The following is a 72089-nucleotide window of genomic DNA, read 5'->3' on the forward strand; positions in this document are numbered from 1 at the left end:
ATGAACACCTGTGAATCGAGTCCTAACCACTGCAATAGATCTTATACATCAGTGCCGCCATGCGATGAATCATACTGGTAAAACCTCATGGCATTGTCTAAATTACCAGAACATCCTTCCCCAGATCAAGAGGTAAAAACCACTCGTGCATTTCCGGATAGGATCTCATCAGGAGTAGTACTGGCGGAGTGTTTCACAGTTGGAAGGTCTGAGAAATTTGCAGAGAAAGCGTCGCACTCTCAGGGGGTTGGGGTTGGGTGGTATGGAGTGCTGTGGGACAGCCGCCCTGTTGCAAGGTCAGTTTTGATGGAGACCCGCACTGTCAGAGAATGAGTAATAGCGGAGCAGTGCACAGTCGGAGTGTCAGTGCTGAGAGAGCGATGTACTTGTCTCTCCTCAAATAAAGCAATTTTACAATGTGGATAAGGACATTAAACATAGATCCAGCAGATTACGCTCTGAGAGAGACAATTATTTTGGAGTAATTCAAAGCAATAACTTCTGAGGTAGTGGCAACTCAAGAGGAACAGCAGAGAATTAAAACGACAAGACTAGCACATGAAATAGCAGATGATTATGATCTGGTTACACAAAAATCAACATTTGTCCTCAAACTAAAAATATCAATTAGTGCGGGATAGAAATTGGGGAGAGGAGAACGTGGTAAGGGAACAGTAGATCTTTGTTAAGATACAAAACATAGTTTACCACCAGATAAAATGAAAATCGAAGTTTAAAAAGGTCCACTCCATTCACTGAATAAAGTAGGCTACAATGGTTAAGGAGGAAATGCCCGATTTTCGAAAACCACATATATGCGAATGTAAAGTTGAATAATAAAAGTCCTGAACTGCAGGTAATGCAGTGTCAGTATTAATAGACACCGGATTGTGTTAATCTTTCATGTTGAGAAAGGAAGAGATATGTAAGTCAGAAGGATAATTTTCAGAGAATCTGCCAATATGTGAAATTCATGGCTCTTGACGGAGAGTATGGTGGATGCCAGAAATGGTGGTACAGTCCTTTACAATACGGACATTTAAGCTACTCTTTCATAGGCACATGGAAGACAGCAAAGTGAAGTGTATGTAGGTTAAATTGTGTCTGACGAAAGATTGGGAGAACACCATGGGCTGAAAGGCCTGAATTGTGCTCAACTGTTGTTGAGTGTTTTAAGCTATTTCAGTTGCCCTTCTTGGTGTGTAATGTATGTGTTGCTAATTTGTAAGCAATCTAAATTCATTGAAATTTAGGTTTTCAAAATGGATAAGACCTGTTCCTGGGCATTTTCAATATCTTTACAATCAAGAATTCTTCACAGAAACATAGAGGATTGTCTGTCCGGTTATCACCTATCTTTCTATCTTATGCACTGCCTTCAGTGTACAGAAGCTTGTGCTATTTTGTTTAAGGGTTCCCTTGTGAAAATCTTTATTTTGCTTTATCCGCTTTAATGCAAAAGTGTACGGGAATTGCAAAATAGAAATGTAGTCGTATTTGTCTTGTCTTGAATACGAAATGAAAATATGTTAATGTTGCCTTGTTGATGCGAATGGAGGCTGTTAAGGCTCGGTTTGATTCCTTTAGAGCAGTGAAGGCTGTGCACGGGACGTCTTCAAGAAAGAAATGTTCCACTTAAACTGGAACGGCACCAATGTCCTGGCCGGGAGGTTTGCTGGTGACACTCGTGAGGGATCGAAGTAGTTTGGCAGGAGCGGGAACAAGAGTAGTTGGGAAATGATGTGGTTTGGTACGGTTTCGGTGGGATGTAGCAAGTAGTCTCCATGTTAAGAGAAGCTAAATAACAGTTGTATTGGTGGCATTATTTTATAAATTTTAAGTAGCAGTAGATTAATTATGGCATAAAAATTTATTTGATATTATACACACACACAAACACACACACACCTGTCCATTAGAACTAAACGTGTGCTAAGCAGTAAATACAGAAGAACCATTCATATAATTTATATTGAAACGCATGCAACCTAATGTTTACTGAAAATCCTCTTGACATTGTTCAACAACAAGTCACACAGCCTCCTGCTGAACGGGGACCCTACATTCGGAGTATTAATCTCGAGAACTCGTGAGTCCCGGCCCAACTCACAATGCTAGGTCAAGCTGAAGTCCCCTGAATAGGGCAAAGTCCCAGAAAATTGTTTTCCGAATCTATGATTGCATGTTGCATCATCATTCTGAAGTGCATTCAGTTTGTTGAAAAGAATTTCATTCATTTGAATTCACACATAACCGTGGGGCTGTGTCATAGCTCTTCAAGACAATTCCCACCAACGTTCGTAACACCTTCCTTTTTCAGTCAAAGCAATCAGTTTTCCAATTAGGCTAGTTTTCCAGTACTTTCCCATTTTATTTCAATGTCTTATTGTCTTGTTCAATTACGCCTTAATGATTAACCATTAATGGTCTTATTTGAAGACATGACTTCTCAGAACACAGGAAATGTTTCCACTGATTTCTCTCCATAGATGCTACCAGACCCGTCAGTCGTTATCAATTGTGAATTGAATAATTATGGAAAGAAAGTAAACTGAAGTATAATCTAGCAAATTACTTAGAAGAAAGTTACATATGCTTTTGGTAACAAAGACGAAACATCTGGCATTTGGCAATGCTTGAAACCACAACGTCATGTTCAATTAGCCGTTAAGGATTAACCTTTAATGGTTTTGTTTGAAGACATCACTTCTCAGAACACAGGAAATGTTTAAACTGATTTCTCTCCATAGTTGCTGCCAGCCCCGCTGAGCCTTTCTAGCAATCTTTCTCTTTGTTGATCATATATTTAATTCTGTCCACACATTGATTTAAGTGATATATTCCACTTGACTTCTTTGAAGGCAATTCATTGCCATTTCTTTTTGTCACTTTATCACGCGTTCCCGTTTCCTACCCTTTTAGTGTTAACGTGACCCCATTAATTTCCTTGGCAAACTATTCAGGAACTCTGACAAAGCCTTACTTTCCAGACCAAACAGTAAAATAAGTATTTTTTTTGGCAGTATTTTTCAAAGAGGCTTTGTGGTTTCAAGTTTTGCCAAATGTCACATGTTTGGTCTTTGTTGCGAAAACGCAAAATCAACTTTCTTCTAGGTAACTTGCTAGATTAAATTCAGCTTCCTTTTTTCCATAATTATTGCATTCACAATTGATAACGACTGACTAAAGTTTCTTTTATGTGCAGGACCTGAAGTGTTGTTCGCTCGCAGGTTTCATTAGTTGCCCAATAATTCTTTTCAAGAATTTTCTGTCCAAATTCATACCACTTACATTGGTTATACTAGCTCTTATTTTAATTTAAAATCGAAAAGAATTAAATTCGTTTTCCTTGAAACTATCCATTGAATACCCTTGTCATGCTTTAACAAGCAATCCCTGTCAAATAGCTTTATCCATCCCAATTCGTCGAAACAATTCCATCCACACTCGGTAGTTTTAAAGCATGCCATTATGTGGGGAATTCGAGTGATTGTCGTCAGTTTAGGATGCTTCTGATTTCCAAGACTTTACTACGAAAAGACTTACATCTCACCGAGTGTATTTTGAAACCAATTCATAAACAACTTAAAATCCAAAACCCCTTGAAGAAACCCAGTGGGTTAATAATCCCCATGACCATAAATCTCACATAGAAATTATGTGAGAAAATTTAAAGTTGGCATGAGGAAGAGTTAACTCATCCTATCTCAGAAGCGGCACAGCCCAAGTCACTCGATGACGCCATGTCACATTTTCACTTTTGCAGTTTCAGAAAAACAGTCCGACCATCTTTTAATCCTCTAAAACTGGCTCTTCAGAGTTCCATTGTCGTCACAAAAACGCCTTTTGGATTTTCCTTTTGATAACACATTGAAAATGAAATGAATGGCACACGGATAAAAGCATTGTCATTTCAAAATCGGAGTTTAAATTGAAAGAAGTCAAAACAAGTTTTATGCATGTTTTCAGAACACATAAAATCGTTTTCTTTTGGGAAATAAAATCTATGGGAGCTTTCTATCAGAGCCTTAAATAACGATTCAAAATCAGTGAAATAGGAATTGAAAGTCTTGACCTCATGATGTTTTAGCATGTCTCTTATTTTCTGTACTGATATTCGTGTGAAATAAGGGATGCTTACAACTGTCCTGGCAATTTTCTGCGTATGCATTACAATTTCCTCTAACGGGTTTCTTTTTTCGTTCACTGATGGAAAGAGACTTGTCTGTCTGGTATCTTATTTTACCTAAGTGTTCCATTCCATTTTTGACCCCTTTCTGAGAGTAATCTGTGAAAGATTACACACTGACCTTTTCTCGCTGCGCAGAGATGGAATATAGGGTAAAACACTGTTAGCTACAATCTCAACAATCTGCAAAGCAAGAATTCCACATAATGACTGTACACAGATTTTTGTTAGGCAGGTTATGAAAGTTTTCTGTATCATCAACTGTTTCAACATCAATATCCAATATTGCCATGTCTCGTTTTCTATACCCGCATCATCAGTATATTGTTATCCTCATGCATATCCGATTTCTGACCGCTTGGATTATTCTAAATGTTTAATTATTTTTAAATTAAAATTAACTTTTTAATTATTCTAACCCTGGTTGCAGCACAAAAATGATATGATGCGATAATGGGCACAGTGGAATGTAGCAAAATACTCTCCAAATTAAATGATAATAATTAGGATTTTTTGCTGGTTTCATATATATGATAAACATGAAGTGTGATGAATACATTAGGTAGCAAATTAATATATTGAGATAAATATACGGGCATCCATCACGCAGTAGAAATATAAACAGGAGCAAATATAAATTAAGCAGCAAACCTCGTTAGGGATATCAACAACACATGCAAATTAATGAGTGCTGGATTTCTGCAAAAATGCTCAAAATTGAGTCTCACTACTTCCTGCCCGTGGGGGCACCACTTTCCAATGTCACATCTGGACAACTCAGGTTCCATTCAGAATCTCAGTCCAAGCTGGAGTCCCTTGATAAGTACAAAGTCCGCAAACATAATACCATTCTGAATCGACGCATCAATGTTTTTGCAGCGTTCCCATCGTACTTGAAGAACGTTTCCAAAAATCCATGACATGAAAACGATATGTTCAGGTAGACCTTTGTAACGGCTCCTAAAAATAGTTCCCACTGATACGTTCTTCCTTTTCAACAAAAACAAAACAGTCTATTTTTGCATTTGATCTGCTTTTCCGTACTTTTCCATTTAATTTGTTCATTGTCACGGCCAATTGAAATTCAACAGTTCAGCTGAAATAGCCAGATTTTAAGACATCATTTGTAAAGTATATCATTTTATGTAGCCTGAATCATTGATTTGGCAGTCTTGTCCAGCCGTCAACGATGTTTAGATAGTAGCTAAGCCATCCCAGTCGCATGTACACATCTGTGCGCTGAGTTCATCTACCTTACCTATCAGGCCACGTGCATCGAAACAAAATGCAATTTAATTCATACATTTTCTTTGTTCCCTTGCATACTCTTCCCTTCCTTGTCCAGTTAATTTACTGTATGTAAGTTCTGTACCATACTGAATCTTTTGTTCATCTCTTGACGCTGTACCCACCTCACTGCTAGACTAGTGTAACCCCTACAGGGTAGCTCCTGCAAATCTGCCCGCCAAGAAAATTGGCCCCCTCTAAAGTACACCTCGGCTCCAGAACAATTCAAAAGATCCAAAAAATCTGAAACCCTGCCACCTCCACTAGCTCAACAACAATGCATTCATCTGCCACCTGATTTCCCAATGGTTCTGTCAGTTACTCACATAAGTTAAAGAACCGACATCCATATGCAAAAGCGCGTACAAAATCTACAAGATTATCTGCAAGGACTGGGAAAAGCACGATATTGAACAAATATGGAGAAGATTGAACGTACATTGGGCACAAACGTCAACTTGCCATTGCCAGATTCGACCAGTGCTCTCTCATTTCCAACCACACAGACAACGAATGACAAAAGTTCAACTGGCCCAATCTAACAGCTTACCACATGCAACACAACGCCACCTGGCAGAATTCATTAAATAATGGCACCCCAAAGAGAATTGAAACAATAAACGCATTGAACTGGACACCCATTCACAAGAAAATCCGATGCAGAACCAGGAGTTCCAGAAATAAAGACAAATAAATACCATTCAGGACAGACCACAAACGATTCACTGGAAATGCACTGATGACATCATCTTGCGAGGTGACGAAACATGAGCAGAAATTTATGAATTCGCAGAAACTCTCTTATAGAAACAGACATACACATTGAAACACATTTTCACGCAATCTCATACATTCAAACACATACAAACACACACTCACACCCAAGGATCTGCACCTATTCACATGCACAGCCACAAAAGCAAAGTCATACAAAAAACTAACACAAATAGAGATGCACTCACATTCACACAAACAGACTCATTCACATCATGCATGTACAGATAAACGCACAAATCACACATTTACATTCAAAAGCAGAGAAACATACTCTCACAAATGCACATATGTACATACATAATTATGCCTTTTATCAGACACACACACATACAGTAATACAATGTGGACAGTGTGGGAGGACTCATATTCGAGTAATCAGCAGTGTTCAGATTGTGTATTGTGCATAGTATTACAATATAATCTCTGTAAATGAACTGCCACACGGACACTCAGCAGTGTGCAAAGTGTGTATCATCTGTCGTAATAGAATGTCTACTCTGGAGCAGAATAGCTATCTGTGCGTTGTCTGCTGTAATACAATGTCTACTGTTTGGCTTGAACAATCATCAGTAGTGCTGCAGTGTTAGGTTATGGGTATGGGTGGGTTGCGCTTCGGCGGGTCGTTGTGGACTTGTTGGGCCGAAGGGCCTGTTTCCACACTGTACGTAATCTAATCTACTATGTTGGGTCCCTGAAATGTTGACACTTAGCATTGCGTAAACTTTGTTATCCACAGTAATTCACTGTGAAGCGTGTGAGGTGATTGATGTTTCAATCTGCGGCATCTGTACAGTCTGCATTGTGTACAGTAATGCAATGTCTAAAATATGGGAAACTAGGTATGTGTATTGAAGACACAATGAGATCCTGGATTCTAACCAGTTTTACAGTTGGACAGTGCAGCCTTTTTCGAAACCTCGCAGACTGAATGGAGCCTTGTAGCCGGTAGGATCCGTGTTAAAGGCAAATATTTAACAGACTGACTGACGTCCAAAGCAATGAGAGATAGTCAACCCACATTCCTTAAACAGAAGTATTCCTGTCAAGTGTGTCCGCTTCTCGGCGTTTAACCTGATGCTATATCCCTGAAGATAAAGAAGTTAGTCTCCAACTAATTCCCAACCAATGCATTAGTCATAAAGAGCGAACAATAATAGGCAAGTTACTGAGGGCAGTTGTCGTGTTAAGAAAGAATCCTTTCTGATCTTCTGACCATTGAGCCAAGAGGTCTAAGCTCATATGTCATATCTCCACATCAAATCTAGGACACATAAAACCGACTATTTAATCACGCCAATGTTTTGTTCAGATTGGAGCACTGTTGCTGATTGTTGACAAGAATAGCATGCGAGAAAACAAAAATAGCCCATGTCTGCATTTAAACCCATTGCAATTGTGCAAGAAATGATGCGTTTGGGTCTTGAAAGAGGCTGGAGATTATCCAAACACCACTTCTCTATTTCAGATGGTTCTGATTTAACTTTTTTTTCCGATTGCTTATACACTTCCACCGCGGAATGGCATGACTGCTCCATTTCCCTTCGCATGGAAAGTTATTCAGTTAATCAACGTTGGAAGCAATGTAACTTTCTATCTAGTTGGCCTTCACCCCGTTCACATTGATGTATTTCTACGGGTTCGTAAAAATTCCCATCATCAATTATTTCATGGAATCGGACCTCAAGGCTTCTTCCAACTCTCTCCCAGCGCCACCTCCAACAGTGGAATGTCACCAGAAGGTATCCCTCCAACAGACCAGCCGTTACTTTTTTGGTAACATCGGAAACTTTTGTGTGCGAACTAGCTGTCTTGTCTCCCCAAACAAATCAATGACAGCAGTCAACAGTGAGGCCATGTGCGTGCCCCTCTCTGAGATGTCCTGGGATTCTGGAAGGTGCTGACAGTTGTTTATTTCAATTTATTTCAATTCGGATCCAATTCCCAGTAGCTCAGTCTGCATCTGCCCCCCCACCCCCACCCCCCACCAATCCACCAACTCTCTCTCCCACTTTATCTCCTTTTGGCATTTCTATTTCGCTGCATCTACCTGATTATTCTCTCTGACGATCTATTTCATTTCTCTCTCTCTATCTCATTTTCTAATTTGCTGTTTGCTAATTACGTTCCCCGGGTCGACCTTGCCTACTTTTATGTATCACTACCTGCAAACAATGTTTCAGCTTTCTACTTTAATATTAATGTGATTGCATCGATGTCAGTGTTGGGCAGGTCATTTGGGAGGCTTACTGGTTTTTGATGCAGAACAATGCCAGAAGTGAATTTGATTTATTTTGATTTATTCTTGCCACATGTCCATAATTACAACGAAGCGTTCTGTGTTGCATGCAGTATGGCAGACCACAACACACAAAGACACAGGGGTGATAAAACAGAGCGAACAACACCAAATTTCGTCTGTAAACGTGTACAGATATGAACGTCAACTTGAGATATCAGAATGGATTTGTCTGTTCAGAAGTCCTTAATAGCGGGGAAGAAGACGTTCTTGAACACTTTGTAATGTGTATTTAAGCTTTTCTAACTTGAGTCTGTCAAAAGAGAATCAATACACTCAGTCTTTTTCCCAAGGCGAGGGAATCGAGGACGAGAGGCCATAATATTACAGTTAAAGGTAATAGAGTGAAAAGAAACCTGAGGGCAAGTGATTTACTCAGAGGATGCTCCGCATATTGAATGAAATGCCAGTTAAAGTAGTTGAGTGGGTCGATAAACATTACTTAAAACGCATTTGTACGAAGATATGACAAGGAAAGATTTAGATAGCGATGGACATTTTTATCGTCATGGAGCAGTTTGGGCCAAAGGGCTTGGCTCCGTGTTCTCGGACTCTAGGGCTTTATCTGGCTTTAAAAGTCTCGAAGATATTATAACGGCAGTTGGAGGAGTCTTTAATGATCTTGTCTTTCTTTCCGCTGCAACAAGAAGTGTAGGTCGAGTCAGTGGATTGAAATTTGGTTTGAGCGTTGATTTAAGCAGTGATGACAGTTCTCTGTATTTCTTCCAGTCCTGAGCAGAGCAGTTGTTGTGTCAACCTGTGATGCATCCAGGTAACATGCTTTGCCTGGTGCATCTGCAAGAGGTGTTGATGGTACAAAGATGTTAGATTCCTGTACCAGATAAAGTACAAACCGAAAGAGATCTGGCGAGGATTAGGCCATTTGGTAACTCAAACCTGCTCTGCTATTTGGCAGGATCATGTCTGTTCAAACATTACTCACGTCCATTTTCATACCCTCGCTACTTCATTACTTGATTGATAGAAAATCCATCTATCTCAGTCTTAAATATACACAAAAGTTCTTCCCCACACCCCCCACCCCCAAACTCTCGGTGCCAAACAAATTCCAATTACTTACAAACTTTTGAGAGACAATTATGTCTGTGCATCTCAGTCTTAAACTTTTCCTCCATTAGTCTGAGGATCTCTTCTATAATTCCTCCATTTTGAAAAACATTCTCTCAACATCGACCCTGTCAAGCTCAGTAACGGTCTTGTGCATTCCACCTGAGAACCTTTCTCATTCTTCTGAACCCCAGCGAGTAGATTCCAAAATTTTTAAGCGTTTTTGTAAGAAATCTACGGACCAATACTTCATAGCACGCCAGTTGTGATCTCTCCAGCACTTTGTGTAGTTGCCGTGAGATTTCCCTCTTATGCTTCAACGTTCTTGAATTGACAGCCAAGATTCCATTAGCCTTCCAGATTATCTGTTGACCCCGTGTGTTAGCTTTCTGTGCTTCGTGCACATGTTCCCCTAAGTCGCTTTCAATTTCAGCTTTCTCCATTCAAAAAACTTTTTACTCTTCAGCTGTCCCTTTCTCAATGAACAACTTCACTTCTCCCAACATCATACACGATTTGCCTATTTTTTTCTATGACTTATCCGAGCATTATCTCTCTATTAAGAACATGGCAGGTCCCATCTTCCTCATCCTTTCCATCGGCTGAGATGTAATGACTCTTACGTTGATCCGCCACTATTATCTTCCAATAGTTACACATTTCTTTTGATTTGGTGTTGCTCATTTCAATGTTTACTTCTGAAGCGGAGTTAAACGCCCTCTTGCCTGAACCTCTTTCTCAAACTGTGGAAATCTATGCCCTTATTCTATTGGCAATCTCAGGCATTTGTTCAAAGAGACTGCAGCGGATTAATGACCAAATGGTCTCCATAAATTCAGAAAATTCTTTATTTTAAGTTCAAAGACGTTATTATTCAAACCTTCACCACTGCAGACGCTGTACAGTTTGATATCTCTGTACACTGATGAATGATTGGTTTGGCAGAAACCTTAAGTCTTGACAAGACCATAAGACATGTGATTGAAATTAGGCCATTTAGCCCATCGAGTCTGCTCTGCTATCCCTCAGCACTGATAACTTTCTCAACTCCATTCTCCCGCTATCTCTCCGTAACACGTGATTCCATTTACAATCAAGAACTTATCTATTTTTTTCTGAAGTATACCCAATGACCCGATCTCAAAGGCTTTTGTGGCAGTGAATTGGAACTGGACACGATACTCAAAATTTGGCCTGTCCTGCCCCATAGAGCCTCAGAAGTATATCCCTGTTGTTTTGTGTTCAAGACCTTTCGAACGAAATGCCGTTATTGCATTTATCTTCCTAACTCCTGACTCAACCTGCAAGTTTAACTTGGGAGCATCTGGATCAGAACTCCAAAGTCTCTGCACTTCAGACTTCTGAAATTCCTCCTCAATTACTTAAAATCTACGCCTCTATTCTTCCACCAAGATACATGACCTCACTCTTTCCCTTAATATAATTCATCTGCCACTTCATTGCCCACTCTCCTATCCTGTCCAAACAGTTTTGTAACCTCCGTAATCCATAATACCACCTGTCCCTCTACCAATATTCTTGTTATCTGCTAAGACACCGTAAGTTCCTTCATCTAGATCGTTAATGAAATCTTCTGGCCCCAACACTGAGCCTTGAGGAACACTGCTTTTCACCAGCTGCCAGTCCAAGAAGGAACCTTTAATCCTCACACTTTGTTTTCTGCCAGACAGCCAACTTCCACCCATTATTTAACCTTTCCGCGAACATCATGGGCTCTTATCATACTCAAATCCATTGGTTCTCCTTCGTCGAGTTTGCTCATCACTTCCTCAACGAATTCCAGCAGATTTTTCAGGCATGAAATATACTTAGTCAAACGATGCTTGTCCTATTTTACCATATACTTGCAAGTGTTCAGAAATCTGATCCTTCGTGATGGATTCCAGGGTCTTTCCCACGACTGGAATTTTCCGTCTACTGCCTTACACTCTTTTAAAACAGGGGTGTTATTTTAGATGTTTCCTTGTCCTCTGGGATCTTCCACGATTCTAATGATTCCTGAAAGATTATCACTAAGGCCTCCATTATCATCTCAGCTGTCTCCCTCAGCAGTCAGTGTGTAGTCCATCTGGTCTAGGAGAAAGTTCCAACTTCAGGCGTTTCGGCTTTTCCAGCAAATTCACATTGATGATGGCCACCATACGCAGCGCTGTATCCTCACAATCTTGACGGTTTTGCGAAATTACTCGTGTCTTCTACCGTGGTGACTTTTCCAAAGCAATTATTCAGTTCATCAGCCATTTGCTTGTTCCTCACTACTATATAACCAGCGTCATTTTCCAAAGCCCCTATTTCTACCTTTGTCTCTTTTTTGTATTTTATACAGCGAAAGAAATTCTTGCAGTCTTCCATGATATTACTTGCTGTCTTACTCTCCTTAGTTCTTTTTATTGCCCTCTGTTGGTCTTGCTAAACGTGCCAATCCTCTCGTTTTCTGCTGTTTTTCGCTCCTTTATATGCTTTGTCTTTCGTCTTTATGTTATCCCTATATTCCCAAGTCAGACTTGGTTGCCTGTTACTCCTTGTACCAGGCTTCCTTTTCCCGGGATGAGTCTCTTCTCTATGTCCTGAATTACTCCCAGAAACTCCTGCCATTATTATTCCACTGTGTGTCCTGCTCGGCTCCTCTCCCAGTCGATAATACTTTGCTCCTTCCTAATGCCTCTGTAGTTGACTTTCTTCAGCGCAAATTCCATTATCTCTAATTCTCCGTTTTCTCTCCCAAAATTTGATCATATTGTGATCTCTGCTTCCACAGTTTTCCTTCAGCTTAAACTCCCTTATCAAGTCATTCTCATTACACAGCCCTAAATCCAGTATTGACTGATCCATAATGGGCTCAGTCACAAGCTGTCTCAAAGAAAAATCTCATAGATATTCCACAAATTCCTTTTCTTGTGAACCACGACGAAACTGAGGTTTCCAGTCCAAATGCATATTGAAATCCGCCATGATCACTGTGACTTTGTCTTTCCTACAATTAGTTTCTATCCCCCGGTACATCTTGCACCCCAGCTCATGACTATCATTTGGAAGCCTATGCATGCTTCCAACTTCTCTTTTTACGAACTTTTGCAGATCCTCAATCCTATCTAGTACAGATCCTGCACACGTAACTCTACTTCATTTCTTCCTGTTGACTTAATTTTATTTCTTACTCACGCACAACCAAACCCTCTGCCCAATTGCCTATCTTTGATTCCAAGCTTTGATTTAAATTCTCTGGTACCATACACAATTGGTGTAGTTGGTGAACTTATCCAATCCTCATTAATTATATAATTACATAGGCATACTGTCATCCGGTATAGAAACAGTCTCATCGGGCCAACGAGTCCATGCAGACCATAATCCCACACTAACGTAGGTAAACCTGCCTCTTGTGATTATGAACGACACAATAGCCTCCGATTTCCTTTCACAAACCATGACTCTGAGGGACTCTGAGGAGAATGAGAAAAGTAAAAATTTTGCTCACGTTTGTCATACCTTTCGTGGCAATCACTGCCGCTTCAGGCGGAAGTCTGAGGTTGGCATGGTGTCTTCTAACACAAGAGTACATAGACCAGAGCTGCATTTAAGATTGCAAGTGTGCTCCAATTGTGGATATTGGAGATCAGAACTGGACACAGTGCTCGAGTGTGGGATACAGTGATAAACACTGTTCAAGCTGTTGCAAGTGTGATCTACCTGAGGGATATGGAGAGCGAAGCTACATGCCGTGTTCAAAATATAATGAAACTTTAACATAGCGAAACTGGAATAGTGTTGCAAGTGCGGCCAAAGAAAGAATGTGAAGACGAGAAGGACGTACAGATCTACAGGTCTGGTCTAACTGAGGACTGCGAATACCACGATTGTAAGAAGGTCCTCAAGTTCTCTTTTTATAACTAATGGGTTTATATCCAGAAAGGCACACGTTGTTCTTCGTGTGGTCTAACTGAGGGATATGGAGCCCAGATCTGTGTGCAGTGGTCCAGATGTGGTGTAACGAACAATTACAGAGATATGAACTTTGCATTGTGCTCCATATTAGGTTGGGGACCGAAGCACATGAGAACACGTATTGTGGAAAAGGATTGAACCATTGTTTCAACTGGGGATTCGAATGTTGGAGCACCGTGTATTGCTTTAAGTGGGACCTGAAATGTGATACATTGAGCAGAACTGTTCAGGAAGTTCAGAGAAACGTACAGTAAAAGAATATAGAGAACAGAACTCGGAGCAGCGGTTTGAAGTAATTCTGCTAAGAGATAGAAGTCTGGAACATCGTGAAATTATCAAAACGTGATCAAACTGAGTGAGAAAAGGATTTGATCTACGCTGTGTACTCTCATTTTAGGCGCACCATGCGAAATCCAGATAGAAATGCGAATAGTGCTCCAAATAAACAAGGGATATGGAGAACAGAACAAAGTATCATGCTGAGCGATTTCGAGTCCAGAAATGTGCATGTTCCGATAATGCGTGTAGTCTTACTGAGGGATATGGAGAGAGGAACTGCACACAGTGCACTAATTGTGGCCTAATCAATGGACGGTGTAACCACAAATATGCATTGTATCCTCTTGTTTTCTAACTGTGGTATACAGAAGCCGGAACTGAGCACGGTGCTAAGCATGCGGACTAAAGAATGAATATTACGCTGCTAGCTCCATGCACCGTGTTGTAAAGGTAGTTTAACTGAAGCATGTGGACAGTAGAATTGCACACAGTCTTCCAAGTCTGGCTACATAGAACAGATCAGTGTGCATCCTGTACGTTTGGGTTACTTCAGGTATACGAAGACGAGAATTGTGTATAGCCGTCCAGGTGAGGCTTGCAACTTTGACTCTTTGCCCTCATCAAATGTCTTCTTCTGTCTCTGAATCTCGGTGTCTGTCTGCCTTTCCCTTTTCCACATCTGCTATTTTATTACTTTATTTTGTTGGACTTTTCACTGTGCCTCTGTGTAATTAGCATTCTCACTTTCTCTGTCCCTTTCCTTCTGATGCACAGGTTCTCCATGTATCTATCACCCGTTGTCATCTCTCTGTCCAGAAGGTGAAACATTCCGAGCTGTTTATTAGCTTGTTAAATATTTGCGCTTTGAAAACGTGGTGCTGTCATTAGTTGTGTCTTGTCTGACAAACTTGAGCAAAGTTACGAGGAAAGAGGAGTTCCTAAAAATGTACAAACAGGTCAATGACTGTCGGTGGGACATGTACACGAAACCTGGAATACTGATTATCCGATTACCATGAAGTTAGCTTTTTATGGCCTCTCATGGGAATTTGGAGCTGTCTCTCTGGACGATCATGTATTGCCCCTGTCTGAATGATCCTTTGTCCACACGTGATTTGCCTTATTGAATCGCTACAGTGCATGTGATGCAGATCGACACACAGTGCTGTCAGCGAGAGCAATTCCAGGATTCTGGTCATATGACAGTGAAGGAATGCCAACATATTTGTCAGTCACGATAGCGAACGACTTGAATGTGAACTTACAGTAAATGATTTTGCTATGTATCTGCTGTCTTTGTCCATTTGGAATGCAATGGTCATGCGTTTGGAAGGTGCCATCTCAGGATCTTCTCTTGAATTTCTGAAGTAAGCAAAAACTGCTTCTTCTGAGACTCTAATGGGGCAGAGTGAGTGATTTTTAATGTGATGGAAATCAAGTGGGCTGTTTACTTTGGATGATTTCGAGCTTCTCGAGTGTAATTGGAACCGCACTCATCGAAGCATTCAATCAGACTTCTGACTTTTGACTTGTTGATCGAGGACAGGATACAGGGAGTCAGGAGGTGGACCACTCGCTGTAGAATCCCTAGTCTCAGACGTTCCAAGACATTTAGATGGTGAAAGTTGTGATTTTTCTGGTCAAAGGTACCCCATGAACTCCCTAAACCGTGTACTATGTTAACAGTGTGGGAACCAGTGATTGTGATGCTACTGAATGTTAAGGGATGATAGTTTGTTTATTTCTTGTTGTTGATGGTCATCGTTTGATACTTATACAGCATAAGTATTATTTTCCACTTGCCTGGCCAAGTCTGAATATTTTCCAGGTCTTGTTGAAGTTTGGAAGTTTGGACCGAAAAATAATTTCTCCAGCTCCTCTCATGCTACTTGATCTGCTGTTCTTTTCCAGCACCACTCTCTCCAGAACGAGTTGTGGGTTTGTTTATAAAACACTTCAGAGGATCACATTTCCTCACACTCTAACCTGGAGGAAGAATTCCTCCTGTTCCACCTTGGCACCCAGCAAACACACGGGAGTAACGCGAATTTCACCAGGTTACTCATTTTCCCTTCCACCACCTGTTATCTTAGTCACAATCCTCCAACTCAGCATCACTCACTTGATCTGTCCATTAGCTTTTCGAACTATCCACTCTACCCTCCTCTCTGACCAATCGCCTTCTGCCAACTTCATCTGCCTGTTGCATTCTCAGCTACCTTTCCCCAAGCCACACACTCCACCAATTTGTCTCTCAGCCCGATTGCCCAACAAGCCTCATTCCTGATGAAGCACTTACACCCTGAAGTTCGACTTCACTGTTCTACAGATGCTCTCTGACCTGCTCTGCTTTTCCAGCACCTCACTGTCGACTCGGATCCTCGGCATCTGTTACCTTCACTTTCTCCCACAACAGATTGTTCGGATTGGAGATCTGGAATGACAGAGCTCGGCATTGTTTTACGCGCCTGTGCTGCTCCTACTATTAAGCTTGCATGTATTTCTTTCTTATGTCTTCAGCAAGATCATCCCGAATTGCAAAAAGTGCTGTACTGCAGCTGCTCAAATAAACGCACACGGATCCATAGAATGAGGCAAGAGATCAGACATTTCTCCCATCTGTCTTGTTTAAAGACACCGAATGAAGGGGAGAGATACAGAGAGAGAGAGAGAGAGAGAAAGAGATAGCGAGATAAAACTAAAGAAAGGGTGAGAGAGAGATGGACTTAGATAGTGCAGTCTTGCAACAGTGACAACGCTTCAACTGGAATTCGTTGCCTGCACATTACACAGGCACTTTCCGTCCCTGGGAGAGTGAGATAGAAAGTGATCTCAGCTCCCTTTCATCCCACTATTTCCTCCCCAAGAACTCTTTGCATCTCTCTCTATCAACATTTCCAACTGTCGCCATAGTTCAGGCAGGATAGTTTCGATTTTCCAAACGGCCTCCTCTGTACTGCATTATTCTTTCTTTCTATGATTCCATCTCAGTGTCTCATCTTTTCTTGTATTTACTTATGTCCCGACATTTCTCATAATTCTGTCTGGCTTTTTCTCATTTCACTCCTTTCTCTCTTTGTTTCTCTCCTTCCTATCTGTCTCCATTTTTACCTCTCAATCTGTAGCTCTGCCTTACTCTGATTTCACCTTCTGTTTCTTCTCACTGATTCTCTGCTTTTTTGCATCTCTTTCTACCACTGTCTCGACATGTGTTCCAGTGTTCTATTCTCTTCATGATCTCATTCTGATCGTTTGCGTCATTACCACTCATCCTCGTTCTTCTGTGACCATCTCTGCCTTGCTTCATGCTACCTCTCTGCACCTCTCTCTCATTCTGTCTGATTTATTTGCCAGAGTGTTAAACAGTATTGATGCTCCGTTGTTTTGTGGAATAACTACTTCCAAATGGTTCTGCCTTCTCGCTGCTCACCATCAGATTTTTTACTTAAGTTACAAGGAATGAGCTGGCACAGAATATGATACAGTAACTCACTGTCTATCTGATGGGACAATGCACAGATATGAATCACTGAATATCCGATCATCACCAGATTATATCCTTAAGATTGTAAAATAACGTTCGTTGCATATGTCGGTTATACCTGAAGAGAAGCTTCCCAGAGACAAGCATTGTGGCCATTATCGTTGTGAAACTGCAGACTTTGTTTTCAAGGGATGTGACTGATTCTCGATGAATCTTGCACTTATAAAGCGACCCATTGAACCCGGTCTTGTTCACTAGTTTGACGGTACTTCAGCCTCCATTCGTTTTGTGGCATCCACTACATTTCTGGACCTAAAGTCTTACCTAGATGTAAGCACAACGAAGAGAGACAGCGAAAAAGAGCTTTAAAAGCATGGATTCCGTGCATTAAATGCAGTTCTGAAGGTATAAACGTATGGCACATTTCTCCTTGTACAGGAAAAGGATTAGTGGATCCAACCACACGATGGTATTGAATAAAGGTGAGCAAGATGGACAGTTTCCCGCTCGAAATTGAGAGAGAACCATGGGGTGCGGAATCAGGCACGATTTCAAAGGATTTGAAATGCAACATACTTGAGTTGCAAAAGTTGTTCATTCCTCAAAGCACAGACGTTTGTACTGGAATTGCTGTCTGGATATAAGGCGGAGATAAATTGTATTGAGGATTTTAAAAGATGCATTTAATCGAAATTTGAACAGAACTGATATGCAAGGTGCTAGCGAAAGCCAAGGAGATTGCTATTCAGTTATGAATCTCTTTCAAACAGCCAATTCAAAAAGTTCGGATCGAGCGACGTCCTGGGGCACAGCCAGAATTTTTGTGAGTTTGTGGGTCATATGCCAAACATACAGCAAGGCTTTGGGCTAAAAGCAGAACGTGGTGGTATTTGTCTGAGTGTGGCCTCAAGGATAGCTGAAGTCAAAGGAGACCATGGGAACCAATGGTTGCAATTGTATTTGTCACAGATCAAAGTAGTAGTCACTCCAGTGGTGTGATCATTTCAGCCCAGGATATCCACAGAATGGTGCCCTCTGCACAGTTGCATTCATATCCTTCCACAATGATCTTGAACGCTTGATGTTTAAAATGTCACACTTGATATAAGTAAGAGTTAATGAAGCTCCGTGGATTATGCCTGAGCTGCTGTGCTATTCTAGCACCACACTCTCGACTCTAATCTCCACAGTGTGCACTTTCTCCTCATCTCGCTAAATGCAGAACTGTTCGCTTAATATCAATAATGGGAAGACTGTTGGGAGCCAAAGTACGAAATAAGTTAAAATATACACTATAAGGAAAACAGGAAAATGATGTCGCATAGTCAGAACATGAGGGAGTACTGTGAATTTTGTTTCTTGGAATTTCAGAATGTATTTGTTACACTGCCACGTGACATATTGTTTATCAAATATCAAATATTCGGTTTTAATTGATCATTGGCAACATGGATTAAAAATTGCTAAAAGATCGAAAACAGACAGTATGGGAGGTAGTCGATTCACAGATCGGAGACAGTCTGAAGTGGCGGTTCCAGGGCATAACTTCCTGAATCCTTACTGTTTTTTTACTTACTCAGAGAATCATTGAGAATTAGTTAATGAGAGGAAAATCCCTCAATTCAGAAATGACAATGATTAGGTTTAATAGTGAATTGAAAACATTCTAAGCAACTTCAGATCGACATTAAGATAATAAAACTCACGCAGCATGCCATATCTTTTTGAGGAGTTTTTTTTCTGACAAACAAATTTGTTCTGAAACTCAATTCAACATGCTGGGGTGGATGCAATATTTCAGGGAAAAGTGCTGGGCTGCAAAGCTAAGCAGGTCAGGCCGCACCCGAGAAGCAGGAGGGTCGGCGTTTTGAGAATTAGCCCTTCAGCAGGAATTCCTGATGAATACTATATGCCTAAAGTATCGACTTTCCTGCTCCTCAGATGCTGCTTGAATGGCTGTTCTTTTCGAGAACCCCACTCTTTGACTCTGATCTCCAGCATCTGCAGCCCTAACGTTCTGCTCGATACAGTATTGCCAAGCACGTGTACTCATTAACTGAAGGTACTGCGTGTTCTTATAAATCGAAACTGGGCTCTGACCATCTCAGTAACCCGCCAAGGCGATCAGCTGAAGATGTGGAGAGCACGGCTCTTGTTGCTTGTGTTTCTGGTGCTGGAACATCCCATCGAGTCTGAATGTGGATTAAGAGGACGCTTTCTCTATGGGGGTAAGTGAGCTTTTCCATCTCCACTCTGACGAGGCACTCCGAGTGACGGGAGGAATTGACGGACCTGAAACGTCATTCAGATGAATCAGAGATTAGATTACTTACAGTGCGGAAACAAGCACTTTGACCCGCCGAAGCGCCACCCACTCAGACTCATTCCCCCTACATTTACTCCTTGACCCATTCCCCCTACATTTACCCACTACGGGCAACTTAGCATGGCCAATTCACCTAAACTGCCCATTTTTGGATTGTGGGAGGAAACACACACGCAGACACGGGGAGAATGTGCAGACTCCGCACAGTCAGTCGCCGGAGGCGGGAATTGAACCCGGGTCTCTGGCGCTGTGCCAATGGCGAAGCCCACAAAGATATCCCCCAGTTTGAATCGACTTGCTTAACGTAGTTCGCAAAGAGATCTACCCCTTTACGAAGACTCTCAGTTTAAGGTTGCTACCAAATTGACTAAAAAGGAATTATCCCTTTTGAACATTGGTTTCAGTTTCCGAGGAATGATTTTCCTTTATCTTCAACTTTCTACGTACATCTAAGTTTTTGTTTCTAAGTATAGTTCTGGTCCGAGTGTTCATAGGTTATGCCACAAGGAAAGCAACGAGCTCAGTCCCTGGGTCCACCTCCTCTGTTCCAATTACAGAAGAAGCCAGTGTACATTTCCTGACTGCATTGCCTATAATAGACCACAGTGGAGTACAGTGTACAGACATGTCTCGACCTTCCCTATCAGATCACGTTGGGAGTACAGTGTACAGGCCCGATCTTTATCTCCCCTGCTCAGACCATACTTGGAGAACAGTGCACACTTCCTGTCATACTTTCCTTTTCCCGAACATACTTCAAGCACCGCACATAACGTCTGTCTACTTATACACTGAAATTGCTTTCCTTTCAGGGGCGATCTTTGGTTGCGACAGAATTCCTGGAAACTGTAGACAGGGGCCTTGTCGGAGAAATGAGTACAGAGTCCCTAATAAATGTTTCTGGTTCTATAAATGCTGCGTGGTCAGATGATGAAATACTGGGGAGTTGTCACTGTCGACTGCGAAGTCACCAATCCCACAACAGCTCCAACTATTGACAGATAGTGTCAGTCTTCATAACATGACATTCACTTCGAATTGTGTTAAGTAAAATTACTTAATTAATTTCGAACTGGTCTCGACGTTTTATTCTGACCTTTCAATCGTAGAGAGCCGTCTCTGAGCTCGCAGTCAGGCACATCCCACTCTCTCAGCACTGATTCCCTAATTGCGAGAAGCTTCCTGAGCATGGACCGTCAAATACTGCAGTAACCCATCGGCGCTAACCTTCCAATCGTGTGTAGATACCTCAGCAGTAACTGTTCAACAGCCTGGCACTCCCTCCCAACTAACGCTCTGACATCACAGAGCTCTGACAGCACTGACCTTCTGAGAGTGCATACCTCTTTCAGGTGATTTAGGTATGAATATTTTGGAGACAGCAAGAGCAGTGGGCCTTTGCCTGTATAGATTCATGGTTGTAAAAGTCAGTTGTGCAGATTGGAACACTTTCGGCGTTTCTCCATAGATGTGCGATGAATTGAGCGTGGGAAGGGTGTGGGGGGATTTTCTAGTGTTTGAAATAATCACAATTTGACGAGTCAGCTAAAGAGAAAAGACCAGGATAAACTATTTCCGACTCGCAAATGATCAGTGACCCGAGGATGTCCGGTCAGGCACTCATTATAAGTGATGAGAAAATACAATGAACAGCGACAACAATGAATTGACAACAAACACTTGCCTTCGAAGTGATACTTCTTGAGACAGAAAATATACCTTTAGTTTGCTTCTGAAGCAAGAAGCCATGACAAGATTTCAGATCCTATATATTTTACAGAAACGATTCACAGTTCAATCAACACCATTTGCATTTTGTAGCAAACGTATAAACTGGGTCGGGGTTAAAAGAGCACTGGACGTTAAATATTTGTGTGGGTTTGGCACTGGCTAAGCTAATTTGGAAGACAACAGGTGGATGCAGGTGGCAGCCTATTGTGAAAGGTCGTGGGAGAGTGTACAATGGATAACTGGGAAGGAAGATGTACAGGTATAATAAGTCAAGATGGCAGTGTCGAGTTTGAGCATTGGGTCTGGGATAAGGTGGAAGGCTGGCAGCTTTGAAACCTAATGAAGTTGTTGATTTTGACTGGTTGAACGGTGCCAAGTTGAAAGAACAGGCGTTGTTCTTGCAGTTGTTGGGTCGTTTGTATTTCGTGGTCAAGGAGGCCCTACCCTTGCTTGTCCTTGGAGGAATGTGAGGGGCAGTTGACGTGGTCGGCCATTGTTTGGGAGATTTGTTTGGTGCATGTCTTCCTGAGATGTTCCCTGAAAAGATCCGGGAGTTAGCGTCCTGTTACCATGTAGAGGAGACCACATCAATTGCAACGGACACAGTATATGAGATGGATGGATGTGAAAAGATCATTTGGGGCCTTGAACAGAGTTACTGGGGATGGCTAAACACCTCTTATTGCAGCAAAATGAAGGTTCCTGTTGTGGAGGTTGGGTTGGTGGAGGGCATGGACCTAACATGTGAGTCGCTGAGGAAATGGTCTCTGTGAAACACAGATAGGGATTGGTAGAGAAATATGAGGTACGATTACAGGTGGCAGAGAATTAAAATGGACCTAAGATGCAGCATTTTCATACAGGCGGCCATTTGTGTGTGGAATATGCTGCTAGAGCAAGTGGTGGAGGCTGGTGCAAATATAATATTTTAAAGGTACCTTGATGGGTATGTGAATAGGAGGGGTTTAGAGACATATAGGCCAAATGCTGACAAATATGACTAGATTAAATGAGGATATCTGGTTGTCATGGAAGAGTTGGAACCAAGGGACATTTTCTTTGCGATACATCTTTCTGACTCTCTTACAGTAATTGTGAAGTCATTGACTCTGGGAGGTAGAGGCCAAAGGAATTAATACAGTAACTGGCCGAACCCTGAGGAGCATTGACGCGCAAATTATTCTTAGGATGCAAATTCATTGCTGCCTGAAAGTGACAACAAAACAGATAAAGTAGCAAACAAGACATGTGAATTGGTAGCCTTCATCAGTCAGTACTTTGAGTGTATAAGCTGGCAAATTATGCGGCAGCTGTATAAAAACAATACGTTCGGTCTCAGTTGTAGTGTTGTGTACATTTGTTTTTACCGCAGCTGAAGAAACATATGGAGGCCTCGCCGAGGGTGCAAAAAGGGTTTCGAGGATGCGCCTGGACTTGAGTGCATTTGTCATGAGTCGAAGTTAAATAAACTTAGAACGTTTTTACGAGAGCTTTAGAGGGAAAGTTGTGACTTGATAGAGTTCGATAAAATTACGAGTTGCATGAACAGAGTGAGTTGCACGGTTTTCTTCACGGGTTAGAAATAACAGATGTAAGGATTAAGATGAATAGGGGAATCATTAACGGAGTTATCTGAGGAAAGATATTTTCTTCATGCAAAAGGAGGCAAGTTTCTGTAGCAAGCGATCAGCTGGTGTGGAGATGTTAAAAACAGATACGATAGCAACGTTTCAGAGTGATTTGGGCAGAAGCATGAGTACGCAGGAAATAGAGGTATTCTGTACATGTTAAGACGAATTGGATCAGTTTAGAAACGAAGCATATGTCTGAATAGACACGATTTCTGTATTGCTCTATGTTTGAAATCATAATAGTAGAATATGTGGATAAGAGTGGGAGAGCGAGAATTTAAGTGGTCAATTAGAGTGTGAGATAGAGAGGGAGAGGAAGAAGAGAGTGGCGTAAACATGAACAAAGATAGATAGAGAGAGGAGAGCTCACGAACGTTTCAGAGGAAGTGATGACATCAGAAACGGATGATCTGTAGACCCTTCACCAGCATCTTTTGGAGCCCCAAAATCTTTCAGAGTGCTGTGCACATAATGACTTGTATTTACAACTCTAATAGAGGAATCATGACCAGATATTTGTTCATTACAGTGATGGATCAATCTTTTATTTTAAAAAAAGGATAAAGTAATCATCCTCTGAACATGTATGCACGAGGGGTAATTGAAAGTCTATTCAGTGTTGTTACTCAAAATGTCAGATGGGCTCCCACAACTTTCAGTATCGGGTATTGATGGAACACTCCTCCTACCAGTTTTTCTTTTATCTGAATCCCACTGTTAGATGTGGTTCGCCATTTACGTTTGAGCAAATCAGATTCCGATCTGTGCCGTTCCCTCCAGTCAGAGCATCCACTGTGTGATGTTCAATTCACAGGAGGTCGGCTTGTTTGGCTGAGGGAGGGTACAAGGTGGAAAGTCAGCATGGCTTCTCCATTCCTAGGTCGGGACGTTTGTAGTGAGATCTCGCAGTGTTAGGAGTCAACAGTGAGTACATCCAGGGTCATTCACTTCGCACCATGGACACGACTGCACCATCAACTCTGGAGTTTATTTCCTTCCAGTGGGGCAAGGATAGAATGTGCACTGCTCCTGATCGAAACTGGCACTTGTTGGTAAGCAATGATTCTCTAATGCTGATGGTATTGGAGCGATAAGATGTCAGTATTCTCTTGCATTTTCTTAACTCCCCCTCTCTTTCCGTCAATATGAGCAAACACACAAATCACAATGAAAAATTAGTAACGAACAAGGTACTGCAATCAATGCTATAAGTTTTATTGCCACAAGTCAGAACGTAATGTTTCAGGGGTGATGAAATTGACTCAGTGGAGCTGAGCCTGTATAACAGGAATACAGTTAGTATCAGTTGGAGGCTCAGAGTAGTGACAAACGTGGGACAATTCCCAATGCCTCAATTATTTCTTCTTACAGCAGCGTAACCCTTCAGGGCAATACACAACGATGTAAACTTCTCCTGGATCGCAGCGATTCGTTCTGCACACTGCTCCGACAAATACACAAGCGGAGAATCCACACTGCCAACAGAAAGGGAGACATTATTGAAGCAATGGTCGAGACAGACCAACCCTGATGCCTGCTATCACTAGTATACATGGACATCAGAACGCTGTACAATATTCCCATTGCCATGTTACCGACGGATAAGGAGAAGAGAACCATTGGACTACAGTAAAGTAACGGCACAAGCAGAGAGAACTTTCATCCCAAAAACTCTGTACTGGTCGAAAGATAAAGTCGCCTATTCTGGCTCAAAATTCCAGGACCTAATGTGTATTGTTATAGTTTCCAGAGTTACCCGTACAGATTCAAGTTCAATTCGTATGCATTTCTTCTGGAGGCTCTCGAGAGCACTGATGCTCTCCCTGTAATGTGCTAACCTGTTTTCCGCAACAAACCTCCGGCTTAGTTCAAACCAGCGCCTCACAAATTGAGATAGAATATCTGGATCAGAGCGGGCTTTGAAGGCTAAAGAGTCTGTTCCTGTGCTGTAAGCTTTGAAAAACAAATTGCCTTTACTTGACCAAAACATCCATTCCAAGTCAACAGACAAGATTGAAATTCAACCACTAAAGAACTTTACGAAACAATCAAATGAAACTTGCTTAGATTCCACAATCCATTAGGGAACGATTGCACTTAGGTTTCAATTGTTAATTTTTCCCTCGTCGTAATGTCTTCTCCCCTCTCGAGTGCCCTTTTCTTTCTGGAAGTCACACTTACACTGCTCATTACTTTTCATCCGTGACAACATATTGGGGCTCTTCAGTGACGATGGATATTTCCTTTGAAAATGCAGCTAACCTTTTCACACTAATTTGTTGTTTCTCTTTCTAATTCTTCGATTGCGTAAATAGTTCAGAACACTGTACTATAAGGATTATTCTTCAAACCTCCACTCAATAACAAAATTGTAACTGTGATCAAACTATGCGTTACAAAAATGTCCCTTTATAGAATGCTTACACACTGAGAACTGCCACTTTACAGAGAGCGGATAACTTCCTCAATGTTTCCTCCTGAGGAGAATCTCATCTTATCCATTTTAGCTCTATGAATACAACAGCTTTAGGGGTGGCCGTCTTGTGTTAGCTGATTTACGTAGTAAATTTGCTTGTTCAGTTTAACTTCAGATTTGAGTTATTACAACAGTACCCCATCCTCGAGACCATTGCACAATTACCTATCGAGTGTGCAGAATATCCTGGCAGAAGGGAACTAATATTTCTTGAGAAGCAGTCTTTGTAAACCACTTAAGTAGCAAGGGGAAATTTATCAGTGATCTTTAAAGATGGCAATGTCCATTTAGGCAATGCATTTTTACGACTTGACAACTGTCACCACTCTGTATTGATCACTAAATATGGAGCTGTCATCAAGAAATTTCAAATCCACCCTTTTGAAGACAGCGAGTTTCTCTCTGCCTTTAAATACAGGCTATGTATGTTCAGAGGATTTCTGTTGATCTGAAACTGAATACAATATAAATTACGGCCATTTCAATATGAAGGTTACAAAAACAGTTTCGAGTCTTGAGCGACTTGGGCGAGTAACTCATCTCCTAAATCCCTGTCTTTTCACCATCTAAAAGGTGCAAGCGAGGATTGCAATTAAAATCATCTGACTTGCTTGAGCGGGTGCAACTCCGACAATTCCCAAGAAACTCGACACAATTCCAGGAAAAGCAGCCACTTGGTGCGCAACACATCTCGAGCCTCCCCTCTATTGCCGATTCGCACTTTAGCAGCAGTGTGTATCGTTGACCATGAATGCAGGATTTTAAAGAGAAAGATAGAATAGTGAAACTGGGCTTGGTCTCCTCTGCGCCAAGAAGAGTTAACTTAATTTAGATGCTAAAAATTGTGGACAATTTTGAAAGGTTAATGAAAGATGTAATTTTTTCTACTTGTTGGTAGGTCAGAAAGTGGGATTTCAATTTCAAGATTTTAACAAGAGAGCTGGGAATAAGATGAAAAGAAAGGTCTTCAGTCAGAAATTTGTTAGTATTTGCAATGTGTTTCTTAAAAACTGTTTCATTCTGCAGGGACAACTGCTGATAATATTGAAAAGTATTCTTCAGGTCCCTGTTCTCCTGTAATCCCCTCATGTTGTCCCAATTGGAGTTGTTACTCAGAGAATTATCAGGAGTGGAGTGCACTGCTTGGTTGTGCGGTGGAGGTGAATCCCATCGCAGATTTCAGAAAACAGAGCTAGATATATGTTTGGTAGTGATGAATAGAGAAGACTGCAGAGAGAGGATTTGAGGACAGGTCAAGTGGGGTTTCCCTTTTAGGAACTAGGATGTGGCTCCTTGCTTACTATAAACGTTCAAGATTTCTGGAGACTGGGTCCAATGTGATTCCTGAAAACTCAGGGAGACCCACAGATACATTGATTCACAGAATTCCAAAGAGATGCTTCAGCCCATCAAGTTTGTACTGCCAATGTCGTACAAAACCTACATGAGGCCACATTCCCACAGATCCATCGACGTCAGTGCTTACTAAAGAGTGCAGTGTTCTAACCTCAGCTACCCTCCCAGGCAGAGCATTTCAGACTACCATCACTCTCTGAATGACGAATTGTTCCCTCAATTCCTGTCTGCAAACCTGCCATTTCCATTAAAATGTTCTCCTCTTTGGTCTGGCCAATTCGATGAAGTGGAGCAGTTACATCATAACCAGTCTGCCCGTGAACCTCATAACCATTAATAGCTCCAACAGGTCTCCTCGGAAACTCTCTGCTCCAAAGAAAACAACCTGAGCTTAGTCTATCTCTCTTCTTTACTCAGATATTGTTATTCAACCCACTTTAGCTGTGACTCTCTTTCTGTGTGTGTGTGTGTTTGCGTGTGTGTGTGTAGATGCATGCAAGTGGGAGAGAGAAAAACTGGGCACGTTTTGAATGAATTAATTAATGCTTGTTTCATCTAAACCTTCCTGTCTGCCCTTCTGATCATCAAGCAATGACGTAGATCAAAAGTGCAAATCAAAGCCAGGTTTTTTTTTGTAAAAAATCACTTGAGTGTATTAAAACGGTCGGCGTCTTCCCTGTCAACGTATTGAGGCACAATAAGTGTATTTGTGTGTATGTCTCTTTATATATCAGTACGAGTGTGTGCATGTCTGCTTGTATGTGCACAATTATGTTTTTCTGTGTCCGCGGATACGGGTATCACTCAATGTGCTGCGTGTGTCGCCGTGCGTGCGTGTGTGAGAGAGAGAGGGGTTGGGGAGAGAGAGAGAGAGAGAGAGAGAGAGAGAGAGAGAGAGAGACGGGAGAGAGTGGACACATCTGCCAGGGATGGGAAACGATTTAAATGAATGACTTAAAACATGAAGATTTTGAGGCTGAGAGTATCCCTCTCTCTCTTTCTCTCCCTCTTTATCTCTCTCTCTGCCTCTGTCTCTATTCCTCTCCTGTATAAACCGACACAATGTAAATCTCTACTGAAGTCCCATGTAACTGTTGAACAAACAGCTTTTCTGACCTCTCATGTAACTGTAAAAGAAGCAGTTTTTTGGCGAAAAGTCAATCTTTGTTAATTTCTCAGGATAGACAATTGTTTCGTGCTTCAATGAATGTTTTTCGACACGCAGAAAAATTTTGTGCGATTCCTGGTGGTGTTGCTACTGCAATCTGAGCAGGTGGAGATGCATGAGAAAAATTAAAGGAAATCAATCGTTCTACTCTGTGTTATCTGCGAAAATCTCGTCTTCCTATGGACAATGCAAAAGGGTTATTCGATATGGGTTATTACTTTGATTGGAGTCCCATATGGATACTTGACATTGCACGTGAAATGAACTTCATATTGCAGGTGCTAAGTGGCGATAAGGCGATAAGGTCGTTATGCCATGACCTGGACTAAGTTCAGAGAGCAATTCAAAATGGACAAAGTTTTAAAAAAATCACACAACACCAGGTTATAGACCAGCAGGTTTATTTGGAAGCACTGGATTTTGGAGCGCTGCTCCTTCATCAGGTGGTTGTGGAGTACAAGATCGGAAGTCACGGAGTTTATAGCAAAAAAATACAGTGTGATGTAACTGTAATTATATATCGAAACAGACTCTGCTCGTGTACTTTAATCAAATTGTTAAATGCGTTGAACAGCGGGAACAACCAAAGTATTTATTGCCTCTGAAATCTGTGGAGACTCAAATCTTCCAAGTCATTTTGTCAACGATTGAAACAACTCACTTCTAAAGCAGCAGTGCAGATTCCATCGCTCTGCAACTGATTCTGTATCAAGAGCTCACTTGAACGAAAACACTGTGAGGTCTCAACATGTTTAGCAAAATTTCCTATTCATTGTGCTTGTCTCTGCTCGTGTTTGCTTATTACAAAGTGTGCTGCCTTGTACAAAGTAACATGTAATAACACGAATTGCCTTTTCTAATGTGTTGATGAGCTCCCTCACTGAAGAACCACAGGCGGTGCTGGGGTAAGCACATGGAGCAGTGTTGTCAGGAAGCAATGGGTAAAGTTTGAGCCCCAACATTGTGAAGGAACGGTTATGTAGTTATCTACATAGAATTTTTATGGTTTGCACGTGACCATCAAAGTCTCACTACATCTGCTGTGCCTTTTATTTTCTTGTTCCTGATCATGGCTTGACAGTGTGCTGTGAAATGGGCCTTTGTGAGCAGAGGCAGAGCTTATTGTGCCCCTCTGGGGATGGTGCAATTAGTTTTCGTTCAAGTGTTCAACATATGATTCATCAAACGGCGGACTGTCGCCTCGGTAGAATCAAGTGTTGATGCTATGGAAGGCCCAGCCTCTGGCCTGCTGATGCAACATTAGTATGTATGTTATTCAGGTTCAGCAAAAAGTAAGTGGCCAAAAACGAAATGGTACTTGAGCAGAATTCAGCGAGGGAAATGACATTGAGCATCAACGTAGGGATGGTTAAGATTGGTTTGATTTCATTTTGTTGAAATTACAACTTCACTGAAGACTGTGTGACACTAAAATCCTTTGCTATTTGTGAGCACAAGTTTGAATGCTCTCTGTGTCATGTTGTGTTTGGACGTAAAGTACTTGTGTACTAATGTGTCTGATTGAAATTCTTTGCAGCAGTTCCGCTTGTGATTGGAGAAGGAAAATTAAACATCTTAAGGACACATCTCTTGCAACGGATACAGTAGATGGCATTCGTGGAAGTACAGGTAAATAGGTGTCGAATGTGGAAGGAATCTTTTGGAACTTAGAGGTGACGGGGGATACCGGCGCAGCTTTTTCACTTCTTGCGGTGGCAGGGGAGGTGCCAGGAGGGGTAGTTGTGTTGGTTAGGGATGTAAACCTAAAAAGAGAACTGTCTCTCCGAAGGACAAATATTTGGAGGCAGTTTTGGAGTGGCAGAAATGGCGCAAGATGACGTGATGCATCCAGAGGTCAGTGTAGTGGAAAGTGAGGACTGGCAGAGTTTTGCCCTTGTTGCAAAATGAGGGTTGAGTTTGATTGGCAGGGGTGTGGTAAGTATAGCAGATGCACGGGGGCATTGTGTACCACACTGTAGCGGAAGTTCCTGTCTTTGAAGAAGGACGTCATCAGGGATGTTCTATGGTGGAACTAGTTCATCTGCGAGCAGATGCGGTGGAAGCAGAAAATTGAGAATAAGATTAGCCATTTATACCGGTGGCAGGGTGTTGGGAGGTGTAGTCCAGGTAGCTGCAGGAGTCAGTGTGTCTGTAGTGGATGTCTGTGTTGAGTCGGTCACAGGTAATGGAGACACAGAGATCCATAGAGGGTAAATATGTGTCTGTGGTGGTCATTTTCACTCAATTTGGTCTCCTCTAAATTGGGGAGATAGAATGCCATGTTGCATATCGTTTCAGAGAATATCTCTGGGACATCTGCAATAAGCACCCCGCCGTCCCATGGCTGAACATTTTAATGCCTACTCCAACACCGCCAGGGACATGCAGGCCCTGGGGCTGCATCATCGTCAAACACTAACCATACGACGCCTTGAGGACGATCGCCTCCCGCCTTGGGACCCCCAAACCACACGGGATCAATAGGGATTTCAGCAGTTTCTCCTTTTGCCCTCCCACCACCTTATCTCATTCTCAATCTTCCAACTCGAAAAAAACCCTGTTGAACCGTCCGAGCTGGCCACCTTCCTTCCCACATATATGCTCCACTCTCCTCTCTGACCCATTAGTTTCACCTCCACCTTCATCTACCTATCACATTCCCAGTTGCATTATCCCAGCCCCACCCCCTCTCGTTTATCACTCACCCATTTGGTACACAGGTCCTTCATCTTTCATGATGAAGGTCCTCTCCCTGAAATTTCGATTCGCATGCTGCCAGACTGGTTGTGCTTTTCCAGCACCACACTCATAGATTCCATGTACACCACATCCACTGCTTTACCCTGATCCCATCTGTTTAATCACCTTCTCAAAGAACTCAATGTGGTGCCACATGACCTACCCTTCGCAGAACCGTGTTCACCATTCCAAATCAAGTTATGTCTTTCTACTAGATTAAAAATCCTATCTCTTATTTTCCTTTCCAACACTTTACCCACAACCAAAATAAGTTTCACTAATCTTTAATTAGCAGGATTAACTCTACTCCCCTTCTTGAAGAGATGGACATAATTTGCTATACTCAAATCTTCTGGCACTATTGCTGTCGGAATGACGAAATAAATAACCAAGTCAAAAGTTCTGCAATTTTCCCCCAGCTTCCCAGGGAATCTTAGGATAAATCCCACCCGGTATCGGAGAAGTATCTGTTACTACACGTTTCAGAATTGCGAACACGTCCTCCTTATGAATATCAATCCGGTCTAGTCTGATCGCCTGGATCTGAATATACTCCTCAGCAACATTGTAATTGTCAGTTTGAATACGAAGGAATATGACCGTTAAGCACTTTGCCTATCTCATCGGAATTGACAAAAAACGTTCCAATGCTGATCTTGACTGGTTTGAATCTTACTCTAATCATTTATTTGTTCCTGACATGTCCCATGAACGTCACCTTTGCTTTCAAATTCTGATTTCCTTACGGTTATTACAGCTTTTGTTTCGTGTAATCGTTCAAACAGGTCTGCCAGCTGTACCATATACTCTTGATGCATCCAATTTGGGGCGATAATTACAGAGACGTCTTCCGTTTTCCCCAATTAAGGTATCTGACAATAACTACATAATAAGTCCAACACTATGATGAAAATGGTTTGTCCAATATTCTCTACACACTCTTCCAACCTAGATGTTGGTTATCAGTTCGATTTTGTTCTCGCATTGATCATCCAATAATCATCACAAAATCTTTGATTCTCTCCAATTTTGGGAACTGATATGATCGATGAACTCCACACGCTCTGACTCGGTTAGATCATATATTAGTTGAGCATCACACCCACTTCCTCTCTCTATTTGAAACGATGAAGGCTGTCGTCGTGTTACTGCATTAGAACAGCACTCCCTACGTGCAGCTCATGCGCAAAAGCATCTTATTCCTGCATATGTCCTCATTGTGCTGTAACCACCCTTTCAGCTGCGTTCTTTGCCCAGGATGCAGATAGTTTCTGAACCCACGCTACTCTCCAAGGATTTCATCCTTTCTTAACGGAGTTTGAGGCATAACTACATCCCGCTTTGATTCATCAATTCTGTGGGGCAGTAACTCAGACCATCTCCTATTCTCTATTATAACAATGATTCAAAAAATTCACATGGCATGTGCTTGTAATTATCAATTCTATATGGTATCTTTGCCGGATAGCTAATCTGACTCAACGTTTTCTCAATTTGATAGGCACCACTGAACCTGACAATATACTCTTAACATGGTATTCAGGGCCTGTTGCGACGTTTCGAAATTTCACTGTGACTCAGAGAAATAGGCAGTCAATTTAAAGTATTGTACACCCCAGACATTCACAATTTCCTCAATGAGCTTCGCAGTAAGCAGTCTTGATCTGATTGAATGTATCTGGGTCGCCTGCACAGCGTGAACAAAGCTACTAACACATCCACCACACTTTTTGCCTCAATATTCCATAATGTAATTGCCTTCAGAAATCTCATAGATATATCCATTATGATTTGCAAGTAATGGTTTCCACGGTCGGTTATGGGAAGGGGACCCACACAATCAATTAAAGGTGCTGGTTTTATTACTGCTGTGTCGTACCTACCATTTGGCAATTACAACACGTTCAAAAATGTCAACCACATCGTTGTTCTTCTGAGGCCAACGGAAATGCTGTTGTACTTTAGCCAGACTCCTCCGTACACCCAGATGGCCTCCTACTAGAAGTTAATGTGCGACAAATAACACTTACTCACTGTACGCTATACTGGCATATAGTCTGTTGCACCTCTGTCTGTGTTTCCTCTGCAATAACCTGCCGTAGTCTCTATTTTCGTCTGAGGATTTAATCTTTAAGATAACAACACTACACAGTGCAGGAAATCTTCAAGTACGAAGCTGAAGAGCCAGAGGTGGTGGTACATGTCGGCACAAATGATGTCGGGAAGAAGAGGAGGAACATACTACAGCCGGACTTCGGAGACGAGGAAGAAGGCTTAAAAGCAGAACGTCCAGTGTGATTACCTCCGGTTTGCTTCCAGTTCGTCGCGCTGGTGAGGCCAGAAACAGGGAGTTAATGGACTTGAACGTGTGTCTGGGGAACTGGTGCAGGAAGCAAAGATTTAAATTCTTGAATCACTGGGGTTATTTCGTGGTCAGCATTAATTATACAAGAGAGACGGTTAGCACCTTAATAGTCATGATTTGGAGATGCCGGTGTTGGTCTGGGGTGTACAAACTTAAAAATCACACAACACCAGGTGATAGTCCAACAGGTTTAATTGGAAGCCCACTCGCATTTGGAGCGACGCTCTTTCAGAGCGAATATCACCTGATGAAGACGCGTCGCTACGAAAGCTAGTGTGCTTCCAATTAAACCTGTTGGACTATAACCTGGTGTTGGCTGAATTTTAACTTTGCACCTTAAGAGGTTGGGACCATTATTTTGGCAGGCAGGTTTGCTATTGCAACCCAGCGACGTTTAAACTAAGTAGAGGGGGGTGGGGGGCGGGGGGAATGGGACAAACTGGTTGTTTAAGAAGAAAATTGAAGGGAAAGTTCGAACAAAGGAAATCAAGAAAGACAACTGTATCAATGAAGCACAAAACTAAAAAATAGATCATGCTGGAAGGTTGAGTGAAGTAGGAGTTGATGTGAAGGGTGAGGGCAGTAACAAATTAAAACTACTGTATATGAATGCACGACGCATTAGAAATAAGATGGATGAGCTTGAGGCTCTATTGGAAATTGGCAGACACGATATTGTGGGGAGAACTGAGCCGTGGCTTCAAGTGGACAGGGCCTGGGAAATGAATATTCAAGGCTTCACGTGCTATGGTAAGGCCAGACTGACGGGCAGAGGGGGTGGGGTGACCATGTTGGTAAGGGATGATATTCAATCCCTTGCGCGGGGGGACCTAGAATCAGCGGATTTTGAATCAGTATGGCTAGAGCTGAGAAATTCTAAGGGTAAAAATACCCTCTTGGGAGTTATCTACAGGCCCCCAAACAGTAATCTAGACGTCGGATGTAAGTTGGATCAGGAGCTGAAATTGGCCTGTTGCAAAGATGTTACCACACGCGTTATGGGGGATTTCAACATGCAGGTAGATTGGGAGAATCAGGATGGTATTGGGCCTCAATAAAGAGACTTTGTGGAGTTCCTCCGAGATGGATTCTAAGAATAGCTGGTGCTGAAACCTACCAAGGAGAAGGCAATTCTGGATCTGGTATTGTGCAACGAACCAGAATTGATCAAGGACCTCGAAGTGAAGGAGACATTGGGAAGTAGTGACCATAATACAATAAGCTTCAATCTGCAATTTGAGAGGGAGAGGGTACAATCAGAAGTAACAATATTTCTGTTGAATAAAGGGTACTATGGAGCTGTGAGGGAGGATCTGGCCAAAGTTCAATGGTGCAATACCTTAGCTGGGATGACAGTGGAGGAACAATGGCAGATATTTCCGTGTATAATTCAGAAGATACAGGATCAGTTCATTCCAAAAAGGAAGAAAGATCCTAGGAGGAGTCAGGGGTGGCCGTGGCTGATGAGGGAAGTTAAGAAACATATAAAGTTGAAAGAGAAAAAGTGTAAGATAACAAAGATAAGTTGGAAAACGGAAGACTGGGAAACTTTTAAATAACAAAAGAGGATTACTAAGAAGGAAATACGCAGAGAAAAAATGAGGTACGAAGGTAAACTGGCCACAGATATAAAGTAGGATAGTAAAAGCTTTTTTTAGGTATGCGAAATGCAAAAAAAAATGTTTTCGACTAAAATTGGGCCCTTGAAGACAGAAACGGGAATAAATTACGAGGACCAAAGAAATGGTCGAAAAATAGAATTGGTACTTCAGATCTGTGTGCACTGGCGAAGACACAAGCAATCTCCCTGAGGTAAAAATGGCGGAAGGACCTGAACTTAAGGGAATCTTTATTTCCCAGGAATTGGTTTTGGAGAGACGGTTAGGTCTGAATGTTGATAAGTCTCCGGGGCCTGATGGTCTACATCCCATGGTACTGAAGGAGAAATCGTGGAATCGTTGGTGATTATTTTCCAGAGTTCGATAGATTCGGGATCAGATTCTGGATTAGTGGTGCTGGAAGAGCACAGCAGTTCAGGCAGCATCCGAGGAGCAGCAAAATCGACGTTTCGTGCAAAAGCCCTTCATCAGGAAAAAGGCCTTGACGAAGTTTTCCTCCTCTCTCGACAAGAATCTCAGGGAGTCCCTCTCCCACTGCAACTCCCAGGTCATTTCCTCTGACATGAAGCTCTTCAACCATATCCTGAAACAAACTTGCTACCACAGCCATATTTGCTTCCTCAGCTTTATTCCTGATGAAGGGCTTTTGCCTGAAATGTCGTTCCTGCTGCTCCTCGGAACTCCCTGAACTGCTGTGCTCTTCCAGCACCACTAATCCAGAATCTGGTTTCTAGCATCTGCAGTCATTGTTTTTACCTTGTTGATTTTAACCCGACTGCGAATGCTCTTGCAAGAATGCCTGCCCTGAAGAAGTTTTCCTCCTCTCTCTACAAGAATCTCAGGGAGCCCCTCTGCCACTGCAAATCCCAGGTCATTTCTTCTGCCCTGTATCTCTTCAACTATGTCCTGAAACAAACTCGCTACCACAACATCATTTGCTTCCTCAGGCTTTATTCCTTATGAAGGGCTTTTGCCCAAAAACGTCGATTTTTCTGCTCTTCGGATGCTGCCTGAACTGCTTGTGCCCTTCCAACACCACTAATCCAGATTCCGGATCAGTTCCGGCGGATTGGAGGGTGGCTAATGTTGTACCACTTTTTAAGAAAGGTGAGAGAGAAAAAGCAGGAAATTATAGACCAGTAAGTCTAACCTCAGTGGTGGGAACGATGCTGGATTGTATTATACAGGATGAAATTACGACACATCTGCATAGTAGTAACAGGATAGGTTAGAGTCAGCATGGATATATGAAGGGAAAATCATGCTTGACTAATCATCTGGAATTTTTTTGAGGATGTAACTCTGAAGATGGATGAGGGAGATCCAGTAGATGTAGTGTATCTGGACTTTCAGAAAGATTTTGATAAAGACTCACATAGGAGGTTAGTGTGCAAAATTAGGGCGCAATGTATTGGGCGCAAAGTATTAACTTGGATTGAAAGTTGGAATGGCAGGCAGTGACCAGTGGGATATCACAGGGATCAGTGCTGGGACCGCAGCTTTGTTACAATGGATATTAAAGATATAGAAGAGGGTATTAGTAATAACATTAGCAAATTTGCTGATGATACTAAGCTGGGTGGCAGGATTAAATGTAAGGAGGATGTTAGGAGATCACAGGGTTACCTGGACAGGTTAGGTGACTGGTCAGACGCATGTCAGAGGCAGTTTAATGTGGATAAATATATGGTTATCCTGCTCGATCCATGTCTTCGAAATAGCTCTAACAACGAAGTCCCAGGTACCTATCCGTGCTGCATACTCACCCACCTTATTTCACCTCCGACTGTTAGAATCTTCAAAGGATACATGTGCAACTTTCAAATTGAACACTTTTCTTTCCAATGAATATCTTCCTGTCCCTTCTCTTCCTGTGTTTCTCACTTCTCTGCGTCCATTTGTCCGGATGAATAGCTAGGATAATTAAAATCACAGTGATGAACTGCTGGGCGTCTGAACCAAAAGCAGAAATGGCTGGAGAAACTCGCCAGGTCTGATGGAATCTGGGAAGTAGGGGGCAGAGTTAATGGTACAGACGCTCTCTGCTTAGCACTGCCTCCTCATAGCGCCAGAGGCTCGAGGTTGATTCCGTCTTCATGCCACCATATGTGTGGAATTTGTATGTTCTTCACGTGTCTACCTGGGTTTCATCTGAGTGCTCCGGTTTCATCCCACAGTCGAAAGATGTGCAGGACAGGCGAACTGACCATTCGAAATTAACTACTGTTTTCAGGGAGGTGTAGGTAAGGTGTATTAGTCTGGGTTAAGTGCAAAGTGGTAGGGGAATGTGTCTGGGTGAGTTACTCTTCAGAGTTTCGGTCTGGGCTAGTGGGCCAAAGGACCTGTTTCGACGCTGTAGGGATTGTATTATTCATGTTTCAGGTCCTGGTTTCCTAACTCATTAATTAGTACTGTTCTACCCACTCCCGTTTCGAGTAGAGGATTCGGCTGACACCGATTCCTCTCTGCTGTATTTGCAAAGAGCCTGTGGCATTCCCTGATAGAGTCATGCATCATTTGGGAAGGCTGCTACCTCTAAGTGGACTGCGATGATGAGAAAACATCCAAGAAACAGCACACCAGGTTCGAAAGAACGATACATAGTTAAGGGGGGATGGTGGTGGGAGTGGGTGTGATTGACATTTTGGACACATTGCCTGCATTCGCCGATGTTGTTATACATTGCATCTCCGTTTGACTGTCCACAGAGTTGAGACCAAGGCATTTTCACGCTGTTCTAATTTAGCCTTGCAAATGTAATGGCTGTAAAAGAATAACAAAAAACAATGAACAAAATAAGAAAACATAAACTGCACAGGAACAGGCGCTTTGGCCCTCCAGGCCCGCGCTGATCAAGAGTCTCTATCGAATCCTGTCACCTATTTTGTAATTATCTGTATCCCTTCGCGCCATGCCCATTCATGTATCTGTCGAGATACATCTTAAATGACACTATCATGCCTGCTTCCACCATATCCACTGGCAAAGTGTTCGAGGCACCTATCACACACTGCATAATGAATTTTCCATAGTATCTCCATTCAACCTTTCCCATCTCACATTGATGTGGGGATCCTTCGTACCGAGTTCCCCAGTCAGTGACAAAAAAACTTCCTTCTATTCACCACGAGTGTACCTCTCATGATTTTGTTTACCTCAATCAATTCACCCCCATTTTTTGTCTTTCTAATGAAAATATTTCCATCCTACTCAATCTCTCTTCACAGCTTGGTACCTTCATATCAGCCAATATCCTGGTGAACCTCCTCTGCACACTCACCAACCTATCCACATCATTTTCATCATGTGGAAACCAGAACCGAACTAGGAAGGGATCAAATGTGATGGAATTAATCAACTGCAACATGACCTGTCAATTCTGGTACACAATACCCTGACCGATGAAGGAAATCATGTCATCTATCTTCTTGACCACTCTATTGAACTGCTTTGCCACATTTCAGGATACAATGGAAAAAATCACGCAGATCTCTTTGGTAATTAATTTTCAAAAAGGCATTTCCATTTACACGTATTATTCGTTCTTGAATTGGAACTTCCAAACTGTTTCATGATACTTTGCCCGGATTGAACTCCATCTGTCATTTCTCCTCCAAACTCTCCAGTGTGTCCATATTCTGCTGTATCCTCTGACAGTCCCTTTCAATACCTGCTCCTCCATCACACTGAGAGTCATCTTCACACTTGTTAATCAGAACACTTCTCCCTTCGTGCAGGTCATTTATGTATGTCACAATCAATGTGTTCACAACACGCATTCCTGTGGAACATAACTTTTCACAGCAACTCGCTTCCCTGCTACTCAATGTCTTCTGCTTCACAGCCAGTTCGCTATTCATATAGCTAGTATATCCTTTACCCCATGAGACTTCACTTTCTCCACCAGACTGTCATGGGAAAACAGATCAAACGCCTTCCAAAAGTTCATGTTTTTGACCATTACACCCTTTTCCTCATCAATCAACTTTATCAATTCCACAAGAAATTCGATTAAGTTTGTTAGACATTACTTGCCATCCACAAAACCATGCTGCCGGTTACTGCCCATTTTCTTGCAGGTCTAAATCGTTTATTTGCCTCAGTATGCTCCCCCTCAGCTTCACCATCTCTGACGTCAGGCTCATCGGTCTATAATTTATGGACTACCTCTACTAACCTTCTTAAACAAAGCGACACCAGACCTCTGGGACCTGATCCGTGTTCGAAGATGTTGCAGAGATACCTATTAAGATCCCAGCTATTGCCTCTCACACTTCCCTCAGTGTGCTGGGCATGTCACCATCAGAACCTCGGACTTGTTCGCTCTTAAGCTTTTCAGACTACCTACTCATTCCACCCTATTTATGCCGACTTTATCGCGTGTGACCAAACATCTATCCCTAACCTCAACATTCGTCATGTCCTCCTGTTTGGTGAATACTGAGGCAAAATACTAATTAACAATCTCACCCATTTTATCCGACTCCATGCATAACCACCCTGCTTTCTCCATGAGTTGCACAACCCTTTCTCGATTTAGCCACTTGCCCCTTTTCTGTGAGAAAAGGGCCTTGAGATTGTCCTTAATAATGTTTAAACAAGACATTTCATGGCGTTTTTTAAACTTCTTAAATCTTCGTTTCAGATTGGTCCTACTTTCACGATATTCACCCAAAGCTTCATCTGCTCTCAATCACCTAGATTTTGGCAAAACGTACTTTTTCTTCTCAGCTAATCTTACAATTTCAAACTTTGTGAGAAGATTTATAGCTCGGGTGCTCGTTGTTCTGGTTCTGTTCGCCGAGCTGGGTACTTGTGTTGCAGACGTTTCGTCCCCTGTCTAGTTGGCATCCTCAGTGCTTGGGAGCTTCCTGTGAAGCGCTTCTGTGATGTTTCCTCCGGCATTTATAGTAATTTGTTTCTGCAAATTCCGGTTGTCAGTTCCAGCTGTCCGCTGCAGTGGCTGGTATATTGGGTCCAAGTCGATGTGCTATTTGATTGAATCTGTGGATGAGTGCCATGCCTCTAGGAATTCCCTGGCTGTTCTCTGTTTGGCTTGTTTGACTTCACATTCACAATCAACAACCAAATATATTAACAAATCAACGGCACACCCATGGGCTCACCCATCTCTGGACTCATAGCAGAAGCGGTAATGCAATGGTTAGAACAAGCAATCTGACCACAAATTCAACCTCAATTCTGGGTCAGATATGTAGATGATACCTTTGTAATCATTAAAAACACAGAAATAGAGATCATCAATGCCACACTCACAGGAATCCGATTCACTAGAGAGGAAGAAAAGGGGAACCAACTCCCATGACTAGACGTGATGGTACAGAGAAAACCGAACGGAGAATTCATCACAAAGGTATACAGGAAAGCCACGCACACAGACCAAGTCCTAAACTACGAAAGCAACCACCCCAACACACACAAAAGAAGTAGCATATTGGCACTGTTCAAAATGGCCACCAGACACTGCAGTACACCAGAACTGCAAAAAGAGGAAGAAGAACACCTATACAATCCATTCGCCAAAAACGGATACCCCGGCAATTTCATCAACAGATTGCTAAGGAAAAGACAACAGAATAAGGACATGCCACAACCCAAAGGACTAGCCACACTATCATACATCAAAACATTTCTGAACTCACAGCCAGACTACTGTGACCACTCGGACTCATAACAGCATACAAACCAACAGCCACTCTCAGACAACAACACAACAGGACGAAGGACCCGATACCCAGCATGAGCACGACCAATGTGGTGTACAAAATCTCATGCAAGGACTGCACAAAACACTACATAGGACAAACAGAAAGGCAGCTAACGATCCGCATCCATGAACACCAACTCGCCACGAAACGACATGACCAGCTATCCTTAGTAACCACACACTCAGATGACAAGCAACATGTGTTCGACTGGGACAACGCTACTATTATAGGACAAGCCAAACAGACAACAGCCAGGTAATTCCTAGAGGCATGGCACTTATCCACAGATTCAATCAATAAACACATCGACCTGGTCCTAATATACCGGCCACTGCAGCGGACAGCTGGAACTGACAACCGGAAGCGACATATGCAAATCACTATAAATACTGGAGGAAACATCACAGAAGCGCTTCACAGGAGGCTCCCAAACACTAAGGATGTCACCTAGACAGGGGACGAAACGTCTGCAACACAAATTCCCAGCTCAGCGAACAGAACCACAACTTACTATTTCACCTGTCATCCATGCTTCCTTAATCTTTCCGTTTGTATCCCTCATTTTCGCAGGCACATGTGCGTCTTGCACTCTTATGAAACTCTCTTGAAAAGCCTCCCACACATCAAATGTGAATTTACACTCAAAAAGCTCATCCCAATCCACGCCCCCAGATCGTGTTGAATTCTGCTGCCATTGCACTTCCCTCAGTTTAGCTCTTTTCCATTAATACCACGGTCGTCTTTGAGCACGAGGATTCTACAAGTTACAGAAGTGTGATCACTATTCCATAAATAATCCCCAGCTGAAATTTGAACAACTTGGCCAGGATCGTTCCTCAACATAATTTCCAGTTAGACCCGATTCCAAACGGGACCATTTACATACTGCTTTATAAAACTCACCTGGATGATTCTAACAAATTTTGTTCCATTAAGAACTCTGACAGGAGTCATTCCCCGTCAATGTTGGCATAATTAAAATCTCCCATTTCCAACATCCTGTTGCTCGTTTATCTTAACATAATCAGTTGATATATTTATGCCTCTCTCTCACGATCGCGTTGGGAGGCCACTAGGACAACACCAGCATGTTTTAACCACACTGTTCCTATTTCTGAGCTCTGCCCATGTTGCTTCACTGTGCGAGTCCTCCATGTGCCCTCCTTCAAAGAAAAGAACAAAGACAACTTACAGCCCAGGAACAGGCCCTTCGGCCCACCAAGTCTGAGCCGATCCAAATGTATTGTCGAAACCTGTTGGTCAATTCCTAAGTATCCGTATCCCTCTGTTCCCCACTTACTAATTAACTGGTCCAGATGCATCTTAAATGAATCTACCGTGTCTGCCTCTACCACCTCTGCTGGCAACGCATTCAAAACGCCCATCACCCTCTGTGTGAAGTATTCGCCGCGTGTATCCCCCTTAAACTTTCTACCTCTCACCTTGAAAGAGTGTCCTCTCGTTATTGAATCCTTCACCCTGGGAAAAGTCTTTTCTCTATCCACCTTGTCTATAACCTTCATGATTTTATTAACCTCAATCAGGTCCCCCCTCAAATTCCTTTTTTCTAATGAAAATAAACCTAATCTACTCAACCTCTCTTCATAGCGAGCATCTTCCATACCAGTCAACATCCTCGTAAACGTTCTCTGCACCCTTTTCAAAGCGTGCACATCATTTTGGTACTGTGTGACCAGAACTGGACACGGTAATCTAAATGCTGCTGAACCAATGTCTTGTACAATTTTAATATGACTTGCCAGCTCTTATACTCAATACCCTGTCCAACGAAGGCAAGCATACTATATGCCGTCTTGACCACTCTAGCCACCTATGCAGAAACCTTCAGGGCACAATGTACCTGCACTACCAGATCTCCCTGACCACCAACTTTTCCCAAGGCTCTTCCGTTCATTGTACAATTCGCTCCAGAATTAGTCTTGCCTGAATGCATCACCTCATATTTGTCTGGATTGAAAACCATTTGCCACATTTCCGACCAACTCTCCAGCCTATCTATATCCTCCTGTATTCTCTGACAGTCCATATTGCTTTCTACGACTCCACCAATCTTCGTGTCATCTGCAAACTTGCTGATCGTACCAATAATGACCTCTTCCAGATCATTTATGTATGTTACAAACAACAGTGGTCCCAACACTGACATCTGTGGAACACCACTGGTCACCTTTCTTCATTTTGAGAAACTCCCTTCAATTACTATTGTGTGTCTCCTGTTGCTCAACCAATTCTATATCCACAGAGCTAGAACACCCTAATCACCATGTGACTTCACTTTCTCCATTAGTCTACCATGGGGAACCTTATCAAACGCCTTACAAAAGTCCATGTATATGGTATAAACAGCCCTTCCTTCATCTATCACGTTGGTCACTTCATCGAAGAAATCTCTACAGTTGATAAAGCACGATCTCCCCGCACAAAACCATGTTGCCTATCACTGAATTGTGTATTTACCTACAGCATGTGGACTGGCAACGTTTCAAAAAGGCAGCTCACCAATATCTTCTTAATGGGCAGCTTTAGATGAGCAACAAATTATGCTCCCAGCCATTGACGTCCAAATTCCACCAGAGCAGACACAAAACATAACGAGATGACTTGGAAAATAGACTCAAAAAGGAAGTTCCAGTTGTATTATATAATTTTGAAACAGAAAATTCAATAGGGTATTAAAACAACAACATAATGAGGACTCGGATCCCTGGTAAGTATTGTCGTGAATAAGAGATATTAAGGTTCTTTCTTCAACAGTGGAAGCAGTGGCACAGAAGAAGGGTCTTTGTATTGCAAACATTAAGCTTGATACTGTGAACTGGTGCTGCCGGAGGTGTTGTGTTTTCCCAGAAATTTATGTTTTTTACCTGATATAAGCAGTTTTTCCGGTTAGTTTGCGTCTGTCCCTTGGGCCGTGAGAAGGTCATCAATCATGACAGCATAGATTGCTGGAGAAACTAAAGTGCAGGTCGTACAACTTAAATGGAGAGAAAGCAGAGTCAGCAGTTTGGGTCCAGTGAACCTTCGCCTGAACTCAGGAGACAAACAGTTCCTGGGACTCACCGATCAATGACAGGCTCAAGTTTCAATCGCTGATTTAAGGGGAGTTTATTGGTATAAACGGCAGGTTTTTGGGACAACATACGGTTTGGCAAAAGAATGAGGAGTAAGTCAGTGAGTATTCCAGTTACGGAAGATGCCGAATGCGTTGGGGTGGCGGAGGTGGAAAGGAGGGAAAATGACAAATAAAGCCAAGAATTCCATTTTGCAGCAAATGTCAAGGAGAAATGATGCAACGTCAGACTTGCTTTTCAGGAGAGAGATTTCGACTATTCAAGTGAACATCATAGAAAGAAGATTTACTGTTTGTGTGAGTCATTACAATGTCAAATTCCTAACCTCTATCCAGGCATTATTTTTATTTACAGCTGGGATGTGATCATCTTTGATTGTGACAACACGTTATGACCCTTCTTGACCACTCTATCGACTTGCGTTGCCACCTTCAAGGTACAATTGAACTTAAAAACCATATGTCTCTGGATATCAGGTTTCCCCAAAGCTTTCCCTTTACTGTGTGGTTCACTTTGAAATTGCTCTTCCAAAATGTTCCACCCTGCATTGCCCGAATTGAATTCCAACTGCAATTGCTCTGCCCAACACTACAATCTATCTATATTCTGCTGCATTCTCTGACAGTTAAATTAACTACCTGCTAATCCAGCAATCTTTGTGTCACTTGCAAAATTGCTGATCAGACCACTTATACAATTATGTATATCACAAACAGCAATGGCCACAACACGAATCCCTGTGGACTACCACTGATCACAGTTCGCCATTTTGAGTAACTCCCTTCCACTACTAATGTCTCTCTTCCAGTCAGTTCTTTATACATATAGTTAGTACACCCAGGAGCCATGCGACTTCACTTTCTCCGCTACACTTCCAAGGGGAAACCGATTAAACAACTCACTGAATTGCATGTATATGCTATCTACATACCTTTTCTAATCAATCAACTTTGTCACTTCGTCAAAGATTTCAATTAAATTGATATGACATGAATTTCCCTAGACAAAAAGAGATGCCGTTTACTGTTAAGCTAATTTTCTTGCAATCCTAAATACATCCTCTGCCTCAGTAAATATTCCAGCATTTGCCCCACCACTGACAGTATCTTGACCAGTCTATTATCGTCTTGATTATCCATGCTACCTTTCTCAAACAGAGGGACGCCATCGTAATCCTCCGAAACTCCCGGACCTCATATATGTGTTTGGATGCTGGAAAGATATCTGTTAAGGCCCCAGTTATTTCCTGTCTCGCTTTTCTCAGTAACCTGGGATAGAACCGATCATGATCTGAGGACCTAGACACCTTAATGCCTTCAGCAAAAGCCATCACTTCATTCCTACGAATGCCGATTGATCTAGAGTAAACAAACATCGATAATTAATCTCAACATCAGTAATACACCCTTCCGTAGCGAATACCGATGCAAAGTATTCATAAAGATTCAGATTATTCGTACAACTGAGTGGGCGTAAACTTTGTTGTGTTACCCTCATATTCCTTTCATACAAATAAAAACCTTTGGAATTTTCCTTGATGCTGTTTGCTCAAGCTATTTCACGACAGACTTTAGACCTCATAATTCCTCATTTCAGATTTGCCCTACTTTCCCGATATTATTCCAAAGCATAGCCTGTTTTCAGTCACCTAGACCTTATGTTTGATTCATTTATCCTCTGAGCTCGTCCCACAATTTCACCTGGTTCCCATATTTGTTTTCGATTTCTAGTTCTAAATTTCACAGTCATGCGTATGTCCTGCACTCTACTCAATCTCTCTTTAAGCATCAAATGTGGATATACCCTGAAGCAGCTGCTTGCAATCCCCATTCGCCAGCTCCTGCCGAGTTTTGCTGCAGTTAGCCTTCCCCCAAAGTACCAGTCTTCCAATAGGACCACGGTCTTCTTTGTCCATGTGTCTTCTGGCCGCTACGGAATTGTGATGAGTATTCTCAAAATAATCCCCTTCTGAAGGTTCAATCACATGTCCGGGCACATTCCACAACACCAATTCCAGTATGTCCCATCCCGATTTGTACTATTTGCATATTGTTGTATAAATTCTCCTAGTTGATCCTTACAAATTTTGCTTCATCTAGACCTCTCACACGAAATGACTCTCAGTCAATCTTGGTAAAATTACACTCTCTCAATACCACCACACTGTTGCTCCTACATCTTGCCATAATTTGTTTGTATATTTGCACCTCAATCTCAAACACACTGTTGGGACTCCTGTCATACAGCCCCACCATTGTTACCTCACACTTCACAGTGTTAAACTCTGTCCATATAGCCTGACTGCTCCAGTCCTACATATGACGTCCTCCAGCATGGCTGTGATGTCCTCTCTGACTAGCAATGGAAGTCCTCCACTCTTTTCAACTTCTTCTCTCTCCTGAATAAATCATCGATATCCTGGGATGTCGAGATGCCATTCTCGCCCATCCCTCAACCAAGTATTACTAATAGCAATAGCATCATACTCCCAGGTACTAATCCAAACTCGAAATTCGTCTTCCTTGCACTTTAATGCACTTATTGCATTAAAACAAATGCCCACTTCAGGCCACCTGCCTTTTTGCGTTCGTCATGTGCTCCACTTCTCCGCAGCCTTCATCCACCCCAATGGTCATGTTGACTTTATTATCTCGTTCTTTACAGGTTTTAGTTAGTACTTCCTTACAGTCCATTAATCTGATCATTTGGTTGTAATCCACCTCCCCCTCAGATTCACTCAGTGTCTTTGTATTTGTTTCTCCCTGTGTCTCAGTCTCTCTGCTTCCATATTGCTGCATGCACTTTTCTCATTGAATGTCTAATCCAGTTCTTCGAAGTCACTGGGTTATATCGCCCTGTTTTCTCCTATTTCTGGATGTCTTCTTTCCTCCTCTTTGTGTCTCCTCGTGTCCAACTGCATCTATCGATTTTCTGATTTTGGTTTTCCTCTCTAAATCACAATACGTCTTTTAATTGATGTATAATGTGGAAGAATCATTGAAATCAGTTTTCTTCACTCGAGATAAACATCACTATATTTGTGTTTTCCCTTTAATTTATGGTACAGCTTTTAGTTTTAAGTTCTAAGTTAACTGCTAACTGCGTAGAAATATTTGGATTATGTTGCAATGACCATCTTTACATAGTTTGAAATTCTGATTAATAAAGCAGGGTTGACCAAGAAATCCTTGCTTGATATTTGTAACACAGAAGTCTAAATATTCGCCTTGCCGAAGAATGTAGTTGCTGCATTTCTCTCTGGATGTGCTTTATCTTATCCTCAATGTTTATGTTCGTACCATTTAGGTGCCATCTTCACACCTAATATATCTTGTAAGTAATTGCAAACCAACATTTCAACTGTCAGAATGATTCATATCATGGTTTAAAAAATCCCTTTATTCCAGTCGACTGCATTCTTTTAGGCAGCTGGATCTCAATCCACGCTCTTCTCCTTGAGTCCTTATTTTATTGTCAACTTTATATGCAGTATATTAACAAACTTATTTAGAATTCAATTATGTCACATCTACAATTTTCCTTTTTGTCCTGCTTGTCACCTTCACAATAAATTCAACAATTTTCGCAGAAATGATTTCCCCATGTGTTAGCATGGGAAAAAAATACTCGATTTCATGAAGGATTTTAATGTGCTCTGCAAAGCGCAATTCAAAGTATCAGTTTATTTTTAAATATGTTTCTTTAATTCATGCTTTAAATGAAATAATTCAGTAATAATTCCAAATGTCACAGTGTTTTCTTATCAGTTTGGGAAGAAAAGGACATACAGTAATTAGAATGTTTATTTATAGATACACCACGATTTCAATTGGCAGAATGGTCTTCCCACTATTTCGTAAATCAGCCAAGAATTGTGATTATAATAATTATTTTAACCGCTTCCCGGACTCAGAACCAGTACAATAACCCGGTGTTAAATGCTTTCCAATGACTCCCAACATATTTGCAAAATAAACCTGTGAGAGACATCAATTAAAAGACATATTGTGTGATATTTCGTGAAAGGCAGGCAGACAAACCACATCATATTGGGTGCGGTCTACATTTTTAGTTAAGAATGTGATTGTTATCAACCCAATTTCTGGACAATTTCCATTCTGTCGAAGTACATATTGGCAAAGATCTTTGGAAGTTAAAACCTGTCCAATGTTTGCTAAAGATGTTTAATGTATCCGATCAAGCAACCTCCTTCTTCAGTCCATGCTGTGCGTCATATTTTCCAGTTTGTACATTGAATTGATGTGCTTGGGGTAAGATGTGAGTTCTGGGAGAGATAGACGCTGTGAAGTGAATCTTCGCAATTTCCCTTGGCTCCTACAGGATATGGCTGTTTGCCAAAAATAATGTTGAAACCAACTTTAGGTAGCGAAGTACATGATTTTCAGTGCATGAAATATATGATTAAAGCCAATGATGTTCCTGACATCATCTTTTACCAGTGGCATTCAGCTCAATTTTCTAAAGAAGAACTATTGGACTTGAAAAGTTGAATTTGCTTTCACTCCACAGATGCTCTCAAATCTGCAGAGTTCCTCCTGTAATTTCTGCTTTATTTCATGTCTTCAAATCCGAATATCCTTTGCTTTTTTGTCTGATTGGTAACGTTTTTGCTGGTGTGAAATAAAATACAGCAGACACGCGGGAATTTCCAAGGAAATTGCTTTTTCGGCAAAGTTCGATAAATCAGTCGACCCTTTCTGCTAAACTTAGCCAAAGGACAAGTCCCGGTATCCAGCGAGTATCCCTGCTTGTCTGAGATGCACGAAGACATAGAACTAGACTGATTGTGAACAAAACCTGTATTATTCCCCCTATGACTGCATTCACGGGATTTTGATCAAACTATGTCTCAGTTGGTTCCCTCTTTTGTAATAAATCTTGTACATTTTTTCTGGATTCTAAATGTAATGCTGCTTTACTAATTTAAGCAGCCTATTTCTTAATATCTAAGAAATATATAAATGCAGTTGGCATAGCACAATAGATTCACGATAGAACGAAGTAGCAGTGTTATATTATGAGCAGTTTTGTATGCATGGGATAGACAGGCATGGATAGCCGGCACCATGTCCGAGAATCCACCTGTATGATTAGAACTGAACGTATAATATATATATATTGTCGGTAACGTTGTTGGTTTTTCTTGTTGATCCTGCATGTGAAAAGGTGGAATACCTGAAAGCAGAATCTGTGTATTTTCAAGATGCAATTCATTTGTCCATGACTTGCGTCGTGTTAATAATTTTACAGCCTCGAAATTCAAAATCAATATCGCAACAATAATTTTCCTCTTAAATGTACATTGCAGATAATCCCTCAGTTAACCTATTTTCCTATTTTAGTCTATCATGAGAATAGTGAAATGTTCTCATCGCGTCCAGCAGAGATCGTCATGGTTGTACTTCTTCTCAATGCTTACCTGAACACAGTTCATGAGGACGTTGCTTTCTTCAAAAGTTATTCATTGAAACAGAAATATAGAGTACAAGAAAATCTTTAAAGGCAGCGTGGTCGTAATAATGTTAATTATCAAGTGAGGAGATTCTGTGGTGTGATTGAAAGCTATTTTCTTCGCCTGGAATTACTGTCTCCATAGTGACTGACGCACCAATTTGATTTTCAGACATTAGTTTCATAGGCGAAATTGAGGTTTGAGATTCAATCCTTTATCGCTAGCGAGGCATTAACAAGATTTTCACAAGGTGAGCATGAAGATAACTCAATCAGTCAAAATACCATGAAATGTATGGACTGTATTCCATGGCTGAGGGCTACTATGAGATGAGGTCTGGAAGAAACCAAATAGAGATAACAAGGTTTAAAAGTAGAATTAAGGAGATGATTCAGGTTCTGTTCAGTTTTGATGTTGAATGGTCTAAGTCAAATTAATTTATTTAATTGTAATGATTCAAGAAAAACTTCATTCCAAATCAAAACTGTCGACAAGACATGTCCAAAAGTGTCCAAGTGAATAAATATGGGACGGGAATGAATTATTACATTCTCCAAGAAATCTTAACTTCAACATTCCAATCATTGGTTGGCAGCAAACATAGCTGTTCCTTCGTTTACAGATAATTCAATATCGTCACGAAAAGATATGGGCATAGTGTTGAGTCATAGAACATAGAAAAATACAGCGCAGTACATGTCCTTTGGCCCTCGATGTTGCGCCGATCCAAGCCCACCTCACCTCCACTAGCCCACTATCCTCTATATGCCTATCCAATGCCCGTTTAAATGCCCATAAAGAGGGAGAGTCCACCACTGCTACTGGCAGGGCATTCCATGAACTCACGACTCGCTGTGTAAAGAATCTACCCCTAACATCTGTCCAACACCTATCACCCCTTAATCTAAAGCTATGCCCCCTCGTAATAGTTGACTCTATATGTGGAGAAAGGTTCTCATGGTCAACCCTATCTAAACCCCTAATCATCTTGTACACCTCTATCAAGTCACCCCTAAACCTTCTTTTCTCCAATGAAAACAGCCCCAAGTGCCTCAGCCTTTCCTCCTACGATCTTCCTACCGTACCAGCCAACATCCTGGTAAACCTCCTCTGCACCCGTACCAGTGCCTCCACATCCTTCCTATAGTATGGCGACCAAAACTGCACACAATACTCCAGATGCGGCCGCATCAGAGACTTATACAACTGCAACATGACCTGAGGACTCTTGAACTCAATTCCTCTACCAATAAAAGCCAGTAAGCCATATGCCTTCTTCACCGCACTATTTACCTGGGAGGCAATTTTCAGAGATCTGTGTACATGGACACCAAGATCCCTCTGCTCATCCACATTACCAAGTATCCGACCATTAGCCCAGTACCCCATATTTTTGTTACACATACCAAAGTGAATCACTTGACACTTACCCACATTGAACTCCATTTGCCAACTTTCTGCCCAGCTCTGCAGCTTATCTATATCCCCCCGTAACCTGACACATCCTTCCTCACTGTCAACAACTCCACCGACTTTTGTATCATACGCAAACTTGCTCACCCAACGTTCTAGCCCCTGATCCACGTCATTTATAAAAATGAAAAACAGCAATGGTCCCAAAAGAGATCCTTCAGGAACACCGCTAGTAACTGCACTCCAAAATGAACCATTACCATCAACTACGACCCTCTGTCTTCTTCCAGAAAGTCTATTCCTAATCCAAACCTACAACTCACCCTCAATGGCTTACCTCCATTTTTTGTGCAGTAGCCTACAATGGGGAACCTTATCAAATCCTTACTAAAATCCATATACACCACATCTACCGCTTTACCCTCGTCCACTTCCTTAGTCACCTTCTCAAAGAATTCAATAAGGTTTGTGAAGCCCGCCCTGCCCTTCACAAAACCATGCTGACTATCCTTGATCACATTATTCCTATCCAAATGTTCATCAATCCTATCCCTTACAATTCTCTCTGTTGCCCACAACAGAAGTGGGACTCACCGGCCTATAGTTACTAGGGTTATTCCGACTCGCCTTCTTGAACAAGGGAACGACATTTGCTTTCCTCCAGTCTTCTGGCACTGTTCCTGTAGACAGCGAGAACATAAAAATCAAGGCCAATGGCTCTGCAATCTCCTCCTTTGCTTCCCGAGAATCCTAGGATAAATGCCATCAGGCCCAGGGGACTTATCTATTTTCAACCTTTCCAGAATTTCCAACACCTCTTCCCAACACACCTCAAAGCCGTCCATTCTAATTAATTGTGACTCATAATTCACATCGGCACCAATGTCCTGTTCCTGATTGAATACTGACGAAAAGTATTCATTCAGTATCTCCCCAATCTCTTCAGCATCCACACGTAACTTGCCACTAATATCCTTGACTGGACCTATTCCTACTCTAGTCATTCTTTTATTCCTGACATACCTATAGAAAGCCTTTGGGTTTTCCCTAATCCTACCAACTAAAGACTTTTCATGTCCTCTCCTTGCTCCTCTTAGCTCTCTCTTTAGATCCTTCCTGGCTACCTTACAACTCCAATCGCCCCCAATTGAACCTTCACGCTTCATCTTTACATAGGCCGCCCTCTTCCCTTTTACAAGGGTTTCCAATTCTTTATTAAACCACGGCTTCCTCACGCGATCCTTTCCTCCCTGCCTGACAGGTACATATTTATCAAGGACACTCAATAGTTGCTCCTTGTACAAGCTCCACATATCAATTGCGCCCTTGCCTTGAAGCCTACTTTTCCAAGGCACGCATCCTAAGTCGTGCCTTACCGCATCATAATTTCCCTGCCCCCAGCTATAACTCTTGCCCTGCAGTGCACACTTACCCCTCTACATCACTAGACTAAAAGTCAACGAATTCTGATCACTGTCCCCAAAGTGCTCACCTACCTCCAATTCTAACACCTGGCCTGGTTCGTTACCCAGAACCAAATCCAGTTGGTCCTCACCTCTTGTTGGCCTGTCTACATTTTGTGTCAGGAAACCCTCCTGCACACAATGGACAAACACCGACCCATCTAACGAACTTGAGCAATAGCTTTCCCAGTCAATATCAGGAAAGTTAAAGTCCCCCATAACAACCACCATATTACTTTCATTTTTCTCCTGAATGATCTTCGCAATCCTTTCTTCTACGTCTCTCGGACTATTAGGAGGCCTGTAGAAAACTCCTAACAGTGTGACCTCACCTTTCCTATTCCTAACCTCAGCCCAACCCACCTCAGATGGTAAGTCTTCATCCATCGTCCTTTCCACCACTGTAATACTATCATTGACAAGCAATGCCACACCTCCCCCTCTTTTACCCCCACCTCTGACCCTACGAAAACATTTAAACCCTGGAACCTGCAACAGCCAATCCTGTCCCTGTTCCACCCATGTCTCCGTAATAGCCACAACATCGAAATCCCAGGTACACCCACACTGCAAGTTCACCTACCTTATTTCGTATACTTCTTGCATTAAAGTATACACACTTCAAGCGACTGTCCTGTTTATGGCCACCCTCCATTGAGATTGATGCCATGTTCCTAACCTCCCTACACTTCAGGTCCTGCACCCTAAAGCTGCAGTCTATGTTCCCATGCCCCTGCAGAGTTCGTTTCAACCTCCCCCAAGGGCACTTCCAAACCTCCCGCCAAGGATACTGGTGCCCCTCAGGTTCAGGTGTAGACTATCCTGTTTATAAAGGTCCCACCTTCTCCCGAAAGAACCCCAGTTATCCGGATACCGGAATCCCTCCCTCCTGCACCATCCCTGGAGCCACGCATTGAACTGTTCTCTCTCCCAATTCCTCGACCCTCTATCACGTGGCACGGGTAACAAACCAGAGACAACAACTCTGTTTGTTCTAACTCTGAGCTTCCAACCTAGCTCCCTGAAAGCCTGCCTATCATCCTCAGCCATCCTCCTACCTATGTCGTTGCTGTCAATGTGGACCACGACTTCGGGCTGCTCCCCCTCCCCCTTAAGGACCCGGAAAACACGATCACAGACGTCACGTACCCTTGCACCTGGAAGGCAACATACCAAACGTGAGTCTCTCTCGCCCCCAAAAAACCGCCTTTCTGTGTCCCGAACTATCGAGTCCCCAATAACTATTAACTATTGCTCTGCTCTTCTCCACCCTTCCCTTCTGAGCAACGGGGACAGGCTCCGTGTCAGAGGCCTGAACCCTATTGCTAACCCCTGGTAAGTCGTCACCCACACAAGTATCCAAAATGGTATAGTTGTCCTTGAGGGGAACGGCCGCAGGGGGTCCCTGCGCTGGATGCTTCCTCCCAGTCCCCCTCACTGTCACCCATCTGTCTGCAATCTTTGGAGTTACTACTTCCCTAAAGCTCCGTTCTATGACCCTCTCTGCCTCCCGAATGATCTTAAGTTCATCCAACTCCAGCTCCAGTTCCCTAACACGGTCTTGGAGGAGCTGGAGATGGGTTCACTGCCTGCAAGTATAATCAGCAGGGACGACCATGGCATCTTTCTCCTTTTCTCCTTCACACAGTGTTTCATAGCTCAGCCTGTTGCAATGCTGGTATGATCCATAGTGTGCTCCGAAGACAGACATGTGTCTCTTTTATTTATTTCATTCCGTTATTGATTCCCTGCCTGCTCAGTAAATTCATGTGAAATCCGTTAGCAAGAATAAAACACGAATAGATGCAAATCGTTCAGAAAGTTTCATTTGTAAACTTACACTTTATCTTGCAGCCCATAGCATTGACGGCGAATCTGTATTTCAAGATATCTTCATCAGGAGAGTGAGAGAAGATAAATCACTAACAGTGAATTGCAGAATCTTAAATGCAGATGCTGAGCCCTATCGTTATTGGAGACATTCGTTTCCTGGTCATCCAACAGTGAATGCGAACCGGATAAGAAGAAACGGCACCTCACGAGCTGAGTTTATGAATGACCTATTTTCACCTAACTGAGCACTCACCACAGCACTTTTTGGTTGAGAGTTACTCAGGTCGTATCGACAGGTGCCACCACGTATTTCTGGGCTTCAATACCCAAAGTGGCACAGCTCGGCGTCCGCCTTTATAAAACAAGCTTTATTTGAATATCGCAGGAAATACAAGAATATTCAACAGTACTCAATACGGACTGTGGCAACATAATTTGTCTTGACATGATTTTGATGTTCTTTACAAAGTTTTTTTTCTCACGTCGGGTGTCGTATTTTTGAAAATCAATTTTTCATTTTTTCTCGTTTTCTTTGTTCTCGTTTTACAAGCAGGCATCGTTTCTCTCGATGTACCCTATCCAGAGTACTCATAATCTTTGTTACGTCTGTCTGATCTTTACTTCACCAATTAATTCTGTCTTCTTCAAAATGTGTATAATTCTTTCGAATAGATGCGATAAACAATGTTCACGTTTCGTTTCTCCACCACCTCCTGTGTGTATTGATGCAGCCTTTATTTTGGATGGTATTCGGTGCTTCTGTCTGCAGTTTGCTTAAACCACTGTCGATGTGTCTCCAGAACTTCTGTAGTCGAGTCGGGCCGCTGGCAGAGAGTGGCTATAATAATTCATTGATGCTCAATAATACATTCGATACCAAGAAGAATCATCTCTTGCAGTTCTCAGTTGTTTCTGAAATGACTTCAGATATTTGAAATAATTACCTGACCAGCAACCATTTGCATAGACGATGTTATCACTCAGATACATAGCGTAAAATAAACACAGAAACACAGAAACGCACAACCACAGATAACCGCAGCCACAAACACAAACACAGGCACACACACACCGACGTACTCATTCACACTATCGATTCTCATTTTAATCACAATATGCTGAACCTATCATCCCTGTCCTAAAGTACATAAGTTGTTTATCCCCTTCAGACCATGGCCCATTTGTGTGTCTGTTTCTGGAGATGCAATTCCATGTTTGAAAAATCAAAAGTGTTCTATTTCTGGAATTGATATGGTTATTCTTCACCTCATAATTCTCAATATCATGGCTGCAGAATCATTATTATTTGCCTGCTCCTATTGCTTTCTCTGTGAATGTCCCCCGCTGCTCAGTCTCATTCTTATCCCCCCTTTATTGGAGTTGTTTTTCTTCACAGTGCTTTATCTGAGTCTCGTCTTCATTGTCAGCTTTGGTGATGGTTCGAATATTACTTATTGCCTCTGTGTATTTAATGTGATAATAGAATCTGTGTTGGGAATGTAATTCAGTTGATTTCTCCAGTATATTATTTTGAAACAATTGTTCTATACTGCTGCACCAGAAACCTAACTGAGTTCAATATTCAAAAACTGCCTTGCTGACTACAATGTACCTTCCAGTGGTTTTTTTTAAATCAGAAATTCATCATAATTTGCCCAATAGCAGCACACCAACCGCCCTCTGCTTCCCTCATTTTCAGATATCCTGCAAAGGCATCTACAATCCATTTCAAATATTTCAAATGGAAATCAACATAAATTATTTGGTTTGTCGAAATCATTAAACAGCAAGAGATTTCTAAGGAATGTATGAACTAATCTGAATGGAAAATACGAAAAGACTGTGAATGTGAACGGAATGGAAGTCACGATTTTTAGATTACAGAGAAGAGCAGCGCATCTTATTTACTGTCACTGGCTCCACTTGCGGCGAATGCTTAGCCAAAGTTGAAGGATGTGAGAGGTACCGCAGGTCTTGGAGTCTGACTTTCGCCCATGTGTTTCATAGAATCATCCACTTCGATAATGTTATTAAAGAGAGGCATGAGGGTATGAGATCATCTGTTTGTCCAATGAACTGCAACTGATTTGCATGTTGAAACGACATTGTCTCGGGAGATTCACAGTTGGAATAAATGGAGAACGATTTGACAGTGTCACAGAGCTAAGCAGAACTATTAAAACCTGTTACAGAGCTCAGCAAAACGAGTTGGAGCTAAATTTCCGTGATTTTCTTATTTTCTCAAAGAAAAATGCATGAGCCGACCATTGCTCCAGTCTTCGCGGTTTTGTATCCAATCCTTGCAATTGTTGGTGTCCCTGGTGAGTACCAGATGATAAATACTTCATTGCTTTTCTTTATAGTTAGTTCTCAGAAATTTTGTCTGTTTTTCAGGTTTGGACTGAAATTGTTTTCCCAGTCAACGGCTGTAACAAAGTTGTGACGTATTCCATGGGAATCAGTGCAATTAATGTTATAGTGAATCATTGTGTGTTATTTGCAATTTTATCGTGGAACATTGCAAACTATTCTCCTATTTATTATGTCACACATTCCTAAAAATATCTTCGACTGCCTTGTTGAAATAAAAAGTTTATCTGTGATATTATTGGAAGAAATGTATTCGATAATTGAGAATAATGTTTCAATATCATACATTAAAATGCAAATTTCTGATTTGCGTTTGTGGAATAATATCACAATAGACAGTAATTTTTAACAATCTCTGCATCAGTTGTATGACAGTATGGGATAATTAACAATAACAGGGCAATAATTATACTAATGCATTTCAAAATGAATACACCCTATTTTTTAAAATGACTTTACATACAACACATTGAGGGATGTACATTTCAGTCTAGTGGATTCACACTGTGCAACTCCTAATGGCAATGTGGAATTATGACTTAAATCTAAAATCACTTAAACATTTGAGGGCAAATTGCAAATTGGTTTGGCTTGTTATGCATTTGTTTATTTCCATTGAAATGTTGTTTAATTAGGGAAATTGTATTGAATATATGCAAATACTTCCTAAAACATTTAGAAATTTTGAGCATCTTTTCCCAAAAATCAACAACTAATGCTCATTATTGATTTCAAGTCACGTTGATGGAGATCGCTTGTTCCCTGTTGCAGTTGGTATGGGGGGTGGGGGGGGGGGGGGAGGTGGTGCTGCTTCACAGCAGATTTAGCGGATGTGTTATCCAAAGATCCAAGCAGATATTAAGGGAGACGACCCAAGGATTTTTAGAATATGAATGACCATGACGAGTCCTAAGGGGGAAATGGACACTTCAACCACACAAGAATGCATGGTTTATATTGTTGCTTTATCCAAAATCAATGAAACTAATCAAATGAGAGAGATCAAGGCAACATGATGATAGATTTAAGTTGTAGGATTGTGCAATGAAAGGAAGGACATATGGAGCTGCTTTGGAATGCATTTCAGAAATTTGGTGAAAGCAGCTAAATGTGCATCTTTAAAGGAAGAAGTTACTAACATCAGGCATAGGCGGGAGAGCAATATTGGCGACTGGGAACACACGTGACTCCAGAATATTTCCTGAAATTAATTACAATTGGACTAATGGGGTTATCGAAATGCGCGGATTACCATAAAGAGGTCAGGTTAGAATAGACAATAGAAAATTCGGGGATGTAATGCCATTGGTATGAGCAAGAGCATGGCAAACAACAAGTTTGGATGATGACAGGTTGCATAGTCAACATTAGGGATTGATTTAATAGTCGTGAGTGAGGTTAGTGACTTGGATAATAAGTCCTCTATAATGTACTCTGTTTTGGATGTTGAACAGCTATAAGTAACTGTGGAATTACACCTGCTTATCAGTGGCATAGCGCAGAACAGAAACAATGTAATAAAAATTTGAATGTCACAGCATTTGTTAATATCTCACAAAAATATCTATCTCTGTTTGTACATCCAATAGCCAACTTGTTGGTCATTATAATCCTGTCCAGAAGACAGTGTGGACTGTCACAATGCATCACCTATTACCTGGTGGCGATTGCAGTGGCCGATTTCCTTTTCATTATCACAGGATGCGTTCTCAACCGGATTTTCCGAAAATACTTCATAAACAGCGTGCTGTCGACCACTCCTGGCTGCAGCCTCAGCACCGTGCTAGCCTATGCCACTCAAGATAGCTCAGTCTGGTTGACTGTGGCCTTCACTTTCGATCGTTTTGTGGCCGTATGCTCACAGAGAATGAAGAAAAGATACTGCACAGAGAAAACTGCCACAATGGTCGTCGGAATAGTCTGTGCCCTGAGTTGTATCACGAACGTTCCTTTATACTTCGTGTACAAACCGCTGTATACCATTGACAGTGTTCCCTGGTTCTGTGCTGTTCAGGACACCTTCTACACATCGTCAATTTGGAAAGCATACCACTGGCTGGATCAGATCCTAACGCCATTTCTTCCATTTTTTCTAATTCTTTTGTTCAACATCCTGACGATAAGACACATCACAGTGGCCAGCAGAGCCCGCAAGCGGCTCTGCAGTGCTCGGCGTGGTGAAGATACTGAGTTAGCCAGTCGCAAGCGGTCCATTGTCCTACTCTTCGCCATTTCGCTCAGCTTCCTCCTTCTATGGGCCACCTATGTTGGGCATTTCCTCTACGTACGGGTTACAGGAGAGCGCTACATCACAAGCATGGATTTCAATGACCCAGAATACATCCTTCAAGAGATGACCAACTTGCTACAGCTACTCAGTTCCTGCAACAACGTTTTCATTTATGTGGTTTCCCAGAATAAATTTCAGGAGGAGACGAAGAAGGTGCTGTTGAGTCCCATAAAAATGTTTATTGTTTTCTTTAAAATGTACCATCAATAAAACAACATAGCTTCTATTTTTACCAACTTATTTGTCTCTCGGTGTGGCACAACATGCAGTACTTTCCCTCACATACTGCAAATTTGTCAGTTCATGACCAGTTCTTGATTAATGCACAATTCATACTACAACTCTGATCGTTCCATGTTCCCAGTGATGTGGCAATTATGAAATATCGGAGGTGCTGTCATCCGAGGAGAGATGCTGAAACATGTTTCTGTCCACTTCCTCAGATGAAGTGCAAAACATCCCACATTCGCCATTTCAACAACATTAAAATTCCTTGCATGTGACATTGCCAATATTTGGCTGCATTTAACAACATTCAAATTGATTTGGGATTTTGAAAATGTCTTTATGAATTCAAAATCACTTTCTGTGTTTGTCTTTTTTTGTTTACGCTGTCTTCTTTGATCACTTTCTTTCTTTCTCTCTTTTGATCTGTCTTTCTTTCTCACTTTCTTTCTCTCTTTCCTTCCTTCTTATCAGTACATCAGTTTTTGGCCAAAACTGAATTGACTGATGTCCATCAAGTCGATGCCTATCGAAGATAACGACTCTTAAATTTATTTGCAAGCTTTTCCGCAGAGCGTTATTGGTGACTTGTTGCTACACCAAAGTACTATTGTTATTTCTTTATTTTTACAAGGTCTATTCTTTTATTCAATTACTTTCCATTTACAGTCGCCCTTGTTTTGTCATTATTCCCAAATTATTTGTTCTCTGCTTGGCCACTGGATTGACAGTCACGGACTTATAATTGCAATTGGAACACTCTGCAATAGACATCGTGGGTTGCAAAGTCCAGCACTCTTTGTTCTGTTATCCACAATCTTTGACACACTGCATGTGCTCACCAACTCCAAATCACTCACATATCTTGTGAATAATTGCCGTCCGAACACTGATCCCTGAGGCAGTCCACTGGTCACTGAGTGCTGACTGGAAACCCATTTATTTTTACCTGCGTTTTCCTTCCTGTTAATTAATCAATACTCTATCTCTGCTGATTTAATGCCTGTAACACCTTGAATCTTTATCTTACGCAACAGCATTTTGTCCTGAACCTTGTAGAATGCGGTTTGGAAATTTAGATGCACCGTATCTACCTGGTCCCCGTTGTTCACAGTGTTCATAATGTCTTGAAGATTTAGAAGTAGATCAGTTAAGCATGAACTGCGCTTCACATAGACATGCTGTCAAATGGAACAGCTTCTATATAGATGCCTTGGTATTTCTTCCTTGACAAAAGTCTCAAACATTTTTCCCACTTTTTTCAGAAGTTAAACTAATTGGTCTATCGTTTCCACATCTTTCCCATTCTCCCTTTTTAAACGGTGTTACCACATTTGCTGCTTTCCAATCTGCTGGAACTGCCCCAGAATCCAGTAAATTTGGAAATTTACCACAAGTACATTTGGAATTTCTCCCGCCATCTTTTTTATTCGCCTGGGCTGCATTCAGACCAGGCCCGGAGACTTGTCTCCCCTTAGCTCTATTAGATTGCTGAACATGATCGCTTCTGTGATAATGATCTTTCCAGGTCCTCATCTACCTTCACCATTTGCTTATGACTAGCATTTTTATTCGTGTCTTCCAATATGAAGACCGACACAAAATACCTGTTCAATACCCAGCCATTCCCTTATGTCACAGCAGTAAATCCCCCTTCCCACCCTCCAAGGGACACATATTTACTTTAGCCAATTTTTCGTTTATTATATTTCCAGTAACCTCTGTTATTTGTCTCTCATCTAGCTTAGTATTTTCTCATAATCTATGCACCTTTCTTGAGACGTCTTTTTCAAGCTTTCTGTTTACCGATTAAGCTTTCCAAATCTGCTCGGTTCCCTCTGATATTGATCATTATTAATGCCTTCTGTTTCACACAGATAACCTCCTATTTGCTTCGACAACCCTGGCCGATTACCTATAATCTAACACTGATATTTTAACTGGCATATACTTTGCTGTTTTTCTAAACCTCATGGAATACAGGCCCATTCGACCCAAACATTGCTCACACAACAAGCCTGTCATCCCAGAGATCAGTCTGGTCATACTACACTGCACTCTTTCAATGACAGGTTTGTCCTCTATTTGGAAAAGACAACAAAACTGCACACTCTAATGCATTGTTTTCGAGATGAAGCCCACCATGATTCTGGACAGCTGCAGTAAGACATTCTTAGCCCTGATTTCCAATTCCCTTGAAATGAAGATCACCATACCCCTTGTCTTCCTCAATGCTTTCTATTCCTTTAATACTGCTTTCAGTGACTGATTTACAAGGAGATCCAAATCCTTTTTCCATGCTAAGGCTACCCACTTAGTGGGCGTATATCGACTGCTCAGCCTCCCAACGCCAGTCGCAGTATTAAATTCCAGTTTTTTAACTCGCTGCTCTGCAAGGACCACGAAGCTCAGCGCAGAAGAAAACACAAAAAGATACGAGTCGCTTTACGGATCAAAGCTTTTCAACCCAAACTTTTTCCAATGGTAGGTTGTCATTCATTTATCTACAAAATGTGCAAAGTCACATGTATCCACATTGCTCTTCATCTACCGCGCATTTTCCAATTCATTTCATTGTCAATCGCCTTGAAGCTTTTTACATCCACCTCACCACTCACAATCCGGCATCGTTTAGTGCCATCAGCAGAACTGGAAATATGGCATTTGATTTCATCAAAAAAAGTTTGATAAACATTGTTAATATCTGGGGTCCAGGCCCTATTCCCGTGACATCCGTCGTGCCTCCTAGTCCAAAAGAAATATTATATAATTCAACTGACTCTTTTATGTCTATTCTCCCATGCAAACACCATGTTCACAATCCCATAAGATATGATTTTGAACACGAGGCTTGGCACTTTATCAAAAATATCTCCGGAAGTCCAAATTCATTGCATCCATTGCTTCTCCATAATTTATCTCTCAGTCGGTATTTCAAATATGTTTCCTACTTCTTAAATCTATGTTGACATAGTCTACGTCAGTTACCTTCAGTCCAAATAATTTCTCCAAAAAATGCTTATTAACAATTTCATTCCATTCCCTTTTCCTCACCAGGCTGAGGTTTCCGAGAGATGCTCGAATTTTTTTTTTCAAATTTCATTTTCTTCTGTTAGGACGAAACTGAACTAAACGTGTTGGGATGTTGATGTTGGTAATGTGCTAGGGAGAAAATCCATTGCGTGGTCGGTTGAAACGTTTATGCTTTGTTTCTGTGCTGTGAGATGTGAAGTGGATGTCTGGCAGCGCATTGTGTTTGCCACGACACACAGTGCCCGAATTGAATCATTTCTATCGAAAGGCAGTGCATTTAGTCGGCCAAGCAGCAGTTGCACCAAAACAGCAAGCTTTTGAATTCAAGCCATAAACGTTCACCTCTCACCTGGATATCAAAAAAATGCATCACACTTATATTTGAGCTCTTTGGCAACACAGACCAATCCTATGCTGAAATTATTGAGAGAACGCCACAAGTATAGAAGAGGGGCCCGTGGCAACCGAAAGAAAAACTAATTGCAATTAATCGGATCAAACAACCCTCATCTCTCTCAAGCGAGTTTAACTATCACAGTCATCTCTTTATGAGAGAAAGCATCAAATACGTCATAACGTTACCAACGACGAAAAAACGCAGTTCTTGGCAGAAGAGTCAGTGGAGGATGCACGCAATATTCCAGAACACACATAACTTGGCCTTATTTCCAAAGACTAAATTCTTTTCCTTTGTGCATGAGTGGGATTTAGAGCCATCCCATTAGAATCGTATGTTATTCGGTATTAGTTAGCAGTTAGAAGGCATTTAATTTATTTAGTAATAGTTTACTTAATTGGTTCACTGTTAAGATTAAAGAGGTAAATTGTTACTTATTGGTTTTAAGGTGAGTGCCAGGGACTTATTTTATTTTCCACTGGAGGTTTCTTAAAAACAACAAAAACACTTATCACATTCCTTTCATAGATTTTACGGTGAGGTGTTAGTCAATGGATGTTTCCAGTTCGTTATTCTTCGCTCTTCACAACTCTGCCATGACCCTGTTCCCCCATTCTCTTGTTTCAGATGGCAAGAAAACTGCATTTGTGTCTTTTTGTTTCCTTTTCCCATTGGAATACTTTTAGAACCTGTTCCATTTCACTTTTAAAGTTAATGTTCACATACTCTGTCTTAAATCGCTCAATGATCGACGTACCACAATCATGCAATCACAGGAGCATTGACTCTACAATGACAGATGTACAGCACATTCGATGTTAGAGTCAGTTTCTAACAAGAATATAGGGAAGACATCCGTCGTTGTGAATGTTATGACATTCAAATGCTTGTCAAAGTATTTTGTAGTGGTCCAAGGTTGCCTACTGCAAATACTTTCTGCCCCTGCATACTGGATGAAAAACACTCGTCAAATTCATTTTAAATCTGAAACTCTTCACTTTAAAACTCTGTTCCCTTGCTCTTGTCCCGTTTCTAAAAGCTGAAAAATGTGTTGCTGGAACCGCGCAGCAGGTCAGGCAGCATCCAAGGAGAAGGGGAATCGACGTTTTGGGCATAAGCCCTTCTACAGTAATGAGGAAGGTGCGCCAAGCAGGCTACGGTAAAAGGTAGGGAGGAGGGACTTGGCATCTCTCGTCTGGCACAGGAGAGTGGGATATAACCGATTTGACCATAAGACCATAAAACATAGGAGCGGAAATAAGGCCATTCGGCCCATCGAGTCCACTCCGCCATTCAATCATGGCTGATGCGCATCTCAGCTCCACTGACCAGCGTTCTCCCCGTAGCCCTTAATTCCTTGAGACAACAAGAATCTATCAATCTCGGCCTTGAAGACATTTAGCGTCCCGGTTCCACTGCACTCCGTGCCAATGAATTCCACAGGCCCACCACTCTCTGGCTGAAGAAATGTCTCGGCATTTCTGTTCTGAAATGACACCCTCTAATTCTAAGGCTGTGTCCACGGGTCCCAGTCTCCTCGTCTAACTGAAACAATTTCCTAGCATCCACCTTTTCCAAGCCATGTATTATTTTCTACGTCTCTATTAAGTCTCCCCTTAATCTTCTAAACTCCAACGAATACAATCCCAGTATCCTCAGCCGTTCCTCATATGCTAGAACTGTCATTCCAGGGATCATCCGTGTGAATCTCCGCTGGACACGTTCCAGTGCCAGTATGTCCTTCCTGAGGTGTGGGGACCAAAACTGGATACAGTACTCCAAATGGGGCCTAACCCGAGCTTTATAAAGTCTTAATAGTACATCTCTGCTTTTATATTCCAACCCTCTTGAGATAAGAGACAACATTGCATTCACATTCTTAATCACGGACTCAACCTGCATGTTTACCTTTAGAGAATCCTCGACTAGCACTCCCAGATTCCTTTGTGCTTTGGCTTTATTAATTTTCTCACCATTTAGAAAGTCGTCCATGCTTTTATTCTTTTTGCCAAAGTGCAAGACCTCCCACTTGCTCACGTTAAATTCCATCAGCCATTTCCTGGACCACTCTCCCAACCTGTCTAGATCCTTCTGTAGCCTCCCCACTTCCTCAGTACTACCTGCCTGTCCACCTAACTTCGTATCATCGGCAAACTTCGCTAGAATGCCCCCGGTTCCCTCATCCAAATCATTAATATATAATGCGAACAGCTGTGGCCCCAGCACCGAACCCTGCGGGACACCGCTCGTCACCGCCTGCCATTCTGAAAAAGAACCTTTTATCCCAACTCTCTGCCTTCTGTTAGACAGCTAATCCTCAATCCATCCCAGCAGCTCACCACGAACACCATGGGCCCTCACCTTGCTCGGCAGCCTCCTGTGTGGCACCTTATCAAAGGCATTTTGAAAGTCTAGATAGACCATATCCACTGATTTTCCCTGGTCTAACCTACTTGTTACCTCTTCAAAAAATTCCAACAGGTTTGTCAGGCATGACCTCCCTTTATTAAATCCATGTTGACTTGTTCTAATCAGACTCTGCTCTTCCAAGAATTTAGAAACCTCATCCTGAATGATGGATTCTAGAATTTTACCAACAACCGAGGTTAAGCTGATTGGCCTATAATTTTCCATCTTTTGCCTTGATCCCTTCTTGAACAAAGGAATCTTTGTAAATAAGATTTGTCCAAATGTGGACTAGCGAAAATCATCAATCCTCACTCACGTCTAATGTCAATCTGCTCAAGACCTTCACAGTCAATTTTCGGGTATTCGAGGCTTGCATTCTTCTTCTCCCAAGTAAAACAAATGTAACACGTCCATGGAACAATCTGACAAGTTTCTCCCTGGTTATTGTATGCATTTTAGGTACGTGGACGAAATTTTGGGGTGACTCCAAATCTGTTTTCCAGCACTTCTCTATGCCCCATTGTTTGTCTGTCTCTCCGAAAAGAACTTTTTTTTGTTTCATTGCGTTCACCTCTTATTCTTTGAAAAATTAGAGAACACAGACGGTTTTTCCTCATCAGATAATCTTGCCAATTTGAAGGATTAATCTGGACAATATCCTCTGCACTTCCTGTGTGGTCTGTATATTCTGTCTTAATTTGAGACACAAAACTGCACACGATACTCAAGGAACAGTCTCATCTCGGCTCTGACTAACTTGTGCAGGATGAATTTACTTCTGTATTCCGATTCCCTTTAAATGAAGGCCAACCTAACTTCTCTCTCTCATTTGCGTATGTCACTCCCAATACCCTTTCATTTACTTGCGTTTACTAACTCACGATGTGAGTTCTTAAAATATCCTCCTTAACAATCAAATGCAATACATCCACTTGTTCTCCAATATCTATAGCGACAAGAAACATCTTCGAAATTATGCACAAATAGTTAATCAATTATCAGTTTCCTTCCGTAAATGAGTTTTCATTATCTATGATCTTTCTGTTATTTGCTAAATATGCAGTCTCACATCCTTTACCATACCTCCGTCTGATTCCTTATGACGGAAGCAAGTCACCTGATCTGTTGTTTTCCACTCTTGCAGTCCTTCGCTCCTGAAAAATCAGAATGTCTTTAGAAGATTCCAATCAAATTGAATGGCTTCCTGGCTTTGAAGTATCTACATGTAACTAACACAGTGATTCCCGATGTAATCAACACGTCTATTGCTCCTTCCTCCACAATTATTGTGTGAAGTGCATCAGATTTTAGCAAAGATCAAACCGCCAATGTTTTCATATACAATCCCATCGTGGATATGAATGTATCTATTCTTTAGTCACACAAAGCATATGGTCAATTACTATTTCAGGAGATTTTTTGGATCGTATGGCAGACACAGTACATGTTTAATTCACATGTATTTGTTTCTGTCCTGTACAACAAATTATCCTGTCCGCTCATTCACTGCTCCACATTTCATCTTACTTTTGTTTTCACTTTCAAGGATTGATAGAAGCTTTTTAGAAGCCTTCGTGTTTCTTGTTAGGTGGAAGTCAAGTACTCTGTTGGATTTTCTTATCAGTTTCTGAGACCTCCTTTGCTAGGTCCGACGTTTCTCTGAAAGTATGGTGTACCACAATATCCGGGATTGTTCTGAGCAGTTTCCTTTGATCTCATACAATCATTGCCTTCTTTCTCTTAACAATCGTTGATCAAGCTTTCTGTTTTCATGTTTGCAGCTTGGAGGAATATGTGAATATTGTACAATTTACAGTGATTATTTTAATTACACGCATTGCCTGTATTCCTTCAAATCACTTTCATGTACCTGTCCAGCTCATGGATGGTAACCTGCCGCTAAATATTTGTTGGTTTGCCGAACTCAGGTTTACAAACAGTTTCAATATAAAAACTATTTTGTATTTAGAAACCACGTAAAATTTAACACCTTATGATCAATACTCCCTGAAGTTCCATTAAAACAAGATTTTCAAGTAGCTTTTCTGATCACACAAAATTATATCCACAACAAACTGATCTGTCGTTCTGTGCTCATCATACTGCTAAAGCAAACCAACGCGCATGAAATCCATTTTTTAACATGATCATTTACTTAAATTAATAATGTTTAGACGCACCTTGAATTTGTCCATTATTACTGCAGCACCCACAAACCTGGAGAGCTAATTTTCTGTTTTATAACATGTGCGCCATTGTTATTCCTATTTGGAATTTGAAAAATAACTCCCATTCACATTTGCTTACCCTTACTTTTCTAAGCTCCACCGAGCCGGATTCTGTGGACACTGAGCAAGGTGGGCTCTATGAAGAATAATGATGGACTCAGGTTAGATGTTGAACGTGGCTTATCTGGAACTTGACATCATCCTGCCGCATCATGTCCGTTCATCCCAAACGCCATTGTGACATTTTCAGCAATTCTCCTGTTGCACCCATGGGGCAGAGAAGGACAATCATCTTTCAACAATGCTGTGCATTCCTGGAGGCAACTGAAGCTACTATAAACTGGGTGGGAAAATCCAGTAGGTTGGAAAAGTGTCGTGGATACTTTACAGGATCTTAGTCAGATTCATCTGGAATCGTGAACAGATTTAGGCTCTTTCATTGAAGGAAGGACATTGTTGCATTGGAAGCAACTCAGAGAAGTTTTCATTTATTGCCACCTGATATAAAGGTGCTAACCTTTCAGGACAGGATGATCATATTGATCCAATACCCATTGGAGATTGCACAAGTGAAAGATTGCTTTATTGTCACACAAAAACAGCTGACATTTATTCAGGTCTTGGATCGTTGTGTAACAGAAGATGGACGAGGCTATTCAACCACTGGAGCTTTATATACAGTTTCAGGAAGACGCCAATCAGCACCTCGAACCTAAAACACTGGACACAGTGTAGGTCATGCAGCACTCGTAACCATTCACACTGCGACATTACCATTCCATTCACCCTCTTGAAGTCTGCAACACAGAGAGTCATGAACTCATACCGCAAATAAGCAGACCCATCTGACTACCCAGTACATTCCCAACATATTCGCATAACAAACTTTCCCACCTCACTGCTCTTGACCCATATTCCTCCAAAACTATCTTCTTCAGGCCTCCGTCCAAATGCTTTGTTCTGAAACAATGTAACTGCAACCGCACCCATCACTTCCTCAGGAAGTTTATTCCACACTTGAACCACCCTCTGTGTATGAAAATAAACTAATGTTTTTGTTTAAATATCTCTCAACTCACTTTAAAAATGTACCCACTAAGTCTTGAAATTTCCATCTTCGGGAAAAGGCAACTACGATCAAGTCTCTTCACTGTGGATGCGTATATCAGGTCGCACCACAACCCCTATACTCTAGTGAAATAAGTCCTGGACTATACAGTCTTTCTTTATAACTCATGCTACCATGCATGGCAATATTTTGGTGAGTCTCTTCAAAACCTCCCTAGTTTTATAAAATTCTTCCTTTCACTGGGTGACTAGAACTAGATTCATTATTGCGGAAGAGGTCTGACCAATGCTCTGTACAATTTAAACAGGATTTCACAGTTCCTGTACACAAAGTACTGAAAAAAAAGGCAAGCGTGCCTAACGGCTTTTCAAACATTCTGTCAATATGTGACACAATGTTCAAACAATTATGCACCTGCAATCTCTGTTCTACAACAGTACACAAAGCTTAACCATTAATTGTATAGACCCTGCCCTTGCTTGTTGTACTAAATTGAATTACCTCGTATTTAACCAGCCTGATACCCATCTACCATTTTTCAGCCCTTTCAACCATTTGATCAAGATCCCTTTGTTTTATTTGAAAAACCTCTTCGCTGCCTACTATTTTACAACTTTTTGGGGTTATCTCCAAACTTATTAACCATGCCCTCATATTATAATCTAAATCATTTGTATAAACGGCGAACAAAAGGGAACCCACTTGTCACAGGCCTCCATTCGCAAAAGGAAGCGACCTCAATTACACTCTGACTCGTTCCTTTAAGCCAATTATGTGTCCAATTGGCAAGAGGAAGTCACGAAATAAGTACCGACTGTAAACTAGAATAAGAGCAGACTATTCAACCCAACCAGCCTGTTGAATGGAAACTGGTGAAGGATATAAACTATTTCAAACTTTATATTGGAAAGGAGCCATTTATTCTGTCACGTGTTTGGTGTATGGGAACATAATGGGCGGCACGGTGGCACAGTGGTTAGCACTGCTGCCTCACAGCGCCAGAGACCCGGGTTCAATTCCCACCTCAGGCGACTGACTGTGTGGAGTTTGCACGTCCTCCCCGTGTCTGCGTGGGTTTCCTCCGGGTGCTCCGGTTTCCTCCCACAGTCCAAAGATGTGCCGGTCAGGTGGATTGGCCATGCTAAATTGCCTGTAGTGCTAGGTTGCGCTTCGGTGGGGTGGTGTGGACTTGTTGGGCCGAAGGGCCTGTTTCCACACTGTAAGTAATCTAATCTAATCTAATAAGGCCAATCAGTCTCTCGAACCAATTTTGAGGGATGCAAGACGAGACTGTTCAGTATCTGCAGCCGGTTATGGAGGAATATGAGGAGACCATACAGTTTCTCAAACAATTGCACAACAAGAGGAATATTTCGTTACCCACAAGCTGCTTATATAGCAAAAGGAGTAGGATAGTCAGACCTTGAGCCTCTTTGGAACAGGTGCGAAATATTTAGGTCCGACAGCTTATAACATCGGAACACAAGAAGAAACTTCAACATCATGTTTATACTCTACAAACAAATGAGGCCATTCAGCCAGAGAATCCTCTTACACGACAATTGGAGCAGATCTTTTAACACCTTGTGTCTATTAGACAAGAGTTAGAAAGGAACATTAACGTTATAGAATGGTAAGAACTTAAAATAATACTAAATAGATGGGAATTTAAAGTTTTGATAAAGTACAAGAATTGATGTGGAATTGCTAGAAGCAATAATAAGATAATAAGATAATAAGAGTTCGGAATATGCTCTGTCTCATTTTCGGAGTACATATTCACAGATATATCTTTTATCGTCCTCACTTGCTCTGACCCTCTACCTGTGCAGGTTTTTTCCTGAACCAGTACGTCAAATAATTTATCCACTAACTGAACCTCAAATCTTGCAGCATTCTTTTTTTTCGCTTCGTGCTCTGATTAACCACAGTGGGATCTGATTGCAACATAGTCTGGGAAAATACCAGAATATTTCTGTTTTACATCCTCAGTATCTTGGTCTTCCTTGGGATTCTCCACAACAAGTGCTGCCACTCCCAAATAATTGAATCCTGCCAAATTATTCCCAAGCACATTCTGAATTCCTGGAACTGACACTCTGTCAATCACTCTCACTGTAATATCCCTAGTCTTGAGTTGGCACTCCAACCTAATCTTACGTGGGAGAAGGCTAAATTTCTTTTCACCTGTCCCACAAATCAACACACTCCCTGATCACAGATCAGAAAGATTCGCTCGCCGCTTGCTATCAGGGACTGGATAGATTATGCATCAATCAAAATTATAATTTATTGTCCTTCTGCATTCGTTCTTTCTGACTCCCCTTAGCCACTGAGGCAAATTATTTTTAGAGCTCAGATGCTAACTCTATATTCAGCGCCTGCCTAGTTTCTGCACTCTCCTGCAGCTCCCCTGCTCTTCTTGTAGCCTCCTTTACTGCGTTCAGTAATGTCAGAAAATCTTCAATGCTCTCTGAAACAGCCAGGCCAGACACTCAATTGTATCAATCGTCTCCGAGGTCTTCATGGATTAAAACAGACAGAACGCCCAGCCTCAGCCTCGATATCAGGAAAGGCAATGGAAAACACAGTTCTGTTGATCCTGCAGAGGCCTCCTTCATCCCACCAGATATCTCCACTCAGGTTTTCAGGAAGATTACCACAGTCTCCACAGAAACATCAGGAAGCAGGTAAGCCAGTTAACAAATTGGAGCTCGACCATTTCTGTTCAATGCCAAAAAATCGCCTTTCTGTATTTTTCAGGGAAAAAAAGTGGGTGGATCACTGAAAGCGATTTACAATCGGAAATAACATAAAATACGAACTTCAGTAGTCCCGTTGATCAATAGATTTTGCCCCCGCTTTCAATGTGATGATGTCTGATCCTTTAACTCCACACCATACTCGTTCTCTATCCCCATGCAAAGAAGAAAGCAAAAGAAAATTGCAGCACAGGAAAAGGCCCTACACCCTTCTTCGCCTCTGCCGATCCAGATCCTTGATCTACCTGTCACCGATTTTCTAAGTATCTGTATCCCTCTGCTCCCTGCCATTCATGTATTAAATTAAGTACCTCTTAAGTGAGGTTATCATGTCTGCCTCTATCACATCCGCTGGCAACTTCATCCAGACACCGACTATCCTCTGTGTAAATAACTCTCCTTGCATATCCCTCATAACTGTTCCCCTTTCTTCTTGAATTTATGACGCCGAGTTATTTATTCCCCATTTAGGGAAAAGGCTTCTTGCTATCTACCCAATCTAGACCTCTCATGAATGTGTGGACCTGATAAGATCCCCCCTCCAGCTCTGCCTTTTTAATGAAACGATCCTAATCTACTCAACCTGTCTTCATGGCCAACACCCTGCATACGTGGTAATATCTGGTAACCATCATCTGCATCCTGTCGAAAGCATCCACATCCTTTTAGTAATGTGGTGATCGGAACTGTAAACAGTATTCCAAGTGTGGCAAAACCAAAGTCCTCTACAACGCTAATATGATCTGCCAACTCTTTTGATCAATACCAATTCTGATGAAGACAAGCTTGCGGTATGCCTTCTTAAACATTCTATTGACCTGCATTGCCACCTTCAGGGAACAATGGACCAGAACACACAAATCTCTCTGCACATGAATTTTCTCCACGGTTTTTCCATTTAAACTATACTCTTCTCTTGAATTGCATCTTCCAAAATGCATCAGTTCGCATTTGGTTCGATTGAACTCCAACTGCCATTTCGCTCCCCAGCTCTCCAGTCTATCTATAATCTGTGTTGTTTGATTGTCCTCTTAACTACCCGCTAATCCAATAATCTTAGTGTTATCTGAAACCCTGCTTATCAGACCAGCTATGCCTTCCACCAGGTCATTTATGTACATCATAAACAACAGTGGTCCCACACGTACAGGTGGGGAATGCTACTGGTCACTGTTCAATATTTTGAGAAACACACTCCATTACTACTCTCTCTGTCTCCTTTTGCCCAGGCAGTTCTCTCTGCATCTCGCTTTCACACCTTGAATCCCATGTGACATCACCATATCCATCAGCCTACCATGGGGAATTTTATCAAACGCCTTACTGAAGTCCACGTATATAACAACTGCAGCCTTTCCCTCATCGACTTTATCACGTCCTCAAAAAGTTCTATTAAGTTGGTAAAACATGACATTTGCTGCACAAAGCCATGTTGCCTATTACTGATAAGCCCGTTTTCCTCAAAATGTAAATCGGTGCTCTCCCTCAGTACTTTCTCCAGCAGCCTCCCTATTGCTAACGCCAGGCTCACCAGTCTAAACTTACC

The sequence above is a fragment of the Chiloscyllium punctatum genome, chromosome 51 (genome assembly GCF_047496795.1).
Source record: "Chiloscyllium punctatum isolate Juve2018m chromosome 51, sChiPun1.3, whole genome shotgun sequence".
Lineage (NCBI taxonomy): Eukaryota > Metazoa > Chordata > Chondrichthyes > Orectolobiformes > Hemiscylliidae > Chiloscyllium > Chiloscyllium punctatum.